The 60,948-nt window shown below is 37.2% G+C and overlaps 3 protein-coding genes across 4 annotated transcripts; 1 reads left to right on the top strand and 2 right to left on the bottom strand.

Moving 5' to 3' along the window:
* Positions 1-8,836: 8,836 nt before the first annotated feature.
* Positions 8,837-12,212, bottom strand: LOC132160254 (sterile alpha motif domain-containing protein 9-like). The gene is made up of 2 exons (XM_059569992.1): positions 9,570-12,212; positions 8,837-9,441 (listed from the first exon to the last, which is right to left on the bottom strand). The coding sequence occupies exons 1-2, from the start codon at positions 12,175-12,177 to the stop codon at positions 9,158-9,160; spliced, it is 2,892 nt and encodes a 963-aa protein (XP_059425975.1). The 5' UTR covers positions 12,178-12,212; the 3' UTR covers positions 8,837-9,157.
* Positions 12,213-26,277: 14,065 nt separating this feature from the next.
* Positions 26,278-29,559, bottom strand: LOC132159345 (SLAM family member 9-like). Its single transcript, XM_059568857.1, has 4 exons — positions 29,440-29,559; positions 28,427-28,765; positions 26,522-26,809; positions 26,278-26,438 (listed from the first exon to the last, which is right to left on the bottom strand). The coding sequence occupies exons 1-4, from the start codon at positions 29,495-29,497 to the stop codon at positions 26,278-26,280; spliced, it is 846 nt and encodes a 281-aa protein (XP_059424840.1). The 5' UTR covers positions 29,498-29,559.
* A 7,424-nt stretch (positions 29,560-36,983) lies between these two features.
* LOC132160294 (uncharacterized) lies at positions 36,984-42,108 on the top strand. 2 transcript variants are annotated; one of them, XM_059570054.1, is made up of 5 exons: positions 36,984-37,065; positions 39,829-40,155; positions 40,564-40,899; positions 41,166-41,276; positions 41,397-42,108. In XM_059570054.1, the coding sequence occupies exons 1-5, from the start codon at positions 37,005-37,007 to the stop codon at positions 41,444-41,446; spliced, it is 885 nt and encodes a 294-aa protein (XP_059426037.1). In that variant the 5' UTR covers positions 36,984-37,004; the 3' UTR covers positions 41,447-42,108. The 2 variants fall into 2 exon arrangements, with proteins under 2 accessions (XP_059426037.1, XP_059426038.1); XM_059570055.1 differs by lacking the exon at positions 36,984-37,065 and adding an exon at positions 38,400-38,544.
* Positions 42,109-60,948: the final 18,840 nt, after the last annotated feature.

Here is a 60,948-nt window from a genome sequence, read left to right as displayed (position 1 = left end):
GTATTCTACAACAAAAACAATCAGAGCGCCTCGCTATCACTAGTTTTATTTTGATCTCCCGGGTCCGCTATTAGCTTTTAGCCCGTTAGCATCAGCGGCGTGGTTGCGCTAACATTGCTAATACTCTATTCACACACATTACCACTGCTGTACTCACTGTTACTTGCTTTAATGGCGGATGAATGTCTCCACTCTGTGCAGCTCGAGCTCGAGGCCGTGGGAAAGCAGATTCGCGACCTGGAGGAAAGGCAGGCCCAGCTGAGAGAGCGGAGAGCCACGCTGGAATCATCCCGGGCTGACGCTCAAAAGTCCGGGGTAAGTATACAGCGATCTGCTAACAGTCCCACCACGTCTACTCCGTGTGTTTCTCTGCACAGGCCCGGTGCACCCAGGACGCGATCTTCCCAGATGTCCTTCACTGCGACGCCGGGACACCACGGACCCTGGGTGCATCCACAGCGGAGGACGCGAGCCGGGTCCCGGGCGACGACTTCTCCCCCTCCTGCCTTCGACATCTCCATCCGGAACCGCTTCGCTCCCCTCCGCGAGACAGGACGCGACGCTGTGATCATCGGAGACTCCATCGTCCGACACGTAAGTGCTACGTTAGCCGAAGGTAAAGTGCACACTCATTGTTTGCCTGGTGCTCGTGTTCTCGATGTTTCTGCGCAGATACCCGCGATCCTGAAGGTCGACGAGAGCCCCAGAGCGGTCGTGCTTCACGCCGGGGTTAACGACACCACGCTGCGGCAGACGGAGACGCTGAAGAGGGACTTCAGCAGCCTGATCGAGACGGTTCGCAGCACGACGCCCGCGGCGACGATCGTCGTGTCAGGACCACTGCCCACGTATCGACGAGGACACGAAAGGTTCAGTAGACTTTTTGCTTTAAATGAATGGCTGTTGTCATGGTGTAAAGAACAGAAACTGCTATTTGTTAATAACTGGAATCTTTTCTGGGAGCGTCCTAGGCTGTTTCGCGCTGATGGATTACACCCCAGCAGAATCGGAACGGAGCTGCTCTCTGACAACATCTCCAGGACACTTCGCTCCATGTGACTAGTAAGACAATTCTCTAATAACTATTATGATGAGTTTTGTTCCACCCGCTTAAATGATAAAAGTACTTGTGCTGTAAAAACTATTAAGACTGTGTCTGTTCCCCGAATAGTGAGGTCAAAATATAATGTAGGATCTAGAAAAAATCTCATCGTAATTAAACCAGAAAAATGTAAAGTAAATGAACAAAAACAATTTTTAAAGTTTGGGCTCATAAATATTAGATCACTCACACCCAAAGCAGTTATTGTAAATGAAATGATCACAGAAAATAGTTTTGATGTACTCTGCTTGACTGAAACCTGGCTAAAACCAAATGATTATTTTGGTCTAAATGAGTCTACTCCACCAAACTACTGTTATAAGCATGAGCCCCGTCAGACTGGTCGTGGAGGAGGTGTTGCAACAATATATAGTGATATTCTCAATGTTACCCAGAAAACAGGATACAGGTTTAACTCTTTTGAAATACTTCTGCTAAATGTTACACTGTCAGACATGCAAAAGAAGTCTAATGTATCTCTTGCTCTGGCTACTGTGTATAGACCACCAGGGCCGTATACAGAATTCCTAAAAGAATTTGCAGATTTCCTCTCAGACCTTCTAGTTACAGTTGATAAGGCGCTAATCATGGGAGATTTTAATATTCACGTTGATAGTGCAAATGATACATTAGGACTTGCGTTTACTGACCTAATAAACTCCTTTGGAGTCAAGCAAAATGTCACCGGGCCCACTCATCGTTTTAATCATACACTAGATCTAATTATATCGCATGGAATCGATCTTACTGCTATAGATATTGTACCCCAATGTGATGATATTACAGACCATTTCCTTGTATCGTGCATGCTGCGTATAACTGATATTAACTATATGTCTCAGCGTTACCGTCTGGGCAGAACTATTGTTCCAGCCACCAAAGACAGATTCGCAAATAACCTGCCTGATCTATCTCAACTGCTATTTGTACCCAAAAATACACATGAATTAGACGAAATTACTGACAACATGGGCACTATTTTCTCTAATACATTAGAAGCTGTTGCCCCCATCAAATTGAAAAAGGTTAGAGAAAAACGTACTGTGCCATGGTATAACAGTAATACTCACTCTCTCAAGAAAGTAACTCGTAGTCTTGAACGCAAATGGAGAAAAACTAACTTGGAAGTTTTTAAAATTGCATGGGAAAACAGTATGTCCAGGTATAGACAGGCTCTAAAAACTGCTAGGGCAGAGCATATCCACAAACTCATTGAAAATAACCAAAACAATCCAAGGTTTTTATTTAGCACAGTGGCTAAATTAACAAATTACCAGACGCCACCTGATTCAAATATTCCACCAACGTTAAATAGTAATGACTTTATGAATTTCTTCACTGATAAAATAGATAACATTAGAAATACAATAGCAAATGTAGATTCTACAGCGTCTAACACTTCAGTTTCATCCATCGCACCCAAAGATAAACTGCAGTGCTTTACAAATATAGGACAGGAAGAGCTAAATAAACTTATCACTGTATCTAAACCAACAACATGTTTATTAGATCCTGTACCCACTAAATTACTGTAAGAGCTGTTACCTGTAGCCGAAGAACCGCTTCTCAATATCATTAACTCGTCGTTATCTTTAGGTCACGTCCCAAAACCATTCAAGCTGGCGGTTATCAAGCCTCTTATTAAGAAACCAAAACTAGATCCTAGTGTACTGGCAAATTATAGGCCTATTTCAAATCTTCCATTTATGTCTAAAATTTTAGAAAAAGTTGTGTCTGCTCAATTGAGCACCTTCCTGCATAAAAATGATCTGTATGAAGAATTTCAGTCAGGTTTTAGGCCCCACCATAGCACAGAAACTGCACTTGTTAAAATTACAAATGACCTGCTTCTTGCGTCAGATCAAGGCTGCATCTCATTTCTAGTCTTACTTGATCTTAGTGCTGCGTTCGACACCATAGATCATGACATACTCATAGATCGATTACAAAACTATACAGGTATTCAAGGGCAGGCTCTAAGATGGTTTAGATCCTACCTGTCCGATCGCTACCATTTTGTTTACTTAAATGGGGTGTCATCTCATTTATCATCAGTAAAATATGGAGTGCCACAAGGATCCGTCCTAGGTCCCCTTCTATTTTCAATATACATGTTGCCCCTTGGTAATATTATTAGAAAATACGGAATTAGCTTCCACTGTTATGCTGATGATACTCAGCTATATATTTCAACGAGACCAGATGAAACTTCCCAATTATCTAAGCTAACAGAGTGTGTTAAAAATGTAAAAGATTGGATGACAAATAATTTTCTCCAATTAAATTCGGATAAGACAGAGATATTAATTATTGGACCAAAAAACACCACACAGAATCTTGTAGATTACAATCTGCAACTAGACGGATGTACTGTTACTTCCTCTACAGTCAGAAATCTGGGTGTTATATTGGACAGCAATTTGTCTTTTGAAAATCATATTTCCAATGTTACAAAAACCGCATTCTTCCATCTTAGAAACATTGCCAAGCTACGAAACATGTTATCTGTTTCTGATGCAGAAAAGCTAGTTCATGCATTCATGACCTCTAGGCTGGACTATTGTAATGCACTTCTAGGTGGTTGTCCTGCTTCGTCAATAAACAAGCTACAGGTCGTCCAAAATGCAGCAGCTAGAGTCCTTACCAGGTCAAGAAAATATGATCATATTACCCCTATTTTACAGTCTCTGCACTGGCTACCTATTAAGTTCCGTATCAGTTACAAATTATCATTACTTGCCTATAAGGCCCTAAATGGTTTAGCTCCTGCGTACCTAACTAGCCTTCTACCACGCTACAACCCATCACACACCCTAAGGTCACAAAACGCTGGACTTTTGGTAGTTCCTAGGATAGCAAAGTCCACTAAAGGAGGTAGAGCTTTTTCACATTTGGCTCCCAAACTCTGGAATAGCCTTCCTGATAATGTTCGGGGTTCAGACACACTCTCTCTGTTTAAATCTAGATTAAAAACGCATCTCTTTCGCCAAGCATTCGAATAATGTATCTCTTAAATTGTGAGTGTAGTTGCATCTGCATTTTTATTCTTTAGCTTGGGTTAAACTAATTTTACTTTGTTGGATCAGCAGCTATGCTAATGATGTCTCTATTTTGTTTCTATGTTTTGCCACGGGATTTACATCCCGTGGTAACTAGGATTTACACAAGCTCCGGTCTGGATCCAGAACACCTGAGAAGAGATGATGCTGACCCTCAGAGGACCCCAGATGATCCTAACCTTGAATCAACAAACAGAACTAACAATTATTGCTACATGTGTGACTGCATCATATAATTACTATTAATTAATAATATTGATAGTTCATCATCTAGCTGACTACGTCTTGTATTATTATTATTATTATTTTTATTTTTCTAAAATCCTGTCAAACGTGCACAAACTACTAGCTACTACTAAATATTGTAGAAACATAATTTTCTGTAAAGTTGCTTTGTAACGATTTGTATTGTAAAAAGCGCTATACAAATAAACTTGAATTGAATTGAATTGAATAGAGAGAGACTGATGCTGAGATCAGACACACTGATGCTGGACAATAAACTGTTTCCTTTGTACCAGGAGAGAGTCACATGACTCACATTCACCACTGAACACAACAATGAACAATTCTGCTGTGATGAAGATGATGATGATGAAGAAGAAGAACATTGTGAAGAGTTACTGCTGATGACAGGAACAGACAGAAAAGCTGAAAACATAACAATAAAGATAGTTTAACATGCTCAGTAAATGTTTAGTGTAAATAGTTAATAAAACAAGAATAAAGAGCACACAACATCTCTACTCACCATAGACAGAAACATTGAATATTTTTGTTAACTGTTTCAGTCCAATTATGTCTACTTCATAGTCTCCAGTGTGTTGAGTTGTGATGTTTGTGATGGTCAGAGATCCAGTCTGTCTGTCCAGCTTCAGTCTGTCTCCGAATCTCCCATCAAGAACATCATATGTAGAGTTTTGTTTGTTCCTTTTGATCATTGCTATGAGAGACTTTTCAGCTCCAAATTTCAACACTATCCTGCCGTCATTAAATTCAGTATCATCAGTGATTAGAGTGACAGAATCTCCCTCCATCACTGACACTGAAAGCATTTCATTTGCTTCAGCACCAAACACACCTGAAGAACATGGACATATTAAAGCTCCCTTTAGTTGAAAAAAACTTAAATCAGCTGTAGATTGTATTAAATTTAAAGAAAATAATATCCAGAACAGCAGCAGACACTTAGTGTATTTTAAACATGAGTACTGCTGTACAGAAAATGCAATGTGAAAAGTTACATACATGAATACATAACATTATAAAATACATTTCTACTTTAAAATTATTTGATAATTTGAGCTAGAAGCAGTAGCTTTATTACCCTAAATGGAAAGAAATTAAACCATAATAAAAAACTTACCACTCAGACGGCAGCAGCACAAACAGAACAAAACAAAGACATGAAACATGTTCTTTAACAGTTAAGTGAAAAGTCTGATCTAATAAGACTGTACTCGACCTGTTAATCTGGTTTGTGAATCCTCCCCCGGAAGAGTTTGTCCCTCCTAACTCAGACGTACATGCTCTGAGCGCGTTTAAAAATGGATATATAATATTCATAAGGTTCTTCTATAAACTTCATAAATACATGAATACATTTTTATAATGTAATTTTTTTAAAAATAATTTATAATTAGTTTCAAACATTTTACAATGTTTTTTATAACAATTCCATTGTGAAGTGAATCCACTAGTGTTTAATAAAGTGGTTGTATATATTTATTCAGTTCCCAGTTTAAGTATATGGAAAAAACAAACAAAAAAAAGTTTTTGTATTTTTGTACCATCTCACAGTACCAGTATTAGTTTTACTGATGTTCCTCTTCTGATTCAAACTGAAACCGGCTGCGGCTGGTTTTGTTTACATCAAGCATCATATGCACGAGAATGGCCATTCAGAGCAGGTTTTTTGTAGGTGAAGGGCTTCTTCCTGTTCTGCCGCTGGCTTTTATGATTCTTTACTCTACAGAAACAAAAAACCATGATGAGAAACAATGTTTGACACAAAGGGACAGAAATAAAAGAAATACAATGATCTTATTTTTCAAACAATTAATAAATTAAGCAGCCCATGTCAGTCAAGCAGCAACCAGTGATGCTTAGCTGATCCATGTCTACCTGTCTGCACATCACATCACTGTTTAAGTTACTGTTTCCTTTAACTGCTTTCATTGTGCTTCTTAGGTCCTCCTCCATCCCCAGACTGTCTGATGGACATCTTGACTTAGATGAAATATCACCTGCAGCTCAACCTGGCAAAGACAGATCTTCTCGTCTTCCCAGTCACTCCAACTGTTCAGTACACTCTCACTATCCAGATGGGATCAACAACAATAATCCCATCAACAACAATCACCATCAAAAATCCTGCAGGTTTGCACTGCACAACATCAGGAACATCAGGCCCTTCCTATTGGGGCATGCTGCACAACTTGTCCAGGCCATTGTAATGTCTAGGCTAAACTTCCATCATGTGCAGTAAAACCTCTACAAATGAATCAACAAAACAATCATGAAAAATGAAAGCACCAGCATTACTGTTCTTCAATGAGCCCAAATGAAGCCCATGTCACACCTCTCTTTATCTCTCTATCGGCTACCAGTTGTGGTTAACATCAAGTTCATGCTTGCTTACTGACAGAACAGTCACAGGCTCCATACGCCCTCCTACCTTTACTCAAGCTGAGTCTACTTCCTCTTTAGCAGCCTGAGGTCAGGAAGTGAGCGACGCCTTGTGGTGGGGTTCAGAAGGGTTCCTGGCTGAATAGGGGTTTTTTCCCCACATCTTATTGTAAAATAATACAATCTAGTTTGTGGTCTTAAAATCTTAACGAAAGGCTGATAGTCCAAAATATATTGGCCGTACAAATAGTCTCTAAACATTTGGACTACAAAAATAATGCCCAATGCTTCTTTTTCAATTTGGGAATAGTTCTGACTTGCTAAAAGTGTGTGAAGCATACACTATGGGTTTTTCCAAACCATCAGACATTTGATGAGAAATCACTGCCCCTACTCCATATGCAGATGCATCGCATGCTAGCAATTCTGTGTCCCATATAGTTTACATGAGGTTGACAGGAAACACATTTGGCCCTATTTACTCTAATCCCTCTTGTAACCTTTGAGACACCCTTTCAACATTTCTCCAATGTTCATATTTGTTTTTACCAGTGATCAGAATTTTGTCCAAATGACAGACTACATTCAACAGGCCTCATAATGTCTGATCCATGATACGTTGAAAGATTGCTGGTGCAGTAGACACACCATAGGGCAACTGATTCATGTGATATAATCCTTTTTGAGTGTTAATTGTCAGATATGGCTTAGAGTGCGGGTCTAACTCTACCTACTGGTACGACTCAGTTAAGTCTAGCTTGGTAAAGTATTTACTGGCAGCCAAAGAAGCAAACAAATCTTGAGGCTTTGGCAGGGGATATTTGTCAATGGATGACCACAGCTTGATATGACCTTGTAACCACCACAAATGCACACTTCTCTCACACTTAAAAACGACTTGAGACTCGGTTTTCAGTCTGATGTCCTCACATTTTCCTTTAGAAATTGATGGTATCATTCAGAATTCATTATTCCATCAATAATTTCATGCAGTCCTGGCACAGATGCGGCAAAAGAGGCCCAAATCACCACACTACCACCACCCTGTTTCGTAGATGGGATAGATTCTAATGCTGGAATGTAACATAACACTTCTATTTTAATCCAAAAACATATATTTTGGCCATCCACAAAACATTTTTACAATAGTCCACATGATCTTTAGCAAACTGCAGTTGGGCAGCAGTGCTCTTTTTGAAGAGCAGTGGTTTTCTCCTTTCAACTTTCCTGATGATGCACATTAACAGGTAAGTTACCCTGGGGTAATTTGTGACCTTGTGGACTATTACAAGTCTTTGTTTGAAGTTATCTTTGATGGTGAATCAGTGCCGGATAGGGTAACAATGGTCGTGAATTTCTTCTATCTGTCTGACTGTGGATTTGTGGAGTCCAAACTCATCAGAGATGGTTTTGTAAACTTTTCCAGCCTGATGAGCTACTAGTAACTCTTTTTCTGAGGTTCTAAGAGCTCTTTGTTTGTGCCATGATACACTGATACAACTTTAATAGATACCTGTTCTCTAAATTAAACAGGCCACACTGACATCTATTCTGTCATCTAATAAACTGAGCAAATAAACTTTAATTTCACTTTCAAATTAACTGCTAATCCTAGAGATTCACATACTTTTGCAAAGATACGTAACATTTTTCATAAACAAATAAATGACAATTAAAATATTTTTGTTTCATTTGTTTGATTGGGTTCTCTTTGCATGCTTTCAGGACTGGTGTAATCTGTATAATCTGATTATGTTTTGGCTCATATTAATGGAGAAATATAGAACATTCAAAAGTAACTTTCAAGCAGCAATGTATATATACATTTTCTTTATTCTTATCATTTATTTTTGTTTTGCATTGCACTGTAATGACCTTGAGAAATTTTCAATATGTTTGCTCATGTAATGTTTTTATTCTAAAAGGCTTATTGTTGTTGTTTCAAAATATAACCACAGAAACCACGAGGGCATGGATCATTGCTTTTATTGGTATAAATGCAGCCTTACTACAACAAATTACTATGTGAAAAGTATTGACTGATCATTTTTTACAATTTCTAAACATTGTTAAAAAATGTTTTACTGCTGCTAAATATAATTAGAAACCAAAGTACTTAACAAATCATAAAAAAGAGTATTATAAAAATATTAAAGAGTTCCATTAACCCACGCACTATACCTGAAACCTGTGATTATAACTTTGAGTGTTAAACTTTCAAAGTATTTTCAGTCCATGCCAGACAAAGAATATACTGGTGTTTGTGATATTAAAGTCTGTTAGGACAAAAAAAGTTAAGTATTTAGAATACATTTCAAATATTTCTTGAGCACAGCGCAGCATTTGTTGAAGTGTATCTATTTGTACATTACAACACACTGTACAACTGACTGGAACTCTTCCCAGAGTTAATCAAAGCTTTAATAAGGTCTCGCTCATTCTTTAAAAGGCTCTGGAAAAATTTGTCCTTTATTTCATATCCTGCTGACAGAATGGAGTATAGTTTTTCCATTTTCTCATTGTTTGTTGAAGCTGCTATGATGGTTGAGTATTGCTCAGTGCCAATCAGTGGACGAAGGTCATCTATGATAAAATCCACCTTCTCAGCACGCTGAATGATATTCTTCTTGTGTTTGTCCACAAACTGAGCAGCTGCAAGAAAAAGAGAATCAAATATTTTACTTTAGACACAAACTGATGCTGTGTGTGAGGGAGAGAGAGAAGTAAACACAACCTTCAAGAACTAAAACTAAAAAGGTTCTATGAATATAACAACTTACATTTCTTAACATATCTGATGTTGTAGGCAACAGGTCCTCTGATGGTAAAGCCAAGGTAGAAGGAGACCAGGTCTGTATTGTACACACTGACTGGATTGTGAGGTGAAACTTCAATTTGGTCTTTACCTCTCAAAGCAAACACCTTATGATTTCTGATCTCTCCTTCAATACGCTGAAGACCTTCAGCAGTCTCTTGCTCTTCAATGAGGAGATTGGTGTCTTTGGTCTGGTGAACTAGTCTCTGCAAACCTCCACCGTTCCCAAGGAAGAAGAGAGGAACAAGGTAGCGAAAGCGAAGGTATTTCTGATAGGTTCTCTCATATGACTGACGCATGTATTGGACACAAACTTTCAGGTCTGGTGTGTTGCCTGTTTTCTTTTCACCATCAGTCCAAAACAGCAAAAGGACCAAGAGGTAAAACTCTGGGCTTCTGTTTCTGTCCTGTCTCTCCCAAAGTTTCTGTAATATGTCCTGGAGCTCCTGGAGTATTTCAGAGTTTGCAGACTTCTGACTCAAGATGGGGTTGGCAAGAATGTAGTTTTGAGCATCACTCTCAGTTTGAGAATTCATATGAATCTCTCTCAATTGTTCTGTGATTTTCTCCAGTTCAGAAACACTTGATGATATGGTGATATGGCTTAAAGTGGAGAGAAGACCTTCAAAGGATCTGCTTAAGTCTTCATCTTCTTTTCTAATGTAATTTTTATAGCAGTCCTCAATGTCTCTCCAAATGTACACTGGTTCCCTTTTATCAATCTTCAGCTTTGAGTGTTTTAGAAAGGTCTCAAAAAAACTCAATTTATCTTCAATTCTTTGCCTTAAACTTGTAAGGAGAGATTGGTGATCTGTACTCTCTTCAGAGTGGATTAAACTGTGAGACTTTGTTTCTTGTCTGAGCACTTTGGACCATTTTGGGTTAACTTTATTTAGCTTGTCGAAAATAGTGTTTGCTACCTGTATGTAGCCAAAAAGCCCTCTGTAATTAAAAACAGTAGAGATGTTAGTCACACCATTCTCCTGCGTCCCTGGTTCTAGTTCTTTTTCTGCGGTCTCTGCTTCTTCTTCAAAAGCTTTAAATGCTTGCTTTCCAATCTGTAAAATGGTTTTAGAACATTTTGAAAGATTTGGGTTCTTCAGTTGGTTTTTGTAGACTTGGCCAAGTGTGTCTCTGATAAAAGAATTATTTGGTTCCCTCCGAATAGCAGTTTTCGCCCATGATGCAGCTTGTTCATAATCTCTTAGTTCAATGTAGTAAAACCGTGCAAGAGCTTGTGGAATAAATGGATCATGTGGAAACGTCATAGCCGCATGTCTGAACAGTCCCACACACATTGATTTGTTTTCTTTCTCCTTAATGTCTTGGATAAGGTTGGAGAATTTTTGAAGTTTTTCTTCTCTCTCACCTTCTGGCACATGTGTCTCACGCTTTTTTAGCAGCTGTTTAATTATTTTCACCAAGTAGGGTTGGACTGTTTGAGGGCACAAGTGTGAGAGGAGATTTATGGCTGTATCACTCAAGGTTACACCAGCATCAGTTAGTAACCATAGACACCTGTCAGCGATCATTGGATGTGCCATTCGTATACATCTGTACTGAGATTTGGCCCCTCCAGAACATGTTGAATATATGACCAGAAGATCAGCAAAGGCCCCCATTTGTTTTTCCAAAGTGGGACGGCCAGAAATGTGATTCTTCTTATCCAAGAACTCTAGGCACCAAGTCTCAGTAAGGTATGAGCCTGGGGCATATGAGTTCATCAAAGCCAAAAAAGACAGTATTTGAGCGCTGCGAGGTCTCTTTTTTGTCTTTAAAGGTTTGAGATATTCGCAGGCCTCTGTAATGTAAGTTTGGCTGAAATTCCTCTGCATTATGTTAAAGCCATGAAATTCCTTGTGTCTTTCGTGTCTCTGAGAAACCTCCATATTCTTGGCATGAAAATTGTCCTGCTCTTCTTTAGAAAGACTTGTACACAACATTAGTCTAGCCTTTTTTCGAAGGCAGTTCAAAATGATGACCACAGGAGCGTTTGCGCTGATGTTGCTTTGTTTTATATTTTGGATCAAATTTTCTTGCAGGGAGTTAAATTGCATGCCATAATTTTCTTCGGCCTCTTTGTTGTCCACAAATAGTAGGACTGTGTTCTGGTTTTGTGGATCCCCCGCATTAAACAGATGTATTACTTGTTGCGCAATTGCTTTCGAATCTGATGTCGAATCGATTACTTGTGCACATCTGAGCTTTTTCCTCAAGTCCCAGAGAACTTGCATTGCCAGTGTAGTACCTCCACTGCCCGGTTGATGAAAGAGATTTATGCTGGAAAAGCTATGGTTTATTTCTCTTTTCTTTTGTATAAGCTCTGTTATTTTTGTGTATATGTCCCTCTTAACAAAAGGTGTATGGTCTTTCTCAGCACAGTAGAAGTTCAGCCATTGTGGTGGGGCTCCTCTGTAGAACTCTGCTTCTTTCTCCAAGACGAGCTGAGGATCAATATCTTCACCTTCAAACATATTTCCCCAAACAACATCAAGACTTGAGAGTTTATCTCTTACTTCAGTCTGGAGTGGAATCTGAGCACCATTTTTGTTTGGGACTGTATAATACTCCATTTGAATGACAGATAACAGATGATACCTTGACAAATTTTCCACACACACAGAATTTTCCGAATTTTGTCTATGGAAAACAAGAAACAAATAGAAATAGTTTTATAACTTTTAAAATAGAAAAGAATCACTCTTAACATATATAATTTCAGACTCTAAATGCAAAATATTTAAAGTGCACCCAAAGTATACATTTTAACACAGTCATTCAGTATATGTATAATATACATAAATTAGTATAAGTACAAAATTAGTTGTTCCAGTTTAGCAGAGTTTAAGTATAGCAGTTTAGTATGCCAAAGGTACAATTGCAGGGTATTTTCGTGCAGTCTTCAGTCAGTTCTGTTCTGAGGATTTTAAATTTTTTTTTACTTTTTTAAATCACAGCTTCATCAGATTGATTTGATCTTGATGACTTTTATGGCACTTGGAATGTAAACACAGAAAAAACTGAGAAGCAGTCACTCTTATGACCTTCGGTCAAAAATGGCCGACCATAGGAAATTAATGAGAAAAATAACATTTTTGTGTGTACAATCTACAAATCCACCACAATGCAGAATTTTTTTTACTGCAATGAAGGGGTGAAACCCAAACATCTAGAGTGCAAAATCAACACACCCACTCGCACATGCGCAGACACACACACACTTTCACACACACTACTGGTGAGACTGTAACACAGCACATACGGTATGTAAAATTAAATCAATAATTCAACTGCAATGCAGTAAATAAAATGTGGACAGCGAGGAAGGGGACACTCTAAAACATCAGGTGTGTAAAACAGATACATACATTCACACACACTCATGGACACACACACATATAGAGTTATACACACTCAAATTAATTGCTCTGGCTATAACAACATATAGGCAAACTGAGCCAGAAGACTGAAATAAGAGTTTAAAATCAGATAAGACCCAGAAAGATTAAGCTCTGATAAAGCATTCCTGTTTTTTATTTATTTATTATTTTTTTGTTACATTTGTTTAGAATTGTAATGTTTTGTGCAACAAGATACTTTGTGTGTTCAGGTTTGAATGTAGTAATAATGTAGTAATAATAATGCAAAAACCACCACAACCTAAGTAAATAATTAAAAAACTAGGGAATTCACAAGCCTCTCTATACAGGAATCTAGTGGTTAAACCAAGAAATGACAGGTTTCTCTCTCTCTCTCTCTCTCTCTCTCTCTCTCTTTTTTTATTTATTTATTTATTTATTTTTTGCTCTCACCAAGATGTGCTATTATGCATTCAAAAATTGGATTTTAAAGCCCTAATCTCTATTTTAATCTGCAGTGATTGAAGAATAATTAGGAAACATTTAGGGGTGGGCGTGGGGGTGGGAATTGTACTATTTTCAGTCGGAAAATTTTATCATAATTATTGCATGAATATTAATTAGTGCCATAAAATTATCTCAAAATACAAAGGAAAAACGAAAAAATTTTTTTTGAATAAAAATATATTAGATTGATTTTACTGAAGAAAAAAAAGGTTAGATTTCAGGTGTCTGGTCACTTTTGAACATGAAGACCATGGGTGTGACTCAAATGAGGAGCACACAATTAATTAAGCACATACTTTTATGAATGTATTGGTAGTATATTTGTTATAGTTTGTTTTGTTACTGCTGTGGTTACAGTGGAGGAGAAAAGTTTTAGCTAATTACAAACTATATTTCAGAGGACTTAAAATATATCAGATAGAAAATGTATCGGACATTCCTAAATACTTAAAACTGCTTAATGGGGCTTAATATGCTAAGACAATTATCACGGAAAACCAAATATCTCATCAAAATTTGGGAGGAAGTTTATCCAATTTATCCACTGCTTTGAAAAAGTTCTGATTGCTTGCTGAACCCTGCCTGACCACTACCACCATTATTTTTGTGTAGTTTGTCATTAACATTTTCTTGTGCTCTAATGTTAACCTAAACATGAAGATGATGCAGATTATCAAAAAAAAAAAAAAAAAAAAAAAAAATGCATTTCAAAAGTCATAATTCTTGATATCTTTAATTTTCACTACTTAAATATCACAATGATTCACCAGTCAAATGCAATAAGAGATATCAATAATTGATTTACTAGTTGAAATTCCAATTTCACATATCGTTAGCCTCATAGCATAATTGCCTAAGTCATATTTCAATGTTTTTGGTAAACAAGAAAAAACACATTTTTTAGAAATCACATTGTTATTTTTTATTGATATTATAACAGTACATTCAACCAGATGTGTGAACAAGTAGGCAAAAAGAAAAAGATCCATCATCAATTGCCTAACCAATAAAAGTGACTTGCAGAATATGCCATGACTTAGGCATTTTTTCTCTTACATAAAAAATGCAAACATAACATAACAAAAGTTGTTTTACTCTCCTAAATATAACCAAGATGTGTAACTTGTGAACCCTAACCAAGTTGTTTCTTATTAATGTCTAACCTTAACCACTGTTTTCCTTTTCCACCCTTAATCGAAGTTCCACTTAGGTGCTGTGCAAACATAACATAACCAAAGTTTTTTTTTATTCCCCTAAATATAACCAAGATGTGTAACTTGTCAACCCTAACCAAGTTGTTTCTTAATGTTTAACCTTAACCACTGTTTTCTTTCCCACCAAGTTCCACTCAGGTGTTGTGCACACTCATTTTTACACTGTCTATTGATGAGGGAGGTTGTCATAGTACTGGTGGGCTACTCTTGGTAGTACTGGTTTTATTGCCTGCAAGTCATTGAATTTCCTGAGAGTAATTGGCAGTTGGGCAGGAAAGAGTGGGACCCAGTGGAATGGTTCTTTGGGGATGTTGATTCGCTGAGGCAGGTCCTCCCATTCAGACTCAAAATCCAACTTGTACTGGATTCCGGATGTACCAACTTTTTTACCTGGTCGAATATTGGTGACGTAGGCCCCAGATAACTTCATGAAGTCATTGTGGTATAGCTGGGTCACCTTGTATGGGGATGGATGTATTCATGCAGTCTTAAAGATGACAATGTAATCACGTGGAGTGTGAATATCTTTGACGATGCGCCGCTCAATGAGGCTATGCATGGAGTCACACTCCATTTGTGTGTGGCCAGCAACCAGAAACTTTTGCTCTATGGTGACACCATGCTTCATGGCCAGATGAAGGTAGGTGTTACTGATGGCACCACACCGATTTTGATATCCACAGCCATCACTCCAGACAATGACTTTCTCAATGTTTCCGTTGGCCTCTAGGATTGATTTGAAGTGTTTGGGCTGCAGATGGGCAAAAACCTCACTGCTGAGGGAGCCTTCATGCTCTTCCCAAGCGTAACAATATCCATCTTTGTTGTTCATGGTTAAGCAAGTAAAGTTGTGCATCTGTAATATAGTTTTGTTATACATTGTACTTGCTTTCGTCTTGGGGCACAGAAGAACGCATTGAAGGTCCATTGTCCACACTGAAAGTTTGTCACTGGATTCCTTTTTATCCTTAGCTTTTTCAGCTTGAGCCTGAGCCTTTAATTTCAAGTGAGTAGTAAGGGTATCCTGATCTGTATTTCCTACCTTGGCGCTGACACATACATCACACTGGTCTTTTTTTGGTATGAACACGGAGTAATTCTGCTCACAGAACACATTTCGAAAATATCTCACTCACAGCATGCGCTCTATTTTCACCAGCAGCTTTCTGACATTCCTTGTGAAGATCACTTAGAACTGTTCCCGGCTCCAGGAACTTCTTTTCCTGATAGGAGGGAACCTGACGGCAGTAATGGGATGGGACTATAGGCAGTCCAGAGAGCCATTCTTTCAGGAAGGTCTGGTCAACATCTGATATGGGCACACATGGGCCAGTCTTGTTGATCTTGGGTTTACACGGATCAGTTTTGGATTTTAACCATGATCCGATGGTTCTGGGGGCGATGCCAAGTGTTGAACAGAAAAGATTCTTACACACAGGTAGTTTACGTCTATCTGCCAGTTGCAGGTGGTATAATAGGGACGTTGTTCTCCTTGATGCAACACCACCTTTCTTCTGTTTTATGGGCACATTTTGGACTAGAGTCTGGATATACAGCTTGCGTGTCTCCCAGAAAGGCATGGAACAGAAATTGTTGAAGATATCTGTTCTATGCTCTTCAGTCAGTAGTCTGTCTTCCCATGTTTTCTGCCATTTTGTTTGTATCAAAACTGCCTAAGTCAAAGAGATGACTTAGGCGGATAGTGTTTTTGGATTCTAATAAGTGTTGTGATTGGCTAAGGACATAGGCAGAAAGGCAGGATGATGCAGCAGTGGTAGGACAGTAAAGTTAGGCAGATATCTCAATTTGGCCAAAAAATGACTTAGGCAACTATGCTATGAGGCTAACGATATCAGAAAAGGAAATTAGTTGTTCTTTTTATATCAAAAAGAATTTGATATAAAACAATATTTTTGATACTAAATCTAATTAAAAGTCAGTTTGGCTTTCCATACCATTAACGGTTGCTAGGGTGTGCTTTGGTATCAATGACTTCATTGTTAAGGAAACAAGGAAACAATGTCCAACTTTGTACACCTCAATGATTTTGATAAGTGAAATTTAACAACTGCACATATATACATTTGCCAAATTAAATGTGTGGTAGATTAATTAAATTAAAATTAAAGCTTTACATTTCTGAATATTTTTGTTTTAACATATGTAAAAAAATAAATAAATAAATAAAAAAAACACTGAATTATTGGAAACAGCAATAACACCCAGTAACACCATGGACAAATTTCATGATTGAATGGATTTGTCACAAGTTTTACTTTGCTTTTACACAACTTTGTTTCTTTTAGTGCAGTTTTCACATGCACAAGGTTTATTTTGTTTATTAAATAAAATGCTGTGGCAAGGAGGAATTACAGGTTTTTTATGATTGTACATCTTAAAAGACTACTATCAGATAGTTGTTGATTATAATTAATTAACCCTCAAAAATTCATATGGTGGTTTCATTCATGTCTTGGTAATCACAATTAATACGTTGTTTAGAAAATAAACGTTAGGAAGCAATGGTTCCCGCTCGGGGTTGATTACAGTTTCATTTGATCATTGCCATTGTTACTTCATGTTCTGCCTTACAATCTAAGGCAAACCTAATGAAAACAATGGTAACATTTTATTTTGATATAGCCTACTTTAGACATTCTACTAACAGTATGTAACTTTGCAGTGATTAGAGTATTAGTAGACTGTCTGCTTAATATCTTCTAACACTTTATTTTGATGGGTCCACAACATACAACATACTGACAATGAGAAACTTTGCAAGTATATGTCAACTTATTCTTCTAACCCTTAACCTACCCTAACAGTCTACTCTGAGAGTTAGTAGACACATAGTTGGAAATGAATGAGAATTAGATGACAAGTAGTTACAAAGTTATTTATAGTTAGTAGAATGTCTTAAGTGGACTATTAAAATAAAATAATTGTATTAAAATAAAGTGTAACCAAAACAGTATCTACCAGCATCTGTAAAAAACATTACAATTAAAATAAAAAATATAGATAAATGAAATGTTTTTTTCTCTCTTGTGGCAAAACACTAATGTGTGCTCTGATTGTTTTACAGTCATGCAGTAGTATGTAAAATTACATGTTTGGTTACATTTCAAACAAAATTAGTGATATTCTTTGCACTATTTATTCAATATAGAATACATGCTATGTTAAATACACTTTCATAAGGCAACAGAACTCCAAAACAATTCATAGTCTTACCTTTGCATTAAGAATCAAAATGTAGGCAACAGCTAAAGGAAGCACATGTGATTTTATAGCCATAGAATGAAAAAAAAAGTCCGACCCCCATTCCATCATTAACTGGTTAAACCTGAAGTTATTGTTTGTTTAATGGTTGGGTCGGTGACAGTACAATTAAAAGCATTAAATGAAACTTAAGCTTACAAAGACAAATAGAAACCCTGCAATCCTTTGCATTTCCAGAGAAATAGACACAGAGTAGTAAAAACAGGTGTTCACCAAGAAATATGGCATATTTTTAGTATATAATGCTAACTTATGTTTTTTTTTTTCTTTTTTTTCTTTTGGATAAGGTGTCCATATACGTTTTGGTGCCACTGTTTACATGGGTGAAATCATGTTGGTTAAAAAAAGGAACATGTTAACATTTGCATGTTTTTGACAGTCACTTTGTTAAAATTTGTATTGTTTCCCAAACCTTAGGAGTCCAGGAGTCCTGCCAATGCTGTAACACCAAAATCAGAATATTTTTTCTTCTTCTTTCCGAACAACCAATTTTCCAGATTTGATCCAATCTGACAGCTGAAATCCAGTTGGATAAATTTGGAACAGCTGGGCTCTGGTGATTGAGAATGAAGTGAGGGTGTGACACAGACAGATGGAAATTAAACTTCCTTTATGCCTAATTCTGCTGTGAAGTTAGTAATTATTAAAAAGACAGTGATTCATACACAAGCTTGGGATGCAGTTCTGACTTTTCCTGTAAAAGGAGAGTTTCACAATAAACACCTCTAAAAGGTACATATGTCTCCATCCTTCTTCATCATAGGAAGTTCCTGAGGTTTGCTTTGGGGTACAATAGCTTATCAACACAGAGTTCTTCCTTTTGGCCTTGCACTCTCACCCCACACCTTCACAAAGTGTTTGTATGCTGCTCTGGCTCTTCTGTAATCACAGGGCATCCACATACTCAACCACATCAACAAATTGGTTGATATCATCTCACAACCCAAAGTTGTGGCCTAGTGGTTAGAGAGTTTGACTCAAAACCCTAGGGTTGTGGGTTCGAATCTCGGCCCCGACTGAGGTTCCCTTGAGCAAGGCACTGAACCCCCAACTGCTCCCCGGGTGCCGCAGCATAAATGATGAACACTGCTCTGGGTGTGTGTTCATGGTTTGTGTGTGTGCACTTTGGATGGGGTAAATGCAGAGCATGAATTTTGAGTATGGGTCACCATACTTGGCTGAATGTCATGTCACTTCACTTCATTAGAGTGTATGGATGAAAGAGCTGGGGTTTAAGACTAAATGCCAAAAAAGGTGTGCTTTCTCTATTACAGAGGATGACTTATTTGGGCGTAGTGTGGGATTCAACCACGATGCAGGCACGTGTGTCCCCTGCTCAGTTTGAGTCGATCCTCACGACAATCAAGAGGGTGAAAGAAGGCTGCTCACTCACTGCCAAGCATTTTCAGAGACTGCTGGGTCTGGTGGCAGCTATGCTGGGCTGCCTTCGTGCCTTAGACATGTGGAGGAAACCTTGTTTCTTATCTTGTTTCTTATCTCACTATATATATATATATATATACACATATATGTACATATCTATATATATCTATATATATCTATATATATATAGATATATATATATATATATACATATATACATATATAGGGGAAGTCGTGGCCTAATGGTTAGAGAGTCGGACTCCCAATCGAAAGGTTGTGAGTTCGAGTTCCGGGCCGGCAGGAATTGTGGGTGGGGGGAGTGCATGTACAGTTCTCTCTCCACCTTCAATACCACGACTTAGGTGCCCTTGAGCAAGGCATCGAACCCCCAACTGCTCCCCGGGCGCCGCAGCATAAATGGCTGCCCACTGCTCCGGGTGTGTGTTCACAGTGTGTGTGTGTGTGTTCACTGCTCTGTGTGTGTGCACTTCGGATGGGTTAAATGCAGAGCACAAATTCTGAGTATGGGTCACCATACTTGGCTGAATGTCACTTCACTTCACTCACTACATATATACACACACATATATACACACACACACACATATAAACACACACACACACACACACACACATCTAGCTGACTCATTTAGCTCCGGTTAAAGGGGGCTGGATGTCATGGTACAGACGTGGCCAAGGCCAATGGAGAAACTCCGGCAGTAGGTGGATACTGTGCATCAGTAAGGAAGAAGAAACAACGCTTCTACTAACAAGTTATCCCAGGCCAGTGATCATCCCGTTTGCAATGCGAATGCTGTGAGAGATAAAGTGTGCGAAAGAGTCAAGAGTGTGTAAAGAGATTTATTTTATTTTTTTTTATTTTATTTATTTTGTTTATTTGGCAGGGACAGCGCACAATTTAGACAATTGCACCAGAGTTAGCTAACAGCTAATTTGCATCTGTTGTCCCTGGGCAGGTAGACAAAAAAAAAAAAGCTCAAAACAACCACTAAACAACAAATACACTACATAAATTTACAAAAATACACATTATCCATCAATTCAAAATTGATAAAAACGGTTTGATATATACACCAAATACAGAAAATACAATGCAATCATTAGTGGTGACACTCTTGTGCTGATTTTAGCCAAATTTTGAGGCTGGCTTTAAATACTGCAAAACGTCCTAATTTTCTAAGTTTCTAATGTTTGTGGGTATTGAATTCCACTTCTCCACTACTTTAACAGAGAAGACGGATTGACCAAAGGTTGTCTTTCTAAAATGCGGTACCAAATCACCCCTAGTTGATGCTCTAGTTCTACTGGCACTGCCACTGCCACTGCCAGATAAAACTATGCATCCTCTAAGAGGAGGGGGTGCAAGATCATGAATAACTTTAAATATTAGACATACATCCGAATAAAATAAGAAATTATCAAAATTTGAAAAGATTATATTTTTTCAGAATATTACAATGATGATAATCCTTAGGTTTTTTGTCTAATACTTTTAAAACTTGTTTATAAAGTGAATAAATAGGCTTGAGCGTAGTCGCTCCTGCCTTTGACCAGGTTGTTATACAGTAAGACAAATGGGGAAAAATCATTGTGTGTACAAAAAGGTTTGCAGCAGACAGTGACAAATTATGTCTAATACTCTTAAAATTGTTTAGATTAAACTTAACCGTCTTGATGACCTCACTAACTTGTTTTTTGAAGGTCAAATTTGTGTCAATTATGATGCCTAAATATTTAACATGTGTCACAGATGTAATGACTTCACCGTTAATTAAAATATCAGGATTAACTGAGTTATTAATCCTCGCTGTAAAATACATGCAAACTGTTTTACTTAGATTAAGGGTCAAACGTGAATTTGCCAGCCAATCCGACACCTTACTCATCGAAGCTGTCAATTTGGCTGCAGCGTGTTCTTTAGATCTTGCATGGGTAAAAATCACAGTGTCATCAGCATACATCCGGATGTTAACATGTTTGAGGGAGGTCATTTATATATATACAAAATAAAAGAGGTCCTAAAATAGACCCTTGAGGGACCCCTGAAATACAGTTTGCAAATGAGGAACACTCAGGGAAGTCGTGGCCTAATGGTTAGAGAGTCGGACTCCCAATCGAAAGGTTGTGAGTTCGAGTCCCGGGCTGGCAGGAATTGTGGGTGGGGGGAGTGCATGTACAGTTCTCTCTCCTCCCTCAATACCACGACTTAGGTGCCCTTGAGCAAGGCATCGAACCCCCAACTGCTCCCCGGGCGCCGCAGCATAAATGGCTGCCCACTGCTCTGGGTGTGTGCTCACGGTGTGTGTGTGTGTTCACTGCTCTGTGTGTGTGCATTTCGGATGGGTTAAATGCAGAGCACAAATTCTGAGTATGGGTCACCATACTTGGCTGAATGTCATGTCACTTTCACTTTCACACTTTCACTTATCACCCACTCTTGTACATTGTTTTCTGTTATTCAAATAGGATTCCGTCCAGGTCATGGTATTAACGGATAAATTAAATTTAGAAAGTTTCGATAATAAAACGTTATGATTAACGGTATCAAATGCCTTCTTAAAATCTAAAAACACAGCTCCAACGACACCGCCTTTATCAAGTAGACTTTTGATTCGTTCCACAAAAAAACAATTTGCTATTTCTGTCGAGTGATGCTTTCGGAAGCCAAACTGCATCGGGTGCAAGATAAATTCACCTTCATTTAGATGAGAGAATAGCTGATCATAAACAACCTTTTCTGTAATTTTAGAAACTATTGGAAGTATACTTATGGGTCTATAATTTGATGATGAGTTCTATCACCTGTTTTTATTCAAATATATAAGATGCATGTTCAATTCAAAGATTGCAAAATGTCAAAAGTGCAATAAGCCCAAAAAAATAGCAAGAGAGCCTTCCTAAAAGATGAACTTGTTCACACTTTTTGATGGACTCAGAGTTGAGCCCTAACTGATGATCACAAGATAACACATAGACTCCTGTTAAAGTTTTCAAGGTTGCCGCATATCAGATGAAAATAATCGGATAAAACTGTTTAAGAAAAGGTGTTTAACTAAAGATCATACTGTATGTAGTAGTTGGTATGGTTTGTTATGGAGTTATTAAAAGGTACTGTAAGTTTTTGACTCTACTAAAGCATAAAAATACCATAGCATGTTTCTTAAATGGTTAGTTCACCCAAAAAAATTAAAATTATGTCATTTGGCATGACATGAGGGGGAGTCATTAATTACATAATTTTCATTTTTGGGTGAACTAATCCTTTAAATATCTACTAACATATTAAGTTAACACACTTGTTTATCTGAAAAACAATGCTTCAGTCAGTTATTCTCTGTTCCGGAATGTCGGTCTCTGTTTTGGTTTGTGAAACCCGCCCACTGCCAGTTTACCCAATTGTATTTCAGCATCCTGGGTTGGCAATTGGTGGAATTTCATTTGAATCATCATCAACTGTGCTTGTACCTGTTGGTGTTGTCAGTCTGGCAAACTGCGTGTAAATCAAGTCTGAGGAGGAGGGGCCGGGTGAAAAAAAACCCTCACCAATATTTTGAATTTGGACTACAAATCTAGTTCTACCTGTTACAGCTATGTGTCAATCCTACATACAACACCTTTAAAAATGCTTGATGGAAACAATGTTTTTAAATTAGTTTATTAATGCAGTTCGGCCATTCATATGTTTAACTATTTCATCATTAGTGTACAGAAACAATCAAACAATCAAGGCCAGCATTTAAAATGCTAATAAAAAGTTTGGTGCGGTCATCTCATTTTAGTCTTTGTATTCTATAGTAAACATTAAAAATGACATTAAAACATCTGACTAATAACAAGTGGGATCTTTTTTTCAGGAAAAGTTAAAAGTATTCAGAAGCATTTGAATTAAGAGCAATCACTGTGTGATTTTGACACTAGAGTTAGGGCTGCCCATTTATGACAAAAATCATAAATGTCAACTATACGTCAGATTGTTTTTTTATTTAAATTATAAAAAAGTTAAAATATGAATGGTATTATAATAGCATACTAAAACTAAAATTAAAATAATGGGAAAAACCCTTAAGATAACACGTATAAAAAAAACGCATCTTAAGCACGCAGAATAACATACAGTAAGTGGACTTGGTACGATTAATTGCCGTTTTGAGCCATTACATAATTGTGACATCTATAATTGTAATTGTGATTAGATATTCGATTAATTGTGCAGCCCTAACTAGAGTACATTCCTGTGGTATATCATGCGCAGTGCATGTTAAACACACACACTTTATGTATAGATGAAATATTAGGCAATTTATAACAAATGTTTGATACTGTCTTAACAAAGAAATTCAGTGGGAAACAACCAGTAGTGAACATTAATATTAACCCTAATATAAGCACTGATATTTGACTGAAAATATAAAATTGAAAAAAAAAAATGTAAATAAAAAAAGGCAATTGGATATTAATAGTCAATACTAGTGGATTAATGATTTAATGAATGCTGAATTCAGAAAGCATTTGGTTGCATGGAGCAGGCAATAATATAAAGCAATAATAATAAAGCAAAATATCAATCTCATTCATTGAACAGTCTATCTCTCACAGTAGCAAACTATACATTACATTTATTCTTAAAAATAAATCCTAGACATTGACATTGGGGGCAGCTGTGGCCTGGTTAGAGAGTCAGATTTGTAAACCCGAAGGTTGCAGGTTCGAGTCTCAATGCCGGCAGGAGTTGTAGGTGTGGGAAGTGCATGAACAGCACTCTCTTCCACCCACAAAACTCATAGATGAAGTGCCCTTGAGCAAGGCACTGAACCCCCAAACGCTCCCTGGTCACTGGAGAAAAATGGCCGCCCACTGCTCCGGGTGTGTGTTCACGGTGTGTGTGTGTGTGTGTGTGTGTGTGTGTGTGTGTGTTTCCTACTCACTGGTGTGTGTGGGTTAAATGCAGAGCAGCAATTCCGATTATGGGTCACCATACTTGGCAAAATGTCATGACAAATAACCTGTCAGACAAAAACAGGATATGATCTTTAAAACATCTGTGAGATCAAGAATAGTTATTGTTAAAAAATAACTAATGTTTCTCTTGCTTGAGCTGGAAATAACTCTCAAAACAAGCAGAGCTTGTCTACAAAGTCACAGCACGAGTTCATAAGATCTTATATTGATAGTAAGATGCATATGCCCTTGAACATCAGTTTTATATTTCACTGACACAAGTTCATGATTGTTAAAAATAACTGTTAAAATCATGGGCAGAAATGGAAAAACGCCCTTCAACCACATGCTATAAACACAGACACACTTTTGACACCTTAGAAACAAACTCATGAACAGACATCAAACACAAACATGCAGCAGCAGACACATTCTCATGCAGATGTTTGTCTACCAAACCACATTTCACAGAAAGAAGCGGTTCACTTCGACTTGTTTTGATGGAACATGTCCTCAATTCATTTTTAGACCTACGAATGAAAATTTTGCCATTTACTCACCCTCATGTCATTCCAAACCCATAGAACTTTCATTAATTTTTGTCCATTTAATGAATAACATTAATACATTTGTTGTTGTTTTTTGTTGTGATTTTTACCAGTTCAAGAGCTCAACCATAGATTCTGAATGAGGGTCTCTCAAGAGTTTCTTAATGCAAGTCGTCACATGAATGTATTTAGGACTGAAGAAAACGACTGAAGTTTGATCATCATCTCATGATGACAGGTATATACTCCACATGTTCCTCCTCTTCGAGTTTCTATAAAAACATGAAACATACAGTAGTGCTAAAATGTAAAGTCTCTTATGGTACCACTATGAACTCTTTTGGGGTAAATAAGGTATCATTTTGACATTTCTGCCCCAGTGACAAGCTATTGCAACCAAAAAAAGATAAAATTTTTATTCTGAGAGTGTCTCATAAACTGCACAGGTCTGTAGCTATGCAAAATATAAATATGATGTAAGCTGAAAAACTCTGGACAGACAACTTATTAAACTACAAATCTGGTTTAATACCCTATATTAGTAAGTAATACCAAACTGGATACAAAAAAATTAAATAAAAAAAATATCAGATTTGATGCATGATTTTGCTGTAACAACATACAGTCATAACAGATGTTTTTTTTCCTGTGAAAATAAACACTGTTGACTGCTCAATACAAACACAGTGTGCATTTAATTTGCTTAAACTAGTAGAATGGTTACATCAATAATTATACTGTTGACCCTACCTCTACTCCTTAAACCAGACCACCAAACCTTTTCCTAACCTCACTCGTATCTCTCCTTAATAGCAGAAAAGGTGTTTTGCAATTCAACATGAACAAAATATTTACCTCAATAGGTAACAATTCATTATTTTATTATTAAGTACATACTGTAGTATTTAAAGACACCTAATATAAAGTGGGACAGTGGAAGTGTTTGACAGATCACTATACAGACGCAAAAAAACACATCAATATCTGATTCACTGCTACAAAAATTACAGATTAAGTGCAGAGCTTAAAGTTTCTTACCAATTTGCGTGTTTTTCTTCTGTAGAACATTGTCTCAACATAAATTATTTCTTTATCACAAGTCTGATCTGTTAAAAGAACAATGACAGTAGATTAAAACACAAATAGATATTTCTGTATATCGATATTTTATTATTAAATTAGGAAATTATTAATGGAATTTATTAATTTGGCATTAGAACAGTTCACACAAACAAACAACAACAAAATCTTAGCAGAGTATGCAATAATTAGAACACTCATGACTTTTTTTATTTTTATTGAAGTTAAATTCATAGAAATGTTCATTTGAACACCAGCAAAGAGCTAAATCTTTAAAACATAGAATATTTCTAGAGCTATCCTTTGATTAAAATGCTTATAGTGTTTTTATAATACTTGTTTCAAATCAGTAGAAAACACTTGCCTTCTTGATCGGTTCTTCTACATTTCCTGTAGATGCAAAATATGCCAATTACAGCCACAATCAACAGAGATCCAGCAGGAGCAGAAATCAACACTATTAGAGGAGCGTCTTCTTGTAAAGGAGAATGTGAGTCCAGTGCTGTAGGAATAAATTTAGATGTGAATGTGCCAGTCTGATTTACAACAAAATACAGAGATTGTATCATCAAAGTGCTGCTGTACCTGAACATGGTTGACAGAGTTTGCTGATGTCCAGATGTGTGGTCTGGTTTCTGATGGGATTGTTGATCACACAGCTGTAGCTGTTTTTCTCCTGATATTCCACCTCCAGAGGTAGAGAGAGACTGATGCTGAGATCAGACACACTGATGCTGGACAATAAACTGTTTCCTTTGTACCAGGAGAGAGTCACATGACTCACATTCACCACTGAACACAACAATGAACAATTCTGCTGTGATGATGAACATTGTGAAGAGTTACTGCTTATGACAGGAGCATGTAGACGAGCTTAAAATAGAGAATAAAAATAAATCTGAATAAATCATATCTTTCTGGTCACACTCAGTTCAAACAAATTAAAAACTTCAGATCTGAGCTATCGGATGTTACTGATGGTGTTCCCCAAGGCTCAGTCTTGGGGCATCTTTCTATTCATAATCTATTTACACTTAATCATTTAGCAGATGCTTTTTATTCAAAGCGACTTACAAATGAGAACAATAGAAGCAATCACACCAACGAGAGAACAACAACCGTATACAAGTACCATGACAAGTCTCAGTTAGTCTAGCACAGTACACGTAGCTAGGTTTTTTTTCCCCCTCAAGTATAGAATAGAAAAGAAAAGGTAAGTGCTAGTATTAGTTTGTCAAGTGCTGGTGAAAAAGGTGAGTCTTTAGATGTTTCTTGAAAATGAGTAAAGACTCATCTGTACGAATTGAGATTGGGAGGTCATTCCACCAGCTGGACACAGTCCAGGAAAAGGTCAGTGAGAGTGAACCTCTTTGGTATGGCACCACAAGGTGCCATTCACTTGCTGAACATAAGCTTCTAGAGGGCACATAAGATTGAACTAGTGAGTCTTGCTATATTGGTTTAAATATATCAGTATTTACTGCCAATTGGTCAAATATTTAGGAAGTATGGAATTTATTTCCAGTGCTATGCTGATGACGCCAAGCTCTATATGTCTTCCTAATACGGTATTTCCTCCTTCTTCTCCGTTAAGCTGTTTAGCTGAAATACAAAATTGGTCTTCATCTAATTTCCTTCAACTTAATAGTGATAAAATGGAAATTCTTCTTGTAGGTACAAAGTCTAATCTGGTCGTTTTTCTGTAACTCTTGACAAGTCAACAGTTTTTCCATCCTCTCAGGTAAATAATTGGTCTCAACCTTGATAGCAATTTAGCTTTCAAAAATCTAGGAATAATAATATTATTCATTTGGCCAACTTTCATTTGCAAAGAATAAATCATATTCATCTATTTTTGTCAACCAATAGCACTGCTATTCTTGAACATGCGTTAGTTCATCACGTAATGATTACTGCAACTCTATTCTATATCGTCTTCCTTCTAAAGCCTTACATAAACTGCAGCTGGCCATTAATAAATGTATAAGGCCATTAATAATTTAGCTCCATTATATCTATATGATCTTCTTAAAATGTACATTCCTGTACATACTCTTGGATCCTCTTCCATCTTTTTAGTTCAACCACGTCTTCGTCTGAGAAGTATGGGATCCAGGGTTTTTGTTATGCTGCCCCTCACTTGTTGAATGCAGGACATCCGTAACAGTGACAGTCTTCATACTTTTAAAGCACGACTTAATACTCATTTAAGCAGGCTTATCTATAATTGTATGTGTTGATTAATTTTAGTAGATTTAGTTTTTTTTTTTTTTTTTTTTTTAATTGTATGTCTGGTCTGCTGTTGCTGTTGACTGATGCAATGGGGAGATTTGTAAAGCGCCTATAAATAAAATGCAATCTAATCAATCTTATTTTTTTCCAATGTTTTGAGTGAATGTGTTTTTTATCTTAATATATAAAATGATTTAATATGTAAATCGTTTATAAAACAGGAATCTGTGAATGTTTGGATCGATGATCTCTACTCACCATAGACCGAAACACTGAATGTTTTCGATAGCAGTTTTGCTCCACTAATCTGTAGTTTATAAAGTCCAGCATGTTCAGTTGTGATGTTTGTGATGGTCAGAGATGCAGTCCGTTTGTCCAGTTTCAGTCTTTCTTTGAGTGTCTCATTAGGACCATCATCATATGTGGAGAAGATTTGCTTCTTTTTATTTATTTGAGCTATCATAGAGTTGTTGGCTCCAAAATTCCACAGTACGTCATTGTCTTCATGTATTTCAGTCACATCAGTGTTTAGAGTGACACAATCTCCCTCAATCAAATACACTGATTGTATTCCATTTGTTTCAGCCCCAAACACACCTGAAGAAATGAACAAGAGTGAATTAAAGTCCTGGATGGTTTCTACACCCTGAAATCAGTTCTAGAATGAATTGTTTAAATATAAACTGAATAACATCCATAACAGCAGCAAATTGAAACATGAGACATAAGCATGAATCAATATATTTTTCTTTATGTATTTACTAACTTGTCTAGAGTAAAATCAATGTGTGAAGTTATATAATTAATCTAAAAATAACAATAAAAACAATAACAATAATTTGAAAACATTCTAATATATGTATATATACTTTTTTTAATAAACGAGATACTGAGATCAGTAGATGAAACAGATTAATTGAATCTCACTTAGGTTCTTAAATTTTTTGTGCAAATAAGTTCCATGACATTTTCCAAGGGAATTTATAAAAATATTTTTGAGAAATTAGGTGGTAGGAATAAGCATTTTTTATTTTTCGTATATGTAGATATTTACAGTAACAAAAGACGCCTGGACTTTGAAAGTGTTTCACTGGTTGGTTTTGGCTTTTTGGAGGAAGAGAAATGTACAGTCACAATAGAAGGCTTGGAAATTTCAAATTAAAATTACAATGAAAAGAGAACTGTATCAATGATATTGATTATACTTGTATATATGGCAGAAAGCTAAAATAAATTTGAAATTAAACTGTTAAAATGCTTTTAAAACTTACCCATCAGACTCATCCAGCACAAACAGAACAAGCAGAACAAAACAAGTGTGTGAAGCATGTTGTTTAATTGTTCAGTGTAAAGTCTGATCTAATGTCCGCTGCTGTCTGCTGAAAACACTCTGGAATCCTCCCCCAACAGACGCTCAGTTCAACATAATGTTCTCTGAATGTGTCCTAAATATCTATCTATCTATCTATCTATCTATCTATCTATCTATCTATCTATCTATCTATCTATCTATCTATCTATCTATCTATCTATCTATCTATCTATCTATCTATCTATCTATCTATCTATCTATCTATCTATCTATCTATCTATCTATCTATCTATCTATCTATCTACCTACCTACCTACCTAATCTTCATAATGGCAGTCTGGCTGTGGTAAATATATAAAAGTACAAGGATATTACTCCAGTCATAAGAAGAATATGAATCTAGCTAACTCTAGGTTTTACAAATGGCTGTATTTGCTCAGTTTAGTCAATTGTTGTGCACGGAAATGCAAAGTTCAAAAAGTGCCTGCTTCTAACAATACAGGTCTAACATGAGTGCTGCTTCTGAGTCAAACCGAGAGCAGCTGTGGTCGGTTTTCTTTAGAAATGTGGTTTGATCTGCTGGGTGGACAAGCATCTTGTGCAAAATAGAACAGAGCACAAAGTTTGTAGGTGAGGAGCTTCTTCCTGCTTTTATGCAACACTCAAACACTTTTACCTACAGAAACACTGAATCATGACAAGAAAGTGTAATAGAAACACATAATTCTAATGCATATTTAAGACTTTTTCACATTTGTATAATAAAATGGTTTAATACTGTGTATGGAAAGCAGTTGGAAAAAAAAATGTTAGGGGGCCATTAGAAGTCTCCACCCACTTAAAAAAAAAACCCTCAACGGCATCCTACATTAAATTCTGCTTAATAATCAGAATGAGAATGAGCTTTATTGCTAGGTATGTTTACACATACAAGTAATTTGTTTATAAAATACAAAAAATAATAAGTATTTTAAGTATAGGTAAGGAATGACAATATACAAATTGACAATTGTATGGCAGGTATATTACAAAAAGCAGTTATGTATGTACAGGTATATTATGTGCAAAATTGTGTCAAGTCTCTGTGTTAGATTAATTCAAATCTGTGTGTTAGATAAATAAGTGTATGTGTATATAAATAGAGTAGTGTGTTCCACAGTTATTATTAAGTGTTCATTAGATGGATTGCCTGAGGGAAGAAACTGTTCCTGTGTCTGGTCGTTCTGGTGCTCAGTTCTCTGTAGCGTTGACCAGATGGCAACAGTTCAAAGAGGGAGTGTGCTGGATGTGAGGGGTCCAGAGTGATTTTGCCAGCCCTTTTGCTCACTCTTGATAAGTACAGTTCTTGAAGAGAAGAGAGGGTTGAACCGATGATTCGCTCAGCAGTCCGGACTACCCTCTGTAGTCTTCTGAGGTCAGATTTAGAAGCTGAGCTGAACCAGACAGTTACTGAAGTGCAGAGGATGGATTCGATGATGGTGGAGTAGAATCATCATCATATATATACACATACGCGCGCGCACGCACACACACACACACACACACACACACACACACACACACACACACACACACACACACACACACACACACATATATACACAGCAAAATCTCCAGTGTTAACTAATGGTGACACACAAATTGTGATTTTCTCGGTTGGTGATTCTGCTTGTTAACATCAGGTGTCTTCAATAATGCTCAATCATAACTCAATTAACTTCTTAATTATCTCATTAACTTCAACTCTGCTTCAGTGTTACTTTTAACACTGCTTCAGAGTTTATATGAGTCCACAGACTCCACACTCAGAGTGTTAAATTAACACTGGAGATTTTGCTGTGTATATATATATATATATCTTTAATTAAAGCAAAAAAATAAATAAAAAAATAAATACAAATGATATATATAAGAGACATCAGCATTTTTTATATGATTATTTATTTTAACCAAAGTGCTACTTTTGTATTTATCTGCGAAACTGATTGTATTTGAACTTTAACCAGAGTGCGAGCTTTTCTGTTTGATTTCTTATTGATTGTTGGAAATATAACTCTGAAATAGTGCTGTCAAATTAATATGTTAATGCATCCAATTATTATTATTTAAAGAGATGTCCACAGTGTATTCACTGTTGTAATTATGTCATCAGTTAACTCATGAAGTTACCAAAAAGGAAGCTGCTTTAACTGCCAGAGTGTATGCATGCAAGTTTTTCTTAATTTACTCCAAAACTTTGAAATTCTACCAAAATTATGAGCAGAATCGCTAGCGTTTTAAAAACTTCCCTTGAAACTTATTTTTTAGAGAAGCTTTTACCTAGTTATTTTGTAATTGTCTTATTTTTCTGTTTATTAACTTTTGATAGTTTGTTTGCAGTGTTGGGAAGGTTACTTTGGAAATGTAATAGGTTACAGATTACAAGTTACCTTGTTTAAAATGTAATAGTAGTGTAACTTTTTCAATTACTTTATTAAAGTAATGTAACTAATTACTTTTGAGTACTTTTTGATTACTTTTATAAATTTGTGAAAATTAAAGAATAATAAATAAAAGCATATACATCAACTTAAATACAGTTATCTAATAAGCATGTGACGTATTCTGTGTAATAAACTCCTGAAACATTGGTGTTTTTTTTAAACTGCTGTCTCTTTGTATATGATTATAGTTTTCTCAAAATAAGTAAAATGCACATGAAGTGACACAGAGCAGTTTTAGGAATTATGAGGAATATTGAGATGGCAGAGGTTGAAAACACTGCGAGCTTCAGTAGGCCTATGTGTAGTAAATGAAACCATGTCTTTGCCATTAATTTACAGGAGGGGCGGACTGGGAAAAAAATTCAGACTGGAAAATTCAAACTCATACAAACAAATTCATGGATAAAACTATTTTTTGTATGGACCTGACATAAAAAAGGTTTAAATCTTTAGTTTGGGGACATGCAAATTAATTAAAAGTTCTCTCCTGAACTGCACCTTCACTTCCATTTTTCTCTTCAGTCTCTTTATTTTGCCGTTTTCCATCTCTCTCATGACTTTAATACTCAAGATTGAACAAAACTATACTTTACAATACAATACTCTACAATACTACAATATCTTTATAGAAAAATCCTAATACTGTACACGAGTCATGTTTTTCCCTTACAAAAGTTAAACATGCTTTTATTAGCCTATATAAAAGTAAAAAAAACTTTTTTTTTTTGCAAATGGATTTGTATTTATTTTTAAATAAATACATTTGTAAAATAATTTTACATTTTTGGTTACCACAGTTAAACAATAGTAACCATTTTCTCTGGATTTATAGTTAAATATTAAAATGTTAATTTTCGTAAGGGTTGTGTTGTTGTCTGTCGTAGCTCCCCCTAAACCTATAAAAAAAATCTGAATTTTTTTCAGCTAAATTACTACTGTAACATTCAGGGGCGTAGCACCAAATTTTGGGCCCTGGGTACAAACCATCTTGCTGGGCCCCCAATACCATAGTGATACCAATGGGTAAGGTATTGCATTTTTATCATAAAAACACTTAAAATGTAAACAAAATAGGCCACACTCTGATTAATATATTTTTGTTTTATTGTCGAAAGTACTACTTACTGAGATGACAAAAGGTCTAGCAGGTCCAAACCTGGACTAAATCAAATATACTGTAAAGCAGTTCTGAAAATGACCATACCAAATGAGAAAAACTTTGGTCTGAAACACAAACTAAATAATGTCAGTTTTTACTAAATGCCCATTGACGGGTCTTTGCATGCGCAAATTTGCTGATCAGGTCTTTAAAGTCCAGTTTTTTGCTAGCATTTGAACAATAGTTTTCCTGTGCTTATCAGTAAGAGTTGTTGGCCATAATCCTGGGTCCTCTGACAATCCCTCTCCAGTATCCCTAAGTCTCTCATTCTCTTCTCTTTCCTCTTCAGCTCTGTCCTCCTGCTCCTGACTACCTTCATCACATTCTTCACTTTCCCTCTGATCACTTATATGAATATCAACCTCATCTTCTATTTCTGCCTCTGCTACAAGAGGAAATAAGCAAAATTAGTACATTGTTATTGTACACATTTAAACTTTAAACTGTAAACTTTAAACTGTAATTAGTAATTACACTTTAAAGTTTAAATGTGTACAATAACAATGTACTAATTTTGCTTATTTCCTCTTAACACTTAATTACTAATTACTAAGTGTTAAAAAGCTCACCTTGTCTCACTGTCACACTCACATCCACCTCACTGTCACTGCTTTCACCTAGCCATGATGAGGGGCCTGCTGCTGCAGGGTCTGACTCTGAAACTGAAATATATGGCTTCAAATGGTTGCTAAAATATCCTTTATTGTCACAATACCTTTTTTTTAAAGTGTAGGCTAAGTACAAGATAATTGATGATTATTTGTCTGTTTAAAATAAATGCAGACTAGACTATAGAATCACAGGGTAAACTAACCGCCAAACTAGACATTCAGTCTTTGAATTATGTTTTAAAATAAGTCATTTTTCAATCATTAAGATGTGCATTATTATACTGAGAACAATCCTGTACTTAATGTAAGAGCGTGTGCGAGCTAATTTGCATAACAATGCGGTAAAATAGGCGCTAACGATCTGTGTTTTCGCGGGTGTTAGATTTTGACAATGGAGGGAAATATACAGTGTTTTCATGTAAACTTCTGACTCTGAGAGTGGGGAGAACTGCAGCAGAAGAGGAGACAAGCGTTTAGGCAGCTGCCTGGAGTGGCAGTGTGTTGAGCTCCGTCTGCTTCTCACTCCCTGTTATTTACGTAAGGGATAATGTATAACGTTAGATTACATTATCCTCCGCTTCGTGTCGGGGTCCTGTTCAGCCTGTCGGGGTTGTTATTCGCTAAAACGACCGCCTCTCTATACATTATCCCGCTTATTACATGGCTACCCACAAAATAAATAAATAATTTGCCACGAATTATTGATTTAAAAATGAGTTTATTGATTTAAAAACGATTGTATTGCTTCCGCCAAAGAAAATAGTCCGTTCCGCGTCCATAGCAACGCGCTGTTTTTCATGGCAACGGTCTGTTATACTTCGCAGCGGTCTGTTATCAAGAAATAACAGACCGCATTCTACATTGGAATTCAGCCAAGCCATGTAATAATCAGAAACATTGTTTGCTCGCTATGAAGGGTGTGATACTATAAAGTATTGGTATATTATTCATAAATGCAAACATAAATGTATGCTATTCTACCGGGAGTAGATATTTATGTTAAAACAATGTCAATGCTTGATGATGCATTTGGAGCTCACCTCTCTTTTCAAAAAAATTTGTGAGCAACTGCTTGCCCTCATTTGCCCTTCTCTCTTTATTCTGCTTCTCTTTTCGTTTTTGAGCCCCTGATTTTCCTTTCTTAAGGAGAGACATGACTCTTCACGGCTCACTCCAGCTCCTGTCTCATCAACTGATTCAATCACCGCGGGTCCGCAGCAGAAGCACCTGACCTGCGGGTCGTACCATTTGCATTGATTCGAGAGGGGTGTGGGGCCCTGCACAGCATGAAAATGACTTTTTTATACCAAACCAGCGCCTAACTACAAGTTTAGTTTTGCACAGGAACTTTTTTAGTTGTACATAAATGCTATACAAATGTTAGTGCATGTATATGTATGTATAGAAAACTGACTTCTAAGGGCCCCCCCTGCCTCGGGCCCTGGGTACTCGGTACCCTTTACCCCCCCAGTCCGACGCCCCTGGTAACATTACAACAGATAATAATGATGTCCTTTATATAGTATTTTGAGTGATGACTGATGAGCAACATGCTGCTGCTTGATTAAAATAACAAAGACAAAAAAGCATCTTTACAGATGAAACTGACCTGAAACCCTGAACAGTAGTTCTGCTTCTCTGCTCCAGCTGTGCGCTTCCATAGTCTCTCTCTCTTTCTCTCTCTCTCTTTCTCTCTCTCTCTTTCTCTCTCTCTCTCTCTCTCTCTGTCTCCTCTCTCTCTCTCTCTCTCTCTGTCTCCTCTCTCTCTCTCTCTCTCTCTCTCTCTGTCTCCTCTCTCTCTCTCTCTCTCTGTCTCCTCTCTCTCTCTCTCTCTGTCTCCTCTCTCTCTCCCTCTCTCTCTCTCTCTCTCTCTCTCTCTCTCTCTCTCTCCCTCTCTCTCTCTCTCTCTCTCTCTCTCTCTCTCTCTCTCTCTCTCTCTCTCTCTCTCTCTCTCTCTCTCTCTCGCATTGATTACTCTGAGTCTGATCCAAACCGTTTGGCGGAGGCGCGGAGAGCACGCGTGTCATGACTAACACTTCATGACTTATTAGAGATTTAATTATCAAATGGCGGATTCAAAAATGATCGCTTTAGTACATTCGGCAGGCAATTATACAATAATGATATTAAATAGCGGGCCAAATCGGCTGCCATGCCACCGGGAATTGTCCCGGTTCTCCCGGTGTCCAGTCCGCGCCTGATTTCCACAGACACGCAGAATGTGCAAGTCATATATTGCATTTGTGGGGCTTAATATTCACAGACACTAGTCCATGTCATGTTTTGATTCAAGTGTACTGACCTACTTTTGATTTAGTCATCCAAAATGTGGCATATTCCGTCCGCGTTAGGCATTTCGTTTTTATGACTGGATTCTACGAACCAGACTGTATTTCCGCATCCCGGAAATTATTAGGGCGTATGTCTCAGAATAGTCAGTGCAATTTGGGAAAGAAATCAGTTAAATCTGTATGTGGATGTGTGTAAATATTCAAATGCAATCCCCTTTGTAATCGTTAAAAATTTCATAAGTAACTGTAATTTAATTACTCATTTTTTCTTAGTAACTGTAACTAATTACAGTTACAATAATTTTGTTATTAAATTACGTAACGCCGTTACATGTAACTAGTTACTCCCCAACACTGTTTGTTTGTTTGTTTAGTTTGTTATTTTGTCTTTGTCTGTATTTTACTTTTATTAATGCAATGTTTGTATAATTTGAGGTCTTACTTGATTATATACGTGTGAAAAATCTCTATATATGTGATGGATGCTATTTAAACACATCTGATTCACTCATATTTACTGGAATTTAACAGTAGGAGGCAGACTTTTGCCTCACATTTGAAGATGAGACCCAGATCTTGCCCTGTGTCTATACTGTACCTTTTCAGTTTGTGCATAACTTAGTCTTTTCTAATTCAAATTAATTTATAAAATTTCCTGGACAATGTAAGGTTAGCAAGCAAAAAAATAAATAAATAAAAAATAAAGTGTTGCATTCAGCATCCTGCAGATATATGTTTTGGTTATGCCCATCCATAACTTATTTTTGGCTATCTATCTTTAATTTACATTCCCTAGTAACAAATAAATAGATTGAACCTTTCCCTTTGGTGGCACTTTTTGGACTTTTTCCAAATTTAGAGGTTTTTTAATGTATTGTAAATTTAGTTCATTTAAATTGTAATTATTTATTTATTTATTTATTTGGTTGTTTGTTTTATTTTATTTTTGTTTTGGAATGTGTGCTGGTTTTCTGTTGATAATGGCTGCAGTTATTAGTGCTTGTTTGATGTATTCTCGCAAGAGTCAAAATGTTGGGAAAGGTGAGTATTACAAACAGTTGATGAAAATAGCATAAAAGGAATCTTTGAAAGAAGTAAACATGTGTAATTAAATCAATAGTCATATTGTTTATTCATTTATTATCTTCTGTGAAACTTTATTTGCTTACAGGACAATGGTTCATCTGCTCATCAATCTGATGCTTTATGTCATGTAGTTAAATTGGAGGAAGGTAAATGCTATTCTTGATACTAGTGCTAGTATATTAAGTGTATATATTCTTTGAAGAACATCTGATATTAAAGTGATATATTACTTTTCTGTACTTTTATAGTGGGAACAATGTCTGTACTAAATATTTTGGGAAAATACATACTTGCTAAATTGCTTTATGGTTTATCAATCATAACTTAAAAAGTGGTCACTGTCATAACCATAATATGAATAGTTGTAATATTGATGATTGACAAAGCAAACATCACAGTTCAAAAATGATTTACATCTGCTTACTTTTTTAGAGCAGGAGCAGGTTCAGATCTTCTTCTCTGATTACATTTGTGCATGGATGTGTGAGCAAAGAACATTTCTGTCTGGATCCTTTTTTAATGTACATTCTTTTTTTCTTTTTTTATTGCTCAAAAAAATAAAATAAAATTAGTTGAATATATTTTTTTATAATGCAGTATAATATTGATAGATATCAGTAGCAATGGGTACTACAGTCCAAATTCAAAACATTGGAGAGTTATTTCTCCATCCCCTTGGCTCTGTCTCAGACTCTATGGTTATGCGGGTTGCCAGATTGACGACATGCAACAGGAACAAGCACAATTTACAATGTAAACAGGTGGGCCTTACACTGTACAAGTATCAGCTAAATAGTACGCTTGCAATGTTTACATTGCCAAAGATTTTTAGGTAATAAAATAAAAAATAATAAAAAAAACATAGCGATATGCATAGATTGAGTAATTTTCTTCAAAATGATTTCTAGACCTCATTAATATCCCTGATACAACGATGGTAATGCTGAGTGAGCAATTGTTACATTACAAGCATGGTTTATTCTGTGGGAATATGATCTATTCCTCTGTTGGTAAAATTATGTTATATTTTCATTTCTGAGGGTGTTAATAGCTGCTTTCATTCCATTGATTTATTTATTTATTTTTTTTTACATGGGTTCAGATATGTTTTATACTAAAATGAAATTAAGTAATTAAATTATTAATCAAATCATCTCTCTTGTTGAGGAGAGCTGTAGCTACTTTCAATTAACAGAAAAAAAAAAGTTCTGTAGATGCAGATTGTTTTCCGTGATTAGATCCAGAAAGGAAGATACAGACCGATCCACCCACTGAAGACTGCAGGAACATTTACTTCCACTTTCTGGAAATGGAGTCGACACAGGGACTAAACACGTTTGTTTTAACATAATTTAGATTAACTTAATTCTAGGAGAAAAGTGTTGAAAATGATTTTCTTAATTTTACTCACATTGACTGCATTCTTTATGTCTGGTAAGACCTCGATCTTTTGGTTTCACTCTGAATTTCCTGTAAATCACTGCTTCTCAATCCTGTCATAAAGGAACCTAGCGCTTGCACATTTTGTTTGTCAGCTCATTAGTAGAAACTGTAAACCCTGAATTGTGTGTCAGATAAGGGAGACACACATTAGACAACACATTAAGTTTTTGAGGTTTGAGAAACATTGCAGTAAACGACTAAAAACAGATTTCACTGTGGCACAGTTCCGGTACCGTTATTTTTTAATGGAGTACTAGATCTTTTTTTTTTTAAATGGCTAAAGCGAAAGAATTCGACACTCGTTTATACGGTGACGCCTAGTGATTATTTTCAAGTATTGTTCTGAAACTTTCTTGATATCGATTCAGGTAAGCGAATTAATGAATTATAACAGGCTACTGTATGATTGTCATCCACCAAGTGAGTTAAGGAAGTGGTTGTGCTCGAATGGAATGCTGACATCCCAGGGTCGAATCCAGGGTGACGTATTTATAGAATTATTATTATTATGTTTTTTAATTATTGTTCTGTTCTTGTAAAGTGTTGTAACGTCAGTCTGAATGAGTCTTTGTGAATTAATGTGTTATTATGAATCATGAAAAATGAACATGAATAAAAGACATAAAACAATGTATTGCGTTTTTGTTTTGTCTCGTGACTACGGCGAATCAAAGCATCGGGGATTTTTTCCCGAGCCTTTTTTTTTCTCCATGACCAAAAATAACTCATTTATTCACAAAGACTCATTCTGATGTTACAACACATTACAAGTCCTGAAAAAACAACAACTTTTAGTTGTTTATTGTAATAATATGCATATGTATTCGTCACCCTGGATTCGAAAGTGAGATGCAGTCGAGGTGTGGGGAAGTTTTATATTGTACCAATAATTTGAATTATGCGGAACCCATTAATGACTGTCTCTGTTTTTTAACCTGATTTCAGATCAATTTTTATCTCTTATCAATTTTATTTGTAGACACATTTGCATAGCCTAGTAACTAAAAGTAAAAGATGTAGTTAATAGTTTATTCTTATTAGTCTGATTAACCAATCTCTCCATAAAACAAACTAAACAAGTGAACGATTGAATGTATGAGTTAGTGATGTCCTTCTGCTGTTTGTCATCATGTTACATTATAAATCCAGACATCGTTTTCATGAACTGTAGAACAACAACAACAAAACATTTTCACAGCACTTTCATTTTGTGCGTTATTGTCCCATTATTCCAGGCATCTGTAATAGTTAATTAACTGTTAATTTCTTCTCCAGGTGTTTTTGGTGTGGATACAGACAAAGTGACCATGATGAAGGGAGATTCAGTCACTCTACAGACTGGTGTTAAAATAATAAAACTAGAAGATATTAAATGGTATTTTAATAACACTCGCATTGCTCAAATCAATGGAGATCTGAGTTATATCTGTACAGATGTTGGGTGTAATAATGGTACTGAGAGATTCAGAGACAGACTGAAGCTGGATCATCAGACTGGATCTCTGACCATCATGAACACCAGAACCACAGACTCTGGAGAATATGAGCTAAAGATCATCAGCAGCAGCATCAGTGAAAAGACCTTCAGTGTTACTGTTCTTGGTAAGTCACCTTTGAAAAATTATTTAATGATTCAAGCAGAAGCAGATTGAATGTTTTATGTCACATTGACATATTTTTGATTTGTTTCTTACTAAACAGAACAGTTTAATTTGACAACTACATTATTTTCATTGATGAGCTGATAGTTTTATAAGAAGCTGCTGTTGTGTTCTGGTGGACTTAACAGTTTCCAGTCATCTCTGATCACCTTTTATTATCAGCTGTTTAAATAAGGATGTTATGTAATATAAGTATGTAAAATGTGTTTATAAGCACAACACATGCACAATTGTTGCGTTTCACTCTGAATGTCAAGACTGAGAATGTGCAATCACTTTGATGTCCACAGTGACGTATTAGTAGTTCTCCATAAAAGGTCCCTCAAGCATCTGTGGGTTTGTGTTTCAGATGTTTCTGATACTGAACGAGATGAAACGAAGAGAAAGTCAGTGAAGGAGGGAGATTCTGTTACGCTGGATACTGATGTAATAAAAACCCCAAATGATTTGATGACTTGGTATTTTAATAACTCTCTCATCGCTGAAATCACTGGAGATCACAGTAAGATCTGTACAGATGATGAGTGTAAAAAGAGATTCAGAGACAGACTGAAGCTGGATCATCAGACTGGATCTCTGACCATCATGAACACAAGAACCACAGACTCTGGAGAATATCAACTACAGATCAGCAGCAGCAGCATCAGCATCATTAGATGGAAAACATTTATTGTTTCTGTCTTTGGTAAATAAAATTTAGTCCTTCAGGGTTTTAAAATACAATTAGAAATGTTTAGAACATGTTTGCATTGTTGCCTGTGTGAAAAAAGAGAGCTTTGACTTTGTATTAAAATATGATTAAGAGCATCTCTATAACCAGCATGTATACATGTGTAAAATAATTTAAACTGATGGTCAAAGTAAAAAGATTATACATCTTTTACTGTACACAGGTACTTCACACAGTTATCTCTCTCTAGTAATAATGACTGTCTGTCTTTATCATTACAGATGTTGCTCTGTCTTCAGCTGCTGTAGCAGGAATATGTGTTTGTGTTCTGCTGCTTGTTGCTGCAGCTGCTGGTGTGATGTACTACTGCAGGCTTCAAACTATAATAAGGGGTTTGTATCACATACAGATAACAAGCTAGAAAAAACTTGAAAACATTTTTTTTTAATATAAGATGTATTTCTAATGAACCAAGATATTGTGTTTAACTGAGTTTGTTATTGTTCAAACAGACAGCAGGAGGCAGTGCAGTGTTCAGGTGAGATACTGTCAGCATATTTGAATATTTGAAATAGAACCATCACAATTCTTTATAAATAGTTTGTGGTGTTCTAAATTTTATGCGTCAGACACTGTCAATCAAATATTGTATTTGTACAGAAGATCACACTGTGATGCAGTTTATCAGACTGAAGATTCATTGTATTTGAAAGTGAAAGTGAAAGTGATAGTGATAGTGATGTGTGTCCCATACTCAAAATTTGTGCTCTACATTTGTCCCATCCAAGTGTACACACACAGTAGTGAGTAGTGAACACACACAAACACACATTGTGAACACACACCGGAGCAGTGGGCAGCCATGTTTGCTGTGGTTGGGGGTTTAGTTCTTGCTCAAGGGCGCCTACCGAGACTCAAACCCATAACCTTTGGGTTACAAGTCTAACATTGTGTTCATTATTTAGGAAAAGAAACCCTGTGTGCAACTAGCAAACATCTGGAAAAAACACCATGTGTTTGTATAACCGAATCATCATCATTTACAAGTGAATCTGTGTTTTATTACAGGGAACTCATTTAAAAGACTCATTCCCCAAATCTGTCTGACAAGCTGGACACTTCCAATAAGATGTCAACTGATTGGAATAAGACTGAGGCTGCTAATCAGACACCAATGTAACATCATTCAATATTTTGATCTTAACTGAAAGGGACAATGAAAAACAGTAAGACATATGGAGAAGAGAATCAGCAGAAACTTTAGAGAAAACCAAGATTTCAGTATATGCTATCAATGCCAGTCAAATTCCGTCTCAGCAAAAACTGAAATATTATAATTCTGTTTTAGTAATTTACATATAAAACAGCAATTGAACAGCATATCAGTCATAAAATGAGGAACAAAGCAACTTTTGGCCAGTTCTGTTTCTTGTGATTTCTTGCCTATTAATGCACTTCTGGTTTGACAAATCGATGACTCTGCTTTTCTTCATATAAACACCATACTTCAATCAAACTGATGCAATTAAGCTGTTAAACATATGTAACCAATCACAGGCATATATGTGGCGTATGCTGATTTTAAACACAACAAACCGGCATGTAAACACTAACACTTCACTCTGGCCACAGTGTGCATGTGTTACTGACCTACACATGGATGCAGATTCATAAACATGAAAGAAAGGCCCTGTCCCAAATGGTACACTTTATTTGCACTTAAGGGCTTTTGGACTTACAATAGATGCATTACACTGAATTTTATTTTGTGCATTAAAAAAAAAATGCTTTCATAGAAACACTTCATCCAAATGGAGACATTCTTGGCAGCCTTTAGCCATTGCTTTAAATCTGCTGGATCCTTCACTAAAAATAACTGTAAGTACTGCTAAACATTTACTCTTTGCATTTTGCACCCACAAACAAGACAAGTCAACATTACTGTTACTTAATGTTTGCTAAGAAGTATTTCCTACCAAAGCATGGTGGTGTTTGATTCTGAACAAGCCTATCTGTACCTGACCAAAGACAACATTTCCAGTGCATTATGGGTATTGTTGATGGTTTCCGCTAACACTTTTAACAACACTTTATTTCATTAATTTATCAATAATAAATAACTACAGGATAACGAGTATAAAAACTAATTACTATTTACTAACAAGAAACTCAAATTAATAGCATTGAGTTGGTCAAGATTGTTCACTATTAGAAATCAGTAACTACTGTTTTTTTTTTGTCTTGTAGTTTTAATGTGTTTGCTTGAACTATGTAAAACTGAATCGTAGAGAAATTGTAAATGTGTTCTTAAATGAAAGAAATCTGAAAATGTGAAAATAAATGTGAAATTCCATGAAGTGATGATTACTTTATCTCGCCAGCAAGTTATTTCATTTCATTGGTTACCACTGCCAGATAAAGACCTGTGGGGCATCCGAGGTAAACAATAATGCTTCATATCATCTGATGTTTCATCTTGATGTATTCTAGAATATTGAGACTTGCCATTACTGCTTTGTTTGTATTTGGTAAGATCATATGCCTTCAGCTTTGACTTGCATTTTTTCTTGGTTCTCTATTTTTCACTGGTTCCCCAAAAAAATTAAGCAGCACAACGGTTTCCAACATTGATAAAAAAAATCAGTATATTAGAATGATAAAGAGGCAGAGTGTAAAGAGACACAGTCTTTGATTGTATTCAAGAAACTTGGTATATACTCAGACAAGAAGAAAAAATACCCCACATTAAGAGGGCATGCATGACATGCATTTTGTTAATTAACTAACAAAAGCAAGAATCTTTGTAAAATTTCTTGCTCGAACAAGAATGAGTGAATTACATAATATAATTATGAAAAATTAAATAAGTTACTTCTGTCTGCAAACACTCAAATCTCCTGCTGCACACAAATTATTTTTGCCCATCCAGCAGATGGTGCCAGTTATCTTAAAACTGATAACCAAAGTAGAAAAGCTTAATATCATTCAAAATGGTAAAACTGATTATTCATTCATCTCTAGATAAACTAATGACTGTCTCTATTTAGATGTTCCAGATTCAGCTCTGTCTTCAATATCAATACAAAGAAACACCAGTAACAAGTATCAGTTGTTCTGTTACTTCAGACAGAAGAACAGTGTTACAGTGTCATTAATGTATTTTGATCAAACTTTACAGAAAGGCCAGTCTTGAGTCAGGATGTGATATAAATGTTCACTGTAGAGAATAATTCTAGTTTTACCTTCATTTTTGTCACAGCATAAAAGCAGAACATCACAGATGAGTCAGTTAAACCAAAAGCCAGTTTCACTATCGCGAAGACTAGTTTTTTTTTTTTTATAGAAAATCCTCACATGAGCATTTGAAACCTGCTGCTTGTGTCAGAGAAACATCCAGTGGGTCCCAGGCTGACAGTGTTGCTCTTTTATGTTTTTTGATGATTCGGAAAAAAGTAAATGTTCAAAAGTTATCATTGTTCTGTAAATACTGTGAAAGAGTCAAGCTTTTTAAGAAAAGCCATTTATATACTTTCAGATGCCCAGGCTCTTCATATTTCTAAAAGTTTTAATAATTAAAAAAGTGTAGGTATATAAGCATTTGTTCATAACAGGGAAGTCATGTACACCTATTCCGTTTTTTGGATTTGACTTTTATTTTGTGCTAATAGTAAATTTTATAGTGACTACAGATGAAAATTAGCCTGAATGGCAACATCTGGCACATTTACAAACTTGACTGCTTATTTTAATTAATGTGCACTTTTAAAATAAAAATAAAGCAAATAAATAAATAAATATAATAGGTAGATTTTGCGTCTTTTGTCAATGTTTTGTCATGTCAGGGTTATAATACTGTCACTTGTAACATACACTTTGCCATGATATAAATCAATAAGAGGTGGAAATAGATCATTAAATTCCATTAAAACTAAAGTTTCAGTGTTTAATAAGCTATTCATATAAATGAGCGCTCTCTTTCACTCTCAATACCACGATTGAGGTGAAACCCTTGAGCAAGAACCAAACCCAACTGCTCCAAAAGCGCTGCAGCAAAAATGGCTGCTCACTGCTCTGGGTGTGTGTTAACACAGCATGTCTATGTATGTATGTATGTATGTGTGTGTGTGTGTGTGTGTGTGTGTGTTTACTACTCACTGCTGAGCACTTGAAAGGATGTGTGATAGAACTTTCCCCTGCACGTTCTATCTATGCTACGTAAGTTTTGGGGCTTCTACTGGCTACACTTACAAATCTTTTTACTTTAGAGCGTCTGACACTGTACTGAATCTGATTACTTATCGCCCCTTTTCAACACTATCACTCAGGACCAAGATATTTTGTGTTCGACTAACCTGCTGCCACAGTGTTGCCAGATTGGATTGACAATTTTCAGCCAAAAAAAAAACACTTCATCAATCAAGGCTGGTAACAACATTTTAAGATCAAGAGGCATCTTGAGAAACTTGTGCGTGATTGATTTTCATCTGAAATGGTGAAAATAACCCAAATTCACTGGGGAGACTCAATTTTGGAAATGTCACTTAATGACCTTTCGGATGTATTTAATTAGTTACTATTATAATTATTTAATCTATATAATCTATAATAACATTAAAAATAATTCAAGTTTCTTCTAAACCATATGTTTTTTGGGGGGTATTAAGACAGGAACCGTGTAATTCTGGCCAAATATATCGCACCCGTGGTACAGCAGCAAAGTTCCTTGATTATTACGCCGGAATGAGAGTATAGTTCATAGTCATATCGGCCTAGAAAATCACAAATTTTCCGTTTCTGTTGGTCTTAGTACACGATGTAACTACAGAAGTGTCAAGTTTTAAATAGGAAAAATACCAAAACTCTTTGGTGATTTTTGAGCGAGATGCTCACGGTCTAATCAGATTCAATTTTATGATCTAATGATCTATGCTAAGCTAAACTAAAAGTGCTAATCCCAGATGTGGAGATCGGCTGAATGGATTTGAAAATGGTAAAACTCAACTGTTTAACTCTAGGGGAGTTGAAAAAATGAGCCTATTTAAGAAATACAAATAAATAAATTAATTAATTAATTAATAAAATAAAAATTGGATTGTTCCTCTAATTTTTTTTTTTTTTTTTGTCCATGAAACAGGAAGTAGTTGTAGCTCAGGCATACAATGTCTGATCTACCCCAAACTTTACGTTTTATAAGACTCCTGACCTGAACACATGCACATAACCATATTCTGTTATAGACATAGTGCCACCTGCTGGCAACAGGAAGTGATTTAGCTTTCACTAACTTCGACATGCAATGTCAAATCTGCCCTAAATTTCTTATTTGATAAGAATGCTGGCATGAAGAAATCCAATTTCCAAAGGCCAATTTCCAGTTATAATCCTGGCACCACTTAATGCCGAGTTCACACTGCATGATTTTCAAAGTCATCAGATCACCATTGCTTTGACACTGCACGACTATATGGGGTAGCATTCAGGTGCTTCTGTGTTAACATTGCACATTGCCTTATCGTTTGCCAGATTTGTGCCTCAAGTAAGCCTTAGCATTGCAACATGTAAGCCAACCAAATAAACCAAAACTGGCTCTAATGTGGGCCACAGTTGATTTTAATTCTACCCCTGGTCTTCCCCACATTCCTCATGTGGACCACTTGCTGCAGAGAATGGAAGCATTTTTGCAGTGGTCTTCAAGCAAGCCATTACGCAACCACATTTTATCTTACAATGAACCAAATAAACCATAAATACACATTATCTGGGCCAGATTAAGCCTTGAGGGATTGTTTAAATTTTTTGTCTTAACACTGTTTTCTGTGTGTTATATAATCTGGCTCTTCTGTAAAGCACAATAGTCAGCCTGGCTGTTGTAAATGTGCTATACTAATAAAATTAACTTGAACTTAGGTGAGTTATGCATCAACAATACTCAACATATTGTAAAAAGAAATGTAAAAATGACCTGCCTTAATCAAATGAGCTCCAGAAATGTGCCCTGCTTGACAAAATCATCCGGACCCAAGTTTTGCACAAGCAGCATTTTATTAGACACAGATAAATATTCAAAGACACAATTACAATACTTTAAAAATAGTTAAAGTTATTTACTCATATTTGTAAGAACTGCCTTTGCTGTGGAAAAGTACTTAGTATCACATCAGTGTTTGAGCATACACACTTTTTCTTGTCAGAGTACTGCAGAGTTTTGGAAATGTAAGCTGTTCTTGCAGCTCGCCTTTCTCAATTAAATAATTTAGATGATCACTGTGATTTTTTACGTGTTGATGACATTAATTATGAGTCATTTACAAGGTAGAGAGCTGAAACCATTCGGTTGCACGCAAGTTCAAGATCATTAGCGATTCAAAGATTTCACATCTGAAAGAGAGGTGTACGTGTGTTTTCTGTGCGTACGTTCATTCTTTGAATCACACGTACACATATCTGAGAGATGATTGTAAGATCAAATTTAGGATGGTTTCTGTGAAACATTTCATAAATGAGGCCTGATAGTTTTTTTTTGTTTTTTGTTTTTGTCACTGTGGTGATACATCAATGCAGACTATGTCACTGTGTCTCAATCTGCTCATGAATTAGAATGTGTTTTGCTTGATTTTTAGGTGTAATATGTGCACTGTCAGAATGAACTAGTGAAGGTATTAAAGTCTTGTAATGCAATGCTCTCATTTTACAGTGCACACTGAGAAAATGTGTACACCATGTACAATCCATTAATTTGGGGCACTAGCTATGATACGATGTCTGCAGTATTGACAGTGACTTTACTCATGGAGACAGAGTTTGGACTGGAAGAATTTTGTGATTGAGACTCTCTAATGAGTGAACTACTGAACTAAAGAGCTGACTGAGATGCACTTACTATCCTGCTGATGTATTACAAACCACTCCATGTTGCTGTTTTTTTTTTTTAAATAGGCCTATACCATTTGGTATTGGTATACCAAAGCAATGTCATCGGCATAGAAACTAATGCAAATCGCAATATATGGAATATATCAGAATATAAATTGTGCAATATACAGTATGAACAGTCAATTTAAAGGAGTCATATGATGTGATATAAATTGTTCTGTTCTCTTTGGAGTTTTACAAGCTCTTGGCGCATGAAGAAGATCTGTAAAATTGCAAAGACTAAAGTCTTAAATCCAAGATATTCTTTATAAAAGATAAGACTCGTCCACCCCCCCACCCCTTCAAAAAACGTCTCATTCTAAAACGCTCCACTTCTCTCTGTCACTGTGTGGGAAGATTTGCATAATGCCACCAAGATGTTCATGCAAAGAAAGAAGGCGTAACTTTTATTCTCGTTATAGTATTGTTGTTACCGCCGCCATCTCATATACACATTGTGTGTTTTGCTGTGAAAGAGAAACTACTTTGTTTGGCCTCCAAAAGAGGACGATATCCTCTTCGTCATGCCTGGAGCTGATCTGTGCTGGTCGCTGAGGAAATACATCAACTTTGCACTGTGGATCGCTGGATCAGCTTTTACCGTGGATGAAGTGGAGTCCAGCCCGGAGTCGTCACATATTGTTGCTGCAAGACCAATGGACGCTCCTTCATAGAATCCACTGGTGGCGCTGTTTTCAAATTCTGATGTCTATAATAGCCACCATTTTAGAGATTTGCTAAATTTCAACTGTAGTAATTCAGTCATCTGTAAGAATCTGCTTAACCTTTAGCTGTCATAGCTATTACTGACATGAAAGACAGTAATAAGCAGAATGTAACCCAGACAGCAAGCAGTGTCTGCCCAGAGCCACATCTGCCCCACATTTCACTCGGCCAGATGTGGGCCGGATCTGGGCCAACACTACAGTATGTTACTGTCTGGGAGGGTTGGACACCATTGAGTATTTTTAATTAAAAAAAAATTTTCACAGTGGGCGTAAATTTTTCATGGCCCCAAACTGAGAGTTTTCCATCTGCTCTAATTTTGTGGATACAGTATTAAGTTATTTGATAATAAAATGTAAAAAAAAAGTATTACATTTTAAATGACAGCTGAAAACTCATCTCTTTCATCACTATTTGACTTGATCCTAAAATCAAAAATAAAACAAAATAAATATTTTTTCTCTTTTTTCTTTAATCTTTCCCTGTCTAGCTTGAATGATGCTTGAAACTTGTCACTGTGGGCACATCCTGTGTCTGTTCGCCTCTTTAAGATGAATCTCTTGACGTCTTCACCAACTGTAAGTCGCTTTGAATAGAAGCGCCTGCTAAATGAATAAATGTAAATGTATTAAATATGAGTGAAATATGATCATTGTGTTTCTATTATTTCTCTTATAGCTCCTTCTTTGTCAACAACAATTTCTTGTCATGGTTCTGTGTTTCTGTAGATCAAGTGTATGAACAGGAAGAGGCCCTTCCCCTACAAACTTGCTTTAAATAACATTTCTCTGTATGTCCACCCAACATATGAAACCACATTCTTAAGAAAACCGACCACAGCAGCTTTCAGTTTCATGCAGAAGCTTAACTTTAATAAGATTATCAATGTGAGATGCAGACTCTTTGTAACGTTTTACTTTGCTTCTTCTTTACACAACAATTGAATAAACTGAATTTATTCAACCATTTTTACAATTCCAGAGTTAGGCTTCACTTAAACTGCTTAAACTATCCTTATGATCTGCTCTCTACTAAATGTAATAATAATGACAGTTTGGCTGTTGTTCACGTTTGTTCACTGACTGCCTGCTGCACATTAAACACAAAACTTCAATCAGCAAGCTTAGTCAGACTAAATGACTGCAACGCATCATCTTGCAACAGTCATGAGTGGTCTTAACATTTTTGTGTTCTTGTTTGCTTAATCAGTTCTTCCTCTGAACTGGATTAACAATAATACAGGTGACTTATAAACAGTAGAACTAGAGTAGAATGCTGTATCAAAAGCATTATTTGTAGATAATATTTAAATTCATGACATGGTTTTTTCTGCATTTCCTGCAGTTGCAGCACATCCTGACTACAGCAACCATCAACAGAGATCCAGCAGCAGTAGCAGAGATCTGTACTGTCATGGAGAATGAGTCTGGAGGATGAGAAGGAGAGTGTGAGAGAGTCTGTGGGAGCGGTGTTGTAATGGCTAAAACAGACAGTCAGTTTGAGGACTGTGTGAGTCTATAGAACAAAAGAGATCAGGTCAGTAAAAATCACTCGTATTAGTGCTGCTGTTCCTGAACATATGTGACAGAGATTCCTGATGTCTAGTTGTTGAGTCTGGTTGCTGATGTGATTGCGTGTTTAGTGTGATGATTAACAGTGATTGTGTTTGTCATCTGAGCAAGCGCAAGCGTTCAGCTCTTGAGGGAGTTGGATGCGCTCTGCTGCGCTCACTGTGATGCATTTGCGAGACTCTAAGGGCATGTGAGCATTTCACTATTTACCAGAATTTGTAGCAACAGTTGCATGCATGAGTTCGCCTCTCACGGGTATAGTGATGCATACGTGGCAGCAGTTTTGTGTTGTTGTGTATAGGATCTGATGGGAAATTTATCTTTATGCTGCACTCCGGCTTAAAAAAAAAAAAAAAAAAAAAAACATTATCTTCCGCATCCACAGATTCCAGCATACTAGTTATGCCAACATCGAGGTAATGTGTGAGAATGGTTATGAGAAGATGCCACCTGTTAAGGAAAAGCTGCCATGCTATCTATCCATGGGGGAAGCATCTTCTCTTAAGATGTAAGTCTATTAAGACTTCCTCCTTGCAAAGCAAGCACTAGCAAAACGTTTAGAGGGTTTGTGCATCCATATAATAGTTATCGGCGTTGGTTGTTTGGGCTAAGAGCATGCACGTAATGTCCTTGAGGGGGCAATTTGCATGCAATTCTGAGCATTTTTTAAAAAAAGTCTCCGCTCTCGGTTGTCTCTCTTTTCAAGGAAAGAGGGGCAGACATCTGTTTCCTGCGAGCTGTTGGAGGTTATGGACTTGCCGTGGAAGCTCGCTAAGAAGGTGACGCCACAAGGTCGTCTGGATGAGCGTTATCTTTCTGGTCATAGCCCTCCATCTCAGATGAGCCTTCCATTTCTTCTTGACCTCCATATAGAGATCAAGTAGAAATTGAAGAGGCCGTTTTTCTTACGCATCCAATGATTCCAGCATATGGTTATGCAATATCGAGGTGATGCTCAAAAAACGGTTTCATGATCAGGTAGCTGAGTTGGTCTGCCCTGGAAGATATTGGAAAGAAAGTAAGGCTTTCTACTTGATGCTCAGGTCTCGCCTTCTGAATTTTTTGGTACCTCCATTGAGACGATGTTTAAGATGTACAGGGAGGTGAAAAAGCACTCAGCGGCCTTCAACCCTTCATGAACAACCAGGTCTGAGCCCGAACAACATTGGGGTCCTGGTCAGTCTCGGTCTGAGGATCAGAGACTGGCACAGAAGGCTAGTGTAGCAGCTCGCGGTCTTCTCCCACCTGAGGGGATGGTGTAGGAGGAATTGTGGGTTAAAGGAAGATAGGCAAAGGAACGTGATCCAGACAAGGCGTCATCATTTTCTTCTAGATCAGAGTGATGCTTGAGTATCTACTTGCTCCCTTTGGGGGTTTTACATCTGCCCTTATCTTCCCCTTCCTAATTCCCCTATAACCACCAGCTCTCTACCTGACTGAGATTAGGTGGGAGCTTCCTGCATTACAGTCTCCTCTTGAGCTGGGCTCCAGCGCGGGAATGTATTATATGTAATAAATTGCTGGTGGTTGTGTGTGTGAGTTTTCTTTTCAGTGCTCAATTGTAAATGTAAATGTTTACTAAACGCTCGTTGGCATCATGACTATGGCTTCTTGATCATCAGGCCTGGCATGGCACTAAAAGGAATTTCCTGGATGTCCGGTCAAGTCATCCCGACGGGCTTCCTGATCGCTTGGATATCCCTTCTTGCTGACGCATCAAGCAAGAAGTGGAGTTCGCAGTTGCACGTGAAGTCTTTGCACACTTTCTGAAATCCACACTGGGATAAGTTTGCACACTGGTACTCTGCGTTCTTTCTAAAAATCCTATATGGTGAGGGCGCGGTTGCTTTGTGCCCTTTCTGGAGATGGTAAAAACCCTGTTCATCTTGGGTGCTGCTCCACCTATGTATCCTCAGCTACCAATCTAAACAGGATGTTGCTACTAGGGATCTGTTGACACAGTTCCGCTAGGCTTTTTGCCGTATCCCTTTAAAGGAATCTTCCTTGATTCCAAGCCTTGAGCTCTAACCCAGTTCGACGCCCTAACATGTATTGGGTATGGAGCCAAGGGCTTTGGCCATAAGGGATAATGTCACAGACAGCTGTCTAATGTCCCAGGGGCAACTCCCATGGAAATGGTAGAGTTGGAACTTAGTGCTCACCATGATTCTGGCCTTTACTCCCCTCAGCAAGGTGATGTGGGTATACTGTTCCACATAGTGCCCCCTAGAGGACGCAGTTCGAAGTTTCCTTGAAAGGGAACGTCTCAGGTTACGAATATAACCATGGTTCCTTGAGTAGGGAATGAGACACATCGTCCTCTAGCTACCTGCCATGCTTCGGATCCAAGCTTCAGACAAAGAAGTGAATGACGTGTTGTCCCGGTGCCTATTTATTTATAGTCGCACCGTAAGTGACGTCAGGGGCTGTTGCCGGCCAACTTGTTGGTGTTTTTTCAATGTATGCTTCAGACACGGGTCACGACGAGGCGTTCCCCATAGAGACCCCTAGAGGAAACAGTGTCTCATTCCCTACTCAGGGAACCATGGTTACATTCATAACCTGAGATGTTTTTACTTACCATAGACAGAAACACTGAATGTTTTTGATGATAGTTCAGCTTCACTGATCTGTAGTTTATAATGTCCAGCATATTCAGTTGTGACGTTTGATTGTCCAGCTTCAGTCTGTCTCTGAATCCCTCATCAAAAAGATCACCATATACAGTCATTCTCTAATCAGCATAACTTACCAATCAGACACCATCAGCACAAACAGAAGAAAACAAACATGCTAAACAAATTTCAGTTGTTCAGAGAAAATGCACATTCTAATAAAATAATCAATGAAAGCACAACTGATCTAAACACACACTACAGAACTAATGGGAATCCTTCACCAACAGAGTCTGACCCTTCATATACAAACAAGTGCATGTTTATATTCACATACAGTTTGCAATATCAAAACTATGTCATGGTAAATTGGTGCTTATGGAGCCTAATTTTAAATTGAGAACTTAATAAATATACACAACCAATTATATTGAATGGGGAAAAGTACAAAGTTAAAACTTACTTTGTACTTACTAGTTTTACTTATAAATATTATTTATCTTCAGACTCAAACTGAGGGGATCTCCGGTTCGAGCACCTGCAGGGACAGGAGGATTGTCTGTGTGAAGTTTGCATGTTCTCCCTGTGTCTGCATGGGTTACGCCAGGTACTCCGGTTTCCTCTCACAGCCCAAAGACATATGTTAATTTAAGACTCTAAATTGTCCCTGGACGTGTATGTAAAGACAAGACTTGTGTGTGGATCAACTTGTGTATGGATTTATGGTTCATGGTTCTCGCCATGTATATAGCTATATATGCTGGAATGGCGTTAAGAAGAAAATAAACAAACAAACTGACTCAAACTGAAACCTGCTACAGTTTGATTTCTATAGAAATGTGGATTGATCTGTTGGGTGGACAAATATCTTGTATGCGAGTGTGGGTATTCAAAGCACGTGTGTTCAGTGTATGGGTGTAGAGTTTCCTCCTGTCCTGCTACTATAGTATGAAAAGCTTTGACCTTTATTCTACAGAAACATGAGGAAAAACTGCCTTTGACAGAGAGACAGAACAGCAATAGAAACACAGTCATGTTTTAAACTGCCATTCACAAATTTATCCTAAAAAAGTTTTTCATTTATTGTATTACATATTTACACATAAGCATTTCTGCCAGATGCACTTCCGCCACTGCCAGCATGCTGGCTGCAGGGTCATCAGATGGGAGCCACTCTTTAATGATGTTTCACTCCTTTTAATCCTCTCAAGGTGGTGGAGCAGCCACCCCCAGTAGCCAGCCCTAGGATCCATTTTTTTATGCCCACATCTTATATTTCCTCCAGAGCCAGAGCCAAATCTCCACTTCTGACTCTCTGCAAGGACTTTGAGGTCTTTTTCAGTTAAGAGCCTCTTACTCCTATGGATTTCAAGACACATTGGATGCAGTGAGTGAGTGAGAAAACTTTATTAATCCCGAAAGGGAAACTGGTTTACACCAACTTAAAACATACAACCAACAAGCACACCATACAGCTAACACACATAAAATAAATAATTCAACATTTAAAAACTATGAAAACATGATTAAGAGCCCAATGAGACATGATTATAACAAGATATAGTTGCACAATTAAGAAATGCAGGGCAAAGAACAGACAGTTCAACAGTTTCACAGTCAACATTAAAAAGTGTTCATTAAAATATCTGACCGCGGCAGGAAGAAAAGTCCTTCTCAATCACTCACTGGAGCACCGAGGCATAATTAAACGCTCGCCGAAAGAGCTTCTGAGTTTATTAAAAACACTTTATAGTGGATGGCCTTCAAAAAACATAAACAAATTTAATTTCAACCTCATCCTCTTCTCCACAATGACCTCAAGTGAGTCTGTGATAAGACCAATAACTGAACCAGCTTCAAATCAATCACAAGTTCTTTAGTCTTCCCTATATTTAGTTTTAGAAAGTTTGACTCACACCAGCTAGAAAAAGACTGAACATCCCTTCTATAAGCAAGGTCATTGCTCTGATTAAGTAGATCTACTAAGGCAGTGTCGTCAGAGAATTTTTGTACCAGACAGGATGACTGACTATGCCTATAGTCTGCAGTATAAAGTGTAAATAAAAAGGGAGATAGAACTGTGCCCTGAGGTACTCCAGTATTAGTTAAAATAATGTCAGACTGTTTGTTACCAAACCTAACAAACTGTGGTCGTAATAACAGTTGATCTAAAATCCAGGCAACAGTTGTATTATGCAATTTAAATTAATTTATAAATTAATTTAAATTAATTGTATTAATTTGTTAGCTAAAATATGTGGCAGTATTCTATTAAAAGCCCTCGAAAAATCCAAAAATATGATTCTAACAGAATAGCAGTAGTTTCGATATGACTATAAATATTATGTAACATAAATAGTAGTGCATCATCTACCCCCACATCCTTCCTATATGCAAATTGCAAGGGATTCTGAGAAACAGACACCCGCCTAGTCAGATGATCAAGTACAGCCCTCTCAAAACATTTCATAATGTGTGATGTCAGAGCTATAGGCCTCAGATTAGCAAGACTATTTGACACCTTGGCTTTTTTAGGAATAGGAATATGGCCAGATGTTTTCCACATAAACGGTATTTTAGCAGAGGACAGAGACAACGGAGACAGTGAATGAAGGACAGAGCATAGCTGATCAGCACACACTTTTAGGGTACGTGGATGTACACCATCGGGGCCTTCTGCCTTATTTGGTTTAATACGCCTTAACTGCTGACAATCCTCTTCAGTTTTAAGATTAATAACTGAAATACAGTCCTCAGAACTGTTCTGCCTAAGATTAGAGAGGACATTCTCATGTACAGAAGAGAAATAGCATTCATCAAACCTGGCAAAAAAAGTTTTGGCATCGTTAGCCTGTATACCCAATTTACATAAACTGGGATTACTAGTCCCATATCCAGTAATACACTTCATACCATTCCATAGACCTCATGTGTTGCTAATGGACATTTTACCTTCAACACTTTCCTTATATTTTTGTTAGCCCTGTCTGATAATGATTTTCAACTCTCTTTGGGCAACTTTAATCTTTTCTTTATCACCACTATAAAAGTCTGCTTTCTTCCTATTAATAGCAGCTTTAACTTCTCTGGTGACCCATGGTTTATTATTGGGAAAGATTTTAATTTGTTTACACTGAATTACAGCCTCGACACAATAATTAATATAACAAGTAACTTTTTTTAGAGATACTGTCCAAATCACTGTCTCCATCAAAAAACACAGACCAGTCGGTGACTTTAAAGCACCCCTTTAGTGTTTCACAAGCATCATCTGACCAGACGCGCACAGTCTTTGACATAATCGGCTGTTTACATATCACCGTTGAATATTTGGAAGTCAAGTTTATCAGATTATGGTCTGATTTACCCAGCGGAGGAAGCAATTTAGCCACATAGCCATCCTTAACATTTGTATAAAACAAGTCAATAATATTGTCACCCTTCGTAGGACACGTCACCATTTGTTTAAAAATAACCAGTGCATCTGGAGAGGAGCGCTGTAAGTCATGCGTCATTCTCGAAATTGTCTCAATGGTACACTTCCCATTTCCAGATAGTGGGATATACACCACTATGACAATAACATGGGAGAACTCCCTGGGTAGGTAGTAAGGTCTACAACTCACTGCAATCAGCTCAATATTTGGGTCACAGACTCGTCCTGTGAAGTGCAAAGCCTTCCACCTCCACATGAGAATCAGGTATCCTATCAGCATACCATATCTCAGAACAGAGTAAGCTGGTCTGTGAAACATGCAATCGAACATCAAACAAGCTGTTAATTCATCCGCCTTGTTGATGAGAGAGCGGACATTCCCCATAGTAACCGAGGGTAAGACAGGTCTGTACACCTTCTCTGCTGCCTCTCTTACTAACTTTTGCCCTGGGCTTGATTTCTGATAGATCGACATCAGGATCCAATAGTCTTGATGCTGAAAACCGCAACTGAAGAAGCTGATACCGGCTGTACGCTATGACAGGCAGCCCCAGCTCTTTCATCATGTGGAATGTTTGTGCGGCTTTCCAAACAATCAATATCCACAGCCACAGAAGGCAAACAAGTGTACGATTATTAAGTGCAACCAAAATCATGTTGTCAGGGATCGACCACACTAATAATCCAGAGTTAAGATACTTCCAAAAAACTTAAAACCACATTAAATACAGACAATCACAAGCACAGTTCCTTTTTTAAACTCTATTCCTTCTTCCCAAGGAACTGTAAGTTCTGACAAGATGTCCCACACATAGCTGAAGTGGACCAGAGCATGATGTCTGGCCAACGCAATGTTGTGGTGATCTCCTAAGGGTACATCATCTTGGGGTCCAAGATCAACACTTATGTTCCACTCAGCTCAGTATTAGAGAAGGGACCGTGGCCCTATGTGCCTATGAGCTACAGTGGCTAACAGATTTCAAGGGAAACTGTAAGGTCTTTCTTCCGAACAGTATCATTCTGGAGAGGCCTTGTGGGAGGCCCAGCCATTTGCATGTATAGTTTTTTGCTCTGCAGTCCATCTTCTCAACTGCTGTCAAATTGATATAACACAGCATCAAGAACAACATCAGATGTGGTATAGGTTGAATTCATAACGCCAAAACCTGAAATTTCCTGGGAGAATGTTTGCAAATTTTTGCTCAGCCCAGCCATCAAATGAGACATCACAGAAAGGAAGGAAAGGAAAGGATGTGACGTGCAGGCGCGGAGCTGTGGGCGGGCCTGGACGGGCCTGGGCCCGCCCACATTGACAGCTGGCCCGCCCAATCAGAAATAAAAAAATAAATAAAATACTACTCTGTATTGTTAAATATGGATACTACTTTATGTGGTGTATTTCATCTATAACATGTTATGTTAAAACAGTAAAATTATAAGTAAGCCTGATAACTATTTAATATTTAAGTGTGTTGGTGACTTGTTTTCATTGGTCAATGCAACATCGTAGCGCGCTCTATTGTAATCTGGCGCGAACCATCTATGACGCGAACAACCAACGGTTATAACGTTCGCTAGAAGTGTACGGTATCTTGATTTTTCTTAGTATGGCCAAACAAGTTACTCTCACTCATTTTTTTAAAAAACTTCGTATTGAGATTAATAATTATTTGGAGGACCAATCTGTGGATCGTAATGGAACAACCACTGGCTCTGAGAATGGAGCGGAGATTAACTCCGAACCGACGACCTCCACTGATGCTAACCGGCAAGCAGATCTGCCTATGGCTAATCGACGATCACTGCTACACTTAATTGCACCGTCGGATCTGTCAGCTCTGGGGGAACCTGCTACCCAACCTCATCTACAGGCATTCCCGAGTACCATAATTGATGGGAAATATCGAAGCTTCAACGCCAAGTGGTATGAAAGGTTCAACTGGATTGAATATAGCCAGTCGAAAGACCTGATTTTTTGTAAAGCCTGTCGGCATTTTCCTGAACAGCACACTGAGGGGACTTTTACTAAAGAGGGTTTCAAAAATTGGAAACGTATAGGCCAGGTCTGTGAGAAGCATCAGTCTAGCAAGCTACATGCTTCTGCACTTGTAAAATTACTCTCCTACAAACAAAGTCATGCGCAACAAGGCAGCGGTACTGTATTAAATCAGATGCACGGAGATTCCATTTCGTTCATTGAACGTAATCGACAGCACGTCAAAGTTGTGCTGGATGTTGTCATGCAGTGTGCCAAAATGGAGATACCCCTGAGAGGGCACCGGGAAACTCAGGAAGCGTTAAACAAGGGGAATTTTTTGGAGCTATTCGAGTTTATATCGAAGTACGACCCAGAAATAAAAAAAAAACTTGTTGAACTGCCACGAAATGCTACACTCATGTCCCACCACATTCAGGACGAGCTGCTTGAGGCTGCCGCTTCACTTCTACTCAGGAAGATAAAAACGGAGATGCAAGAACAGCCTAGGCCCACATATTTTGCCATACTTGCAGATGAGTTTAAAGATGTTTCGAAACGCGAGCTAGTTGCTGTCTGTGTTCGATTTATCCATAGTGGGACAATCAAAGAACGAGCGCTGGGCTTTGTCAAAACAGCTGACCTGTCTGCTCAAGGAATATCGCAGAGGATCCTTGAAATTCTAGAACCACTTGGTTTGGACCCTTCTCTCTGTGTCGGGTTCTGTTTTGATGGGGCATCGGTCATGTCTGGGCACAGAGGAGGCGTTCAATCTATCTTGAAAGAGACATTTCCCAAAGCTGTGTATGTACACTGTAATTCCCACAGACTGAATTTAGTGCTTTGTGCTGCTGCGGAATCATCTGGACACGTCAGTACTTTTTTCACTGTCATCAATCAGATACACAACTTCTTCACTGGGGCCCAGAGGCACGCTCGGTTTGTGGAACTTCAGAAGGAAATGCATCCAGAACGCCCATGTAAGGAACTGGAAAGGTCATGTGACACCAGGTGGAGCTCTAAATCAGGATCTGTTCATAAAGTTTTAGAAATGCTAGACGTGTTACTTGAGACTCTTGCTGAGTATTCTGAGACAAGTGGACAGACAAAACTAGATGCAGATAACCTATTACAACAGATGCAAACAAAAAAGTTCATTTTCATGCTTGTTGTGTTTTGCAAGTTGTTTCAGTGCAGCGATTTTGCCACAAAGGGGCTGCAAAGTCCAGCAATCTGCGTGACAGACTGCATCTCCTTAATTGAAACATTGAAAGCCACCCTTGCCACTTTTCGAGATGATTCAGATGGTGACTTTGACAAAGTTCTCAGATTGACAGAGGAGTTGATGGATAAATACGAGATAGCATGCTGGGATCTGATAATGTCTCGTGAACGAAAGCTGCCTGCAAAGTTTAGTCAGTCTATTGTCACCACAACATTGGGAAAAACATCCGCTATCAAAAATAATGGTGATCTGAGCACTCTGGAACTGTATTTTGAATAATTAGATGGCTGAATTGAACAGCCGATTTAAAGACGAAACCTACGGAATAATGCGAGCTTCAGCTGCCCTCATCCCAGGATCCACCACTTTTGGCACACAAGAACTGATCAAATCTCCTTGCAGCTTGTATGGGATAACAGTCTGTGATGCGGAATTTGCCTTTTTTACCCAATTCATCAAGGGCAAAGCTGACAAAGACAAAATGCCCTCACTAATTGAATTGTTGGATGCCTGCGCTGCTGATATTTTCCCCGGAATGAACCGTCTGTTAAGGGCCATCATCACACTACCCATGACGTCCTGCAGTGTTGAAAGACTTTTCTCCGCTACTCACAGGATCAACACTCGCTTGAGAGCATCAATGGTGACTGAACGCTTGAACAATTTGACCCTGTTATCCTTTGAAAGAGAACTGACAGAAACACTGGATTATGACAAGATCATAAGCATCTTTAATTCAAAACCCAGGCGACTCCGCCTTGTGTAGCCGGGTAAGGTATAGGCCATGGTTTTCTTTACATGTAGGCCGTGGCTTGATAGCAGGATGAGACTATTAAGTAGGCTACTTTGAGCCTCTGAGCTCAAATAATGTTGCTTTTTTAGAAAGCTAAACGTGTAGTGGGGGTTGACCTCAGCCTCTTGTTCAGGGCCTAAATATTCGTTCAGTTAACATGTCATTACTTTAAATGTTCAATGAATAGAGTGTTATGTTGTGGTTGTTTTTTTGTTATTTTGTTAGAGCTACGTGCTCTCTAATTGATCTTCCCTATGCACTATCACAATGTTGCCTTTTTGTGAATTATATGTTCCTGGCTCGGTAGCCATAGCCTATGTTATATAGGCTTATGTATTTAGCTCAGTTTTGACAGTAGATTAAATTTAAATTACAAAATAAGTAGGCTAATAAACATTTTTTTTTACCATTATAAAGCAGTTTGAATGTTTCATTGCGTTACAGTATGATTCTAATGAGAAAAGAATTCCCGAGCAGCTTTCAGCTATAATCACTTTGAGAACTTTTCTTGCAAGCACCCTGAACTAGACAAGTGGAAAACGTTTTTTGAATAACACCATGTTATAACCTTAATTTTTTTTTTCGTTTTGAATTATTTTGTTTAAAGACATTTCAAGCTTTGTGCATTTGATGTATTTCTCATGTCTGTGTGAGGCATACACTGAGTTTCGTTAAGTTAGGATGAGATGCGCTCCAGTTAACGTGCAATGCAAGTGACCGCGCAGGCGCCTCCATGATTATTGTCTGTTATATTTGCTTGTTTTTATATCTGCAATTGGTTGATGAAAAATTGATTAAAATTAAGATACAA

The sequence above is a fragment of the Carassius carassius genome, chromosome 16 (genome assembly GCF_963082965.1).
Source record: "Carassius carassius chromosome 16, fCarCar2.1, whole genome shotgun sequence".
Lineage (NCBI taxonomy): Eukaryota > Metazoa > Chordata > Actinopteri > Cypriniformes > Cyprinidae > Carassius > Carassius carassius.
Note: the sequence above shows the minus strand (reverse complement) of the source record. Positions and strands in the feature narration are given on the sequence as shown.

What these genes read in the sequence shown, in the direction of transcription:
- LOC132160254 (XM_059569992.1), bottom strand. Translation starts at nt 12,177, where the DNA reads ATGGAGTATTATACAGTCCCAAACAAAAATGGTGCTCAGATTCCACTC. An exon ending in CATCAGATATGTTAAGAAAT is followed by an intron (nt 9,442 to 9,569) that starts GTAAGTTGTTAT and finishes TTTTTCTTGCAG; the next exon opens with CTGCTCAGTTTGTGGACAAA.
- LOC132159345 (XM_059568857.1), bottom strand. Translation starts at nt 29,497, where the DNA reads ATGCTTCACACACTTGTTTTGTTCTGCTTGTTCTGTTTGTGCTGGATG. An exon ending in ATTCAGTGTTTCGGTCTATG is followed by an intron (nt 26,810 to 28,426) that starts GTGAGTAGAGAT and finishes CTCTATTTTAAG; the next exon opens with CTCGTCTACATGCTCCTGTC. An exon ending in ACTCTGTCAACCATGTTCAG is followed by an intron (nt 26,439 to 26,521) that starts GTACAGCAGCAC and finishes TTATTCCTACAG; the next exon opens with CACTGGACTCACATTCTCCT.
- LOC132160294 (XM_059570054.1), top strand. Translation starts at nt 37,005, where the DNA reads ATGGCTGCAGTTATTAGTGCTTGTTTGATGTATTCTCGCAAGAGTCAA. An exon ending in GAGTCAAAATGTTGGGAAAG is followed by an intron (nt 37,066 to 39,828) that starts GTGAGTATTACA and finishes TTTCTTCTCCAG; the next exon opens with GTGTTTTTGGTGTGGATACA. An exon ending in ATTTATTGTTTCTGTCTTTG is followed by an intron (nt 40,900 to 41,165) that starts GTAAATAAAATT and finishes TTATCATTACAG; the next exon opens with ATGTTGCTCTGTCTTCAGCT.